At 35.3% G+C, this 57,630-nt stretch overlaps 5 protein-coding genes and 1 long non-coding RNA gene across 8 annotated transcripts; 4 read left to right on the top strand and 2 right to left on the bottom strand.

The window, feature by feature from the left end:
- Positions 1-6,061: 6,061 nt before the first annotated feature.
- On the bottom strand, positions 6,062-13,473 carry LOC116021141 (protein Aatf). 3 transcript variants are annotated; one of them, XM_031261751.1, is made up of 15 exons: positions 13,321-13,473; positions 12,628-12,639; positions 12,333-12,469; positions 11,962-12,224; positions 11,124-11,196; positions 10,606-10,680; positions 10,414-10,524; positions 10,163-10,205; positions 8,918-8,999; positions 8,266-8,368; positions 8,089-8,184; positions 7,519-7,545; positions 7,230-7,332; positions 6,910-6,994; positions 6,062-6,392 (listed from the first exon to the last, which is right to left on the bottom strand). In XM_031261751.1, the coding sequence occupies exons 3-15, from the start codon at positions 12,441-12,443 to the stop codon at positions 6,269-6,271; spliced, it is 1,296 nt and encodes a 431-aa protein (XP_031117611.1). In that variant the 5' UTR covers positions 12,444-12,469; positions 12,628-12,639; positions 13,321-13,473; the 3' UTR covers positions 6,062-6,268. The 3 variants fall into 3 exon arrangements, with proteins under 3 accessions (XP_031117611.1, XP_031117610.1, XP_031117612.1); XM_031261750.1 differs by lacking the exon at positions 12,628-12,639; XM_031261752.1 differs by lacking the exons at positions 12,628-12,639; positions 13,321-13,473 and adding an exon at positions 13,113-13,205.
- Positions 13,474-24,983: 11,510 nt separating this feature from the next.
- On the top strand, positions 24,984-26,352 carry LOC116018893. Its single transcript, XR_004098622.1, has 3 exons — positions 24,984-25,204; positions 26,160-26,229; positions 26,297-26,352. It is a non-coding gene; the product is annotated as an uncharacterized LOC116018893 (long non-coding RNA).
- Positions 26,353-32,702: 6,350 nt separating this feature from the next.
- LOC116021263 (uncharacterized protein DDB_G0271670-like) lies at positions 32,703-35,089 on the top strand. The gene has a single exon (XM_031261890.1). It carries the CDS (start codon positions 32,892-32,894, stop codon positions 34,794-34,796), a length of 1,905 nt encoding a protein of 634 aa, XP_031117750.1. The 5' UTR covers positions 32,703-32,891; the 3' UTR covers positions 34,797-35,089.
- A 3,840-nt stretch (positions 35,090-38,929) lies between these two features.
- On the top strand, positions 38,930-39,232 carry LOC116020295. Its single transcript, XM_031260778.1, has one exon. The coding sequence runs from the start codon at positions 38,930-38,932 to the stop codon at positions 39,230-39,232; it is 303 nt and encodes a 100-aa protein (XP_031116638.1).
- Positions 39,233-42,414: 3,182 nt separating this feature from the next.
- Positions 42,415-45,333, bottom strand: LOC116018949 (thioredoxin-like fold domain-containing protein MRL7L, chloroplastic). The gene is made up of 7 exons (XM_031259004.1): positions 45,273-45,333; positions 45,001-45,168; positions 44,360-44,889; positions 43,323-43,404; positions 43,108-43,219; positions 42,720-43,010; positions 42,415-42,633 (listed from the first exon to the last, which is right to left on the bottom strand). Exons 2-6 carry the CDS (start codon positions 45,163-45,165, stop codon positions 42,874-42,876), a joined length of 1,026 nt encoding a protein of 341 aa, XP_031114864.1. The 5' UTR covers positions 45,166-45,168; positions 45,273-45,333; the 3' UTR covers positions 42,415-42,633; positions 42,720-42,873.
- Positions 45,334-48,795: 3,462 nt separating this feature from the next.
- LOC116020809 (centlein-like) lies at positions 48,796-51,948 on the top strand. The gene is made up of 6 exons (XM_031261354.1): positions 48,796-49,150; positions 49,226-49,492; positions 50,901-51,061; positions 51,157-51,262; positions 51,343-51,468; positions 51,606-51,948. The coding sequence occupies exons 1-6, from the start codon at positions 48,959-48,961 to the stop codon at positions 51,741-51,743; spliced, it is 990 nt and encodes a 329-aa protein (XP_031117214.1). The 5' UTR covers positions 48,796-48,958; the 3' UTR covers positions 51,744-51,948.
- The last annotated feature ends 5,682 nt before the right edge of the window (positions 51,949-57,630 follow it).

Consider the following 57,630-nt stretch of genomic DNA (forward strand, 5'->3'; position numbering starts at 1 on the left):
ATCTATGAAATTACAACACGAGTCTTCTAAGATGTTCATACAAATTTACCTCAAGCTTAAATATTTTCCGAGTTGAGCTCAAGTTACCCGGTTGTATTTTCGCTCTTAGTTTACTTGTCGAACTTACATTGATTCCTATCTTTCGAGACTTTAGGGGATTCTAAATTACATTTTTTGGTATCATCAAAACCTAATACATTATGTTCCTAACAGAACCCAACTCCATCTTACTTCTGCCAGCTCTTGAGTCCACACCCTCTGTTGACAACGACGAGGCACAGACAGTTCGAGAGGGTGAAATTCCTTTGCTCGCACTGCCGGGTTTTTCAATGTACATGGAGCAGGCATCTCCATTCCTGCTACCAGATGACACGTCGTTCACCTTCGCGGCCAGAATGATTGATAGGCAAAGGTGGAGTGCACCAGCTACTCCAGAAATCGTGGAGATTCCTGATTCTCCTGAGCAGACTGAGGAGCAGCCTAATGAGCAAACTGAGCAGACAGTTTCAACTCCTGCTGGTTCGAGAGGTGACGAGGACGAAGATGTGCCCATCAATGGTGGAAATCGGGAAGCACCTGTCGATGCACAGCCTTCCTCTTCAAATCCAATCCCTCCGGCAGATGATCAAGTTACCAGCTCTAGTTCGAGAGGTAACACTGAGGAGGCTCTTCACATGGATGGAAACTGGGAAGCATCCAACACAGAAGTCCCTTCCTTAGCTGATCCAATCCTACCAGAAGCTGAAGCTGAGGTTCCAGGTTCGAGAGGTGATGAGCGAGAAGTGATCCATCCCTCAGGTGGAAACCGGGAAGCGCCTGACATGGAGCTACCTTCAAGCTCTGATCCGAGTATTCCTGCTGATCCTCAGACACAACTTCGAGAGGTGGACTCTGAATTGCAAATCACGGGTGGAAATCTGGAAGCACCTAAGTCCCCTCCGACTAAAGGTACTACTCAACCTTCTTCTCCCACTTCTGATTATGATTGACAGGCCGAAGAAGCTTTCATTGGCGAGGTGCACCAATTCATGTCCGATCACTCTAAAAAGATAGCCCAAATTGAGCAAAAAGTCAATTTTCTCCATTTCAAATCACTGCCCCCTGCTGATTCCGAGCACACGGCTCTATCCAATCATGAGGAGCTGCTAGAACAAGTTGCTTGTGCTGAAGATGCAGCTAGATGGGCAACAAATGAGGCTGCAGAAGCTCGGGCAGAAGCTGTAGAAGCAAAGGCAGCGGTTGCAGTATTGACAGATGAGCTTCAAGCTTTTCGAAACTCCAGCGAAGTTCGACAGGATATGATCAAAGCACTACTCGATGACCTGTCGAACCAAGTACCTGCCCAGCTTCAATCACTCTTTGAAGGTATGTCCACTCTCCTTTCCCGTATGGATGATGCCAACAAGGGGGAAAATCAGGGGAATCAAGGATCAAGAGGGACATCAACTAGCAAGAAAAGGGCAGCCAGTGAACCCTTAACCACTGGACCACCTCCGAAAGTTCCAAAAACAACGAGCAAGGCAATGGAGGAAGCTAAGAGGCAGGAGCTTCTAAGGATCCAGCGTACACTGGAAATGAAGAGAAGGAGAGAAGAAGACAGAGAAAGGAAAAGGAAGAGGCTAGAACAACAAACTGCAAAAGAGAAGAAGGACGAACAGTATATGACAAACTATAAATCGAGGTTCAAAGAAGACACAACAGAATATCTCAATGGAATCATAGTAAGTCTTCTTGCCAAAACTGACCTATCTTCTCACAACGGCCTTACTCCTCAAGAATGCATCGATTGGTGGAGAGATGGGGTAATCGAAGGTGATTTCATAGGTGAAGCCTTCATCAACTACCTTCACCTTGATGTATCAGATGAGTACCTAAATCTGGTAAACTCTAAAGACCCCATCAAGACACGAGCAGCTATTAACGAAAAGAGAAAAAAAGACAAGCAGTAAGCTCTCGATGTCTACATGCATTCTCGTTTATGTTGTTCTTTACTCTCTTTCATTTTTTTTGCTAAATACTTTTCCATGTAAAACATTCCCTTAATTTTAATATATATATCTTTCGCTGGGGGTGTTGCGTGAGCTTTTACTTCATGCTTTAGCAGATTAGTTTCTTTGTCAAACTTACCGTATGCGCTGAAAATAAAATCAAAGTCAATTTTTTCTTGAAAATCAGCCATATAAGTAAGTATAGTGTTGGCATCATCAAAAAGGGGGAAATTGTTAGGAACACGCTGTAATAGGTTTTGATGATACCAAATGTAATGTTCAATCCCCTAAGTCTCGATAGATAGGAAATACATGTAAGTTCAACAAGTAAACTAAAAGCGAGAATACAACCGGGTAATTGAGCTCAACTCGAAAAATATTCAAGCTTAAGGTAAACTTGCTTGAACATCTTAGAAGTTTCGTGTTGAAAACTTATAGATAGATCAAAAGAAGGCACGAGACATCACTGGAGGAATAAGGGTCTGCGAGACATCAATTAAGTCTCGAGACATAAGCATAGTTCGAGAGATGGAATCTCTCGAGACATCAGTCCAGTTCGAGACATGGGATCGAGACATCAAGTAGTCGAGACATCAACTTTGGTCTCGATAAACTGGCACTTCTCCAATGAACTGAATGGCAGTTAACACGCATAGATGAAGTAATCTAAGTTTGGAAAAGAAGAATATCATGGATGTAAAATATTAAGGAAGTGCTGACAGAGTATTATGGGAACATAGAACAGCCAGAAGTGGATGCTACGTCAGAACTCCACAACAAACGGATAGAAGATGCACTAATCAAAGGTCGGTCTTATTCCCTAAAACGATGATCAATGGGAATATAAAAAGAGTAACTTTTACCAAAAGAATTAAGTGGAGCATGGACTCAAGATAGTGGAATATGGGATATTCACTACAAGACAAAAGGTTCAAGTTACAAGACCACCACTCCATGAAACATGCTAAAAATATGCAAGTCCCATGATCAGCATGGGAGACAGATTTCAAACGGAATAATTTCCCCTCCAACGGAATTATTCCTCAACTCTCATATATAAAGACGTGAAGACACAAGTTCAAAACAGAGTTCGAGAATTCTAAGCTATCATAAGAGGTGTCTGATTCAAACGTTCAAAGTGCAAGAGCTTAATCTGGAATATCATCCTTGATATTCACAAGTGCGAGAAAACACATCTTAGTGTTTTGAGAGAGTTACAAAGCTTCAACTACTACACATCTAGAAGGTGACCAAAGCTGCTCTACAAGGAAGATCATTCAACGAAAGCTTTTGGTCAGATTGGAGATTGTTACATTCAACCTGTGACAACCGGAACAACCTTGCTTTGGGAAGGCAAGAAGAGGCGAAGTAACATAGGAGCTGTCTTGTGAAGATCCTGAGGCTTGAGGCGGGCTTGGTGATCAAAGCTCAAGTGCTCGAGAGGTGGAGTAACAAGAAGCGGGGCGAAAAACCTGAGGCTTGAGGCGGGCTTCGTGATCAAAGCTCAAGCGCTCGATATTGTACTAAACAGGGAAGTTTTAGTGCAATCCTTCTAGGGAGTTTCTAGAAGAAGAGTGGACGTAGGCGGGTTGGCCGAACCACTTAAAAATCTCTCTCGCATTTACTTTCTGCTTTTATCTCTCGCTAACTATCTCTCGATCTGCACTGCATATAATCACACCTCTCGAACTAACTCAAACTCGTGTTAATTAAAAAGGGGATAACATTTCCGCTGCGCATAAAACTTTATCTTCATCTTGTGAAGTACAGGACCTAAACATCCTAAGTCCAATACACACGAGAGGTCGAAAAAGAATTGCAAAATCTTATACAAGTCTATTCCCCCCCCCCCCCCTCTAGACTGTACCCCATCCCCTTGGGACCAACACCCAGGTGCATAAATGTTAACAAAGTAAATTATTTACACTTGTAAGTGAAAATAAGTGCACAAGTGCAAGTAAAATGTATTACAGATGCAACTAAATTGTACACTGAGCATCAATGCTAAGTGCACCTAATGTTATAACTAGGTGCAGATTGGTTGCACCCAGGTGCATAAATGTTAACAAAGTAAATTACTTGCACAAGTGCAAGTAAAATGTATTGCAGATGCAAGTAAAATGTATTACAGATGCAAGTGAATTGTACACTGAACATCAATACTAAGTGCACCTAATTTTATAACTAGGTGCATGAATATTAACAGGGTAAATTACTTGCATTTGTAAGTGAAAGTATTTGCGTAAATAAGTGCATGAATATTAACAAGGTAAATTACTTGCACTTGTAAGTGAAAATAGGTGCAAAAGTAGGTGCACTTGTAAGTGAAACTAGGTGCACCAAAGTTCCAGATATTTACGAAAATGCCACCGCGTCATTTTTTTAAAATTGCATCTGATTCATTGATCTGGTCATGTGGACGGCTATGGAGCGTTCTCATTTCTTACATGGGCGGCAGTTCGCATGGGAGTGCATCCCTATATATATATATATATATATATATATATATATATATATATATAAAGGATCAAATGAGGACCTATAGTTAGGTGAGGACCCCGTGGACTTATCTGATCATTTGATTTAAATAATTCAATGGTTGTGATTAATTATATGCAATAGATTTAATTTTTCGCGCTCAATTTCTTGTACATTCGTACTCATTTTGGTTTGCATTCGTTCTTAGTTTGTTGTGCATTTGTTCTCAGTTTGTTGTGCATTCAGTCTCAGTTTGTTGTGCATTCATAGTGTGAATGTTGTGCATCTCGCCAACTTTGCTGTGCAGTTGCATTCATAGCCGTTAGATCAGTCCAAATGGATGATCTGGATTAGTTCACAGGGTCCTCACCTAATGATAAGTCCCCACCTGATCCGGAACCTCTACATATATATATATATATATATATATATATATATATGGTTCTTAATCAGGTGAGAACCATGTCCCAGGTGAGAACGTAAGGACAAATCCAAACCATCGATCGAGTAGATCTAACGGTTGAAATAATCAAAATTTTATAATATTTATGAAAATGACCCCGCTCATTTTTTACTTGATTTCTCATCCATCAAATCTTACAGATCAATGGTTTAGATTTGTCCTCACGTTCTCCCATGGGCGCATAGTTCTCATATGATTAGGATTCTATATATATATATATATAAATAAGGGTGGCCCTAACAATAATAAGCTATTGAGGGAAGAAGTGAGAATATAAAAAACACATCTATTACATAAGCAAGGCACTACTCGATGCCAAGTTGAAGTACACACCCAGAAAATGATTTACGCATTGATTAAGACCATTAGAAGATTCTACAGAGAAGACTCACTAGACAAAACCTCAACAAGGTTTTATGAAGATGAATATAGATGTTGCAATTGACTAGCAACATGCCAAGCTGGGCTTTGGTTGTGTCTTGAGGGATAACCTTGGCCACTTCGTGGCAACTAGAGGATCACAGTGGAGAGGTTGGTATAGCTTTAAGGAAGCTGAGGCAGTAGCCATTACAGAATCTCTATTCGACAAAGTTATTGTGGAGACGGATCCATTACAGGTGGTCTAAGGCCTCAATTCAACATTGGGTGACTCTTCCTTTCATTTAATTTTATTTGAGATTAAAAACTATGCGATCTACAAATCAGACAACCCATGAACTAGCATGTTTTTATGTCTAATTGCTCGAAATAGTTCAACAACCCTTCCACCATCAATTGAAATAATTTATCTTTGGATTTGAATTATATCATCTTTCTTTCCAAAAAAAAAAAAAGACCATTGGAAAGTTGTTGTATTATTTCTATACACGTCACGTGCTAGTCTTAATGGACCTTCGATCCTAAGGAACCCTGCCTCCTTTAATTGAATTTTTGACATGTTTTTTTTTACGAGGTCGAGCTTTTATTGGTAAAAATTTTTTGAGGTGGGGAGTGGCGGAGTGCTCCATACTCTTTCAATAAACCTCCCCTGCATCATTTCTAGCTTATAGGTTCCTACTATTCAATACAGACCTTACTAATTTTTTAGACAACGTGACACCGAGGTGCATGGTATTTTTCAGTTCAAATTCAATAGACATTTTAGCTCAACATAATATGATTATATTCATCTAATTTTTCACGAAATCCATCCAAGCAAATTGAATTTAATGAATATAAAAATTCTGATCGTCTTTCACTCATTCTTCTGGAAAACCATCTTTGATTTGGCACAACTCAAGAACAATAATGCCTTGCCGTAACATAAGTAATCAAAGACGACGACAGGCTTCATTATACTTCAGCCAGCAGCTTGTGTCTGGGTTCTAAACCCAAACAAATTCTCAAATAACTTGGGGGCCATGGGAGGCAGTTCCACGGGCTGAGGAGCCATGAAATTCACAATCTTTTCATGTACATTATATCTGCATAATACCCAAAATTGTGTTAGATTTGCACACTAATTACCACAATTGCATAAGCGCTAGTCAGGCGGTAGAGGGGCGCCTAGCGCCTAGACCACCTAGGTGGAGCCTACAGGCTACAATGCATGTCTGTGTGTGTGTGTGTATATATATATATATATATATATAGTCGGCTGTAGAGGGGCGCCTAGCGCCGGGTTGACTTCATATGAGACAGCATCTTCCCGTGAGACGGTGAGACAACGTGATTGCACACAATCTACCTACGAATGCACACAGACTAAACTGTGTGCACTCATGTAAGTCATGTTGAGCTAAGTGCACACACTCTAGACTGTGTGCATTCACGTTGGGTGCCGAGGCGGCTTGCGCTTAGGGGATAAATCTCCTCGGCCTAGGGAGTAGGGACGCCTAGCGCCTAGGCTGTAGGCCTAAGCCGATTTTTACAGCACAGCTAATTACTAAATCATGATTGTGTTAGGGAAGGTGTAGAAGAATAATCAGTCTGGCAGCTGACCTGATTTTTCGACTCTTTGAGGCTCGCCGGTCAACAATTTTTCTTTTCTTTGTTTGTAGTCTTTTCATGGTGTAAAATGCCTTCTCTGTAAATGATAGAGAATTGAAACATTCCAACATTTTGAGTAAATATTATAAACAATCAACAACCTTATTAGTCTTGACACTTCATTAACAATACTCTCAATTTCTTGCATTCGTTTTTATTACAACAAATAACAGAAGTTTGCTTTCATCTATATAACAGCATACACGTACTACATGCGTATATGACAAATTGAAAAAGAAGTGATGAGATAAAAGATTGTTGAAGAATCTTACCAGATGAAGTTGGATCAATTGTCTCAAAAAATTCCTTGAGCAATTGCTGATAGAAATCGGAATCATCCAGAAGTTCTGGGTTGCCGTCAGCATTTGTGCCCTCCTGATCAAGTTATAGAAAATTTAGCATCTTCAATATTTTCTTACCGAACAGAGAAAAAGAATTGAGTAAAGTTGTTGCAGAAAAATAATGTCATTGGAGGGAGCATGGGAAACAATCTTGAGGAGAAGTTACTGCTAGTGCTGCGTAATCAAATAGTAAAACAAACGAGTGAATATACATACATACCTCTTGTGTAGCTGTAAGATCTGGAACCTGGCTAGGAGAAAAGAGTATAATAAAATCAGTATTTCCTATTGCCATGTAATCAAATTGAAGTACAGAAAGGCAAGATGTTATATAATATATAATAAACATAAATGTGCAATCCAAGGCTTTTAGTTGAGATGAAGCCATGTTTCAATTTGGTAACAGAGCCAACCCCATGCCAAGGATCATGGGTTCGAATCTTCGAGTTACCCGATAAAAGAGACTGGTCCATGTGTTGCTTGGAACCCATCAAAAGTAACCGTCTCATACGCGTGAGGGGGCGTGTTGAGCATATAATATATAATATATATGCATAAATGGGGCTTTTAGTTTAGATGAAACACATGGGTCATGGGCTCGAACCGATAAAAAGAGACTATGGTCAACGTATTGCTTGGAGCCCATCAAAAGTAAAGGTGTGTTGAGCATGTGCAATCCAACTATCAGCTTAGGCTTTTAGTTGACATGGAGCACATGCTTCAATTCAAGAAAGAAGGGAAAACCAAGAGGAGGCCTAGCTTGTTGAGTTTCAAGTGAAGACAGACTTACAGTTCCAAATAGAGCAACTGCAGATCTGCTAAGCTGCATACCCTTTATCATTTTACTTGGATCTCTCATGTAATTACCCACTTGTTGACTAATACTCTGCAATTAATATAAGATAACAAATGTGAAAAGCTTGTTCATTTTTCCACATACTCATCATCCAAAATCCTCCAACCAAACCTGATTAAACGCATGCAATTTGCCTTTAACTGCAGCAGCACCACTTGTTACTTGGGTCCTCCTCTGCCATTTGTCTACTGACTTGTCTCTAAACGCAGACATCCTTTCCATGAAAAAACAAAAAGGCATCATGAGTATTAAGTTATGCAAAATAATATATGAATACACATCAAAACCAAAAAAAAAAAAATATATATATATATATATATATATATATATATATATAATAATAATAATAATAATAATAATACAGAACTAACATGAAGAGTACACCATTAGGAATAAAAATGAATGGCTGCAGTTTCTTATTTTCTTTTTGTTTTAATTAAGAAAAAAGAATTGCTCAGTGATCATAAAATGCAAAATTGCATCACAAAATTAATTATATATTGTGTATACTATTCTGCTAATTACAGTTAATCCACGGCAGTTTTGCATGTATAATGTCACCCCATTTCTTTCAAGTAAGAACAAATTAGAAGTAACATACATGATTTAGTAATGTTCCATGGAAAGCAAGATGACTTGATTTGTTCTATGAACGTTCCATTGATATAATACATGTAGTGACCAAGTCACCAAGATCATGCATTAAACAGACTAAAAATATATTCATATGGTATAGAGCACACAGAAGCAGCGTGAAAGATACCTTGAATGCATTTGGGTAATTTGCAACCATTCTTCATCACTTTTGCCAATGGACTGATGAGAAGCTTCCGAAACTTCAGAACCTATTGCATAATTAACATTAAGGACAAATATTTAGGAAACCAAAGCATTGAATCAGAATACCCCAACCAGACCATACCAACTCCAAAAGTATAATCATAGGAAAGTGAAGTCTTGAGCATAACCATAGATCAATTCAATAACTGTAGAGGATATCAGGGAGAAGCATAGGAAAACAGCCAATGTAGAGATGCCAAAAGATGTAATAAATTTCCAATGCTGGGGCAGCAAATGGAATATGTGGATTAGAATTAATACCGGCTGGGGTCTTCCGAATACAGTGGCACCGCCACATTTAGTCCTAAACTTTCAATTTAACCACTCGTGGTCCTTTAACTTTCAAATTTAACCAGTTGTGGTCCTTCCATTAGTTTAAGTAAGGGCAAAGTTAACACCATGGCTGGTTAAAAATTTAAAAGTTGAAGGACCATTGGTGGTTAACTTGAAAGTTGAAGAACCATGGGTGGTGTAACTTGAGAGTTGAAGGACCACATGTGTTTAAATTGAAAGTTTAAGACTAAACATGACGGTGCCACTATACTCGGAGGATCCCAACTAGTATTAACTCTTGTGGTTTATTTCAATTAAGGTTTTAGGTGGTCCTTCCATTGCATTTTAGGTGAGGCTCAGACTCTCATTGCATGAAAATTTTCCCATGAGGGTACTTACCTCTCAAATGCCCAAAATACTCTCAAATATATTATGTTCTTGATTCAGGTGATCAAAGCTCATCAGAAATGCAGTTGGAGGGGCTAATTAGAACTGTATGTGAAACATTGGTGATTGATTTCAAACCGAAACACACTACAAAGTGTATCACAACTACTACATTGAAGATGAAAGAAAAATTTACCCAAAATTTTATATAATTAAAATTGATAATTAACTGGATCCAATAAACCCACATTTGGTCAAATGAAGTTTAGATCATAGATGCACAACATAAACTGATAAAAGTAGGATCAACCCTGTAGCCTAACTTCAGCATAAAGCAATACGCTTTTCTTTTTTTTTTAAAGTTGTTTCTGCTAGAGAGAAACTAAATAAGAATTCATTTTGAAATAGGATCGTGATACAGATAAAGTCAGAACTTCTACTTGTCAAGATACAAATAGGAAGACCAGTTACTCAAATAGAATGTTTAATATGTAAGAACATGACATACCATCTGTGGATTGAGTAATTGATGGATTCTTCTCAAGAAGTGCCTGCAAAATTTATTTTTGAATTGTAGGTGAATCATAGAACAAAATGTTTAACACTGTATCCAACTCTTTAACACTATATAAATTATAAAATATAAAATATAAAATAAAATAAAATAAAATAAAAAACAATATGCAACATATTATTAAAACCTTATTCACAATTCAGATACACTAAAGCTGATTTGGAATTATCAATTTATCATCATACCTCCTGTAATTCCAATATAGAATCCAAAGTCTTCTTTGAAGAACCAATTAGATCTGAATATGCCTCACTAACTTCATCCCCATAATCACAGAATGAAGACTTAATTGGCTCCTGAAGAAAATGAACTTGAAATCAACCATACTGTGAAGCACAAATGAATGTCCACACCAAATAATTCAAGAGAATATGGACCTGAGGAAGTCTATTGGAGTTTGAAAATGCTTTCTGCAGCAAGAATCTTAACTCAAGAGTCTTGTCCCAAAGAACCTTTGCAAAGGAATAAAAATGCAGATTAGAAAAAGGAATTTGAAAATCATGCTAGACACAAGATTGAAAAGCCACAATACTGAAAGATAGACATGGATAGATGAAGATCAATACTGGGAGAAATGATGCATTAATACAAATTACCATATAATTCAAAGAACTGGCTGCCCAAAAGGGAAATATTTTTACTGAACCTTAAACTGTAAATTGTTCTAAAACATATATTACAGAAATTTGACTAAAACATATACAATAGAACACTTTATGATGACTAGAAATCCATAGAATTAAAGCTTATCTTTGGGGACTTTATATCCCAATGTCTTCAACGTTACCAAATTTGTATTCTATAGAAAGATTTTAGAGATGCTCAAATGAAGATCACATAGAAAAACACAATTGCATGAAAAAACGGCAAACTAAAGCATCAAGTGATATCATACCTTCTGATTTTTCACAGCTTCACCTTTCAAAATATCTTCATCCTTATGGCTTATTATATTACTTAGTAGATCTCTGGAGAAAAAATGGCAGAATCAAGTTACAAAGTACATGACCATTTGCAATTTAGAAACTCAAATATATCCATTGAAATAAGCTTTCCCAGGTTAGCAATTTGGTATTTACCAAAAATGATAGGGAAACACAATATCATGTAGGACCAATCTTAGAAGGGGAGAAAAAGGAGAGAGGGAGGGGACAAAGACAAAGAAAAAACCCCTGTTAGACATTTTTTGGGTAAATGTTCATGAATGAATATCCATGTCCTGAACTAGACAGCATCTTAAGAGTAGATTGCAGTAGATTTGATATATTTCTTCTACAAACTGGAAATTTATGGCAATGTGAAATTGAGTCAATTAAAATATTCTGTCTTGTTTGATTATCAAAATCCATAATAATTTCAGAGTATGAACTTCCATTAAATATAGAGTTATATTGAAAAGTACACACACACACACACACATATATAGGCCAATATTCAAGTGCATCCCTCTGTTCCCGTGAGACCCTTCATAAGCACACAAGCTACTACATGAATGCACACAGGGTAGCTTGTGTGCATTCATGCGGGGCAAATTGCACACATCCAGGCCTAATACCAACAAGGCAGTTACTCTTGTTCCTCGTCTTTTACTTCAATTATTGAATTTCAATATTTGACTGAATTAACTTTTCATCTTCCCTTTCAACTTCAAATGCCAAAAGAATCATCAAGTAAGATTATATGTGTCAGCAATTTAAATGCAAAATGGGCACAATCAAAGAGAAAAATATTACTTCTCCTTGTGCTGAAGCTTCCTATACTCATTCTCAAGCTCCTCCATTTCTGCATTCTTTTGCTCCTCATTCTGTTTCCATCCTTCTCTTTCATCATCCCCTTCCTCATCCTCATCCTCATCATCTTCTTCTTCACCAGTGTCATGGCTTTCATAGTTGCTCTCTTCCTCCTCACCACCATCATCACTTACACTATTTCCCTCTTCCTCTTCATCCTCATCACCATGGCTGTAATCATCGCTGTCACCATTGCTATCACCCCCCTAAATAAGTGATAGTGAACACCAGCAAATCAAAATAACTATAATAGTTTAAAAAAAAAAAAAAAAAAAAAGATAGAGACCAAAATATAGATAATAAGGAAGGCTAACATTAGGCAGCATATCATCTAGCATTTCATCACTGTCAAATTCAGAACCGCTTTCACTCTCCTCCCTATTGATTTGTTGAGACCGCTTTCGAGACTTCCCCATCTCTTTCATCCCCAAAGCTCAAAGGACAGTGTATACTGCCAGCCAAATTAGGAGGTCAATGGAGAATTTGAAGACATGGACAAATACCAGATTCAATACATTTTCTGTTTCTTTATATCTGTTAATCTACATTTGGGAGAAAATTTATGCCAGAAGTTCCAAACAACAAAGAGAGAGAGAGAGGGAGGTATACCAACAGATGCACCTGGAGAAAGGGCATATCATAAATATGAATATATAATCTAAATATAAAATGTTCTGAGCAGAGATATAGCGATAGTCTATGTTTGTGACATTTAACATTTAGTACTAGCGGTGGTGTTAGTGGAGGAAAAGCAAAGGGGACTAGGCAGAAAGAAGACACTACTAATTAAAGGTCTGCATTTGGTAGATTTGATCCATAACCAACCCAAAATCAAAATAACTGACTGATTTGAATATACAATGACTATCAAAACCAACAGCAATATTTTAAATAACCAACCTAAACCAAACCAAAATGCAAGAATACCAAATATGAACAAACTAATGCAGCTATGATAGGAAATAGACTCCATTCATATCATCATCCATCTAAAAATAAACACAATAACTATATATCAACTTTGTTTGCTAAAAATCTCATTATTCATCAAATAACAGTTAAAGATAACAGAATAAAATGCTGAAAGATGGCACCTTTGGAATCAACGGAGCTCAAAAAAATATGCCCAGATAATCATATTGGGAAAATCCAGCCTAAACAGCTAAAACCCAGTGAATAACTGATCAGTTAGAAACTAAGGAGGACGACTATAGTATGGAGAAAAATTATAGAGTTCTAAACACAATTTCTTTTCCTGATAAGTTAGTACTTTGCATAAAAAAACATAGACAAGTCTCTTACCTAGGGTTAGCCGCACGTTGCTGCCGTCTGCTGGAGAGCCGAGCTGTCAAAGTGGCGTTTGGCGTAGAGTCGAATTCGAAGACGTGAAGTCGCGAAGTGGCGGAACCGATGGAGCCGTAACTCTGCAAGTGCATTGAGAGACAGGCGACGAGCGCATTGAAGATTATGATGGGCCTGAAAGTGATTGCCCATTTCGGATTTGTCATTGGTATATGGCCCATTAATTTCTCATGTTTACAAAATTACATTATGCTACCTCTAGTTTTTGTAAAAATAAAAACAAGCGTCAAATTAGTCATTAAACTACATTTAAAGCTGCAATTAGGTTATCAAAGCTTTAAAAATATAATTGACTTTTTGAACAAGTTATATTTGTGAAATCAAATCAAAAGTTACCGGTAATCAAAGTAAAAGGTGGTGTGGCGATTAAAATCTTACTTTTTTAAATTTTAAAAAATAATAATATTTGGAAGGCAACCACGGCTTTCCCCACACCCCCTTACCCTTCACTTCCAACAAAGACAAAGAGATCATCTCCATATTTGTCTTCACTCCACAACTCAATTTCAATCTCTCTTGATTCCTACATTATTATAAGAACTACTACTAAGTATGTAGAATCTTTATCATACTAATTTTATGAAATTACATGTGTATGTGAAAATTATGATATCAAGATTCCAAGTTCTTAGTCTTTTCTTCTAATTAAAAAAGACTCAAATTTCATGAACTGACAAGAGAGTAGCTTAGCGATGGAAACGTGTTTGTACCTAGAATATGAAGATGTAGTGGTCATCTCCAGCACCTTGGAACTAATGGGAATCGATGTCAACCATGGATCCACCCACTAATTGATGTTGTAGGTACTTGTTCCAAGCCTGTCACTACCTCTACATCAAAAGGGTGACAAACTTCCAATTTATGTCATTGAGTGAATAGAATTCTAAAGTGGGAGGCCACAAATTTATGCCACCACCGATGAAGGAGGAAAAGAAGAAAACTCGCTCCAAGAAAACTCATAATCCAACTAGTGAGATCTTGAAATTCAACTGATGGACCAAAACAACTAGAGCACCTTTGACCAAGCTTGAAATTCCCCCTGAATATACAAAGGAAACTCACATTGAGGTATACCTGTTTTGTTGGCTATGCATGTTTGTGCTCCTGGATAAAGCAACAAGATTCATTATGTTGGTCCCGATTGAATAGGAGAGTGAGTCTAGAAGGGGGGTGAATAAACTCACTAGCGGTTTCAAAATTTCTTCACAACCCAATACTTCTTTACTAGAGGATAAGAGTAGTAATAAGTCGATCAAAGTTTAGTTTGCACAACGGAAAATAAAACTTGGTCCTCTTTAAGTTGTTTTTACACGTTTGGTTTGATTAAATAAAATATTTAGGCTTGGTCGAGATGATAAAATGCAAGGAGTAAATGAACACTACTATAGAAAACACATTTAACGTCGCCTAAATAACGTTGATTTTTCAAAAAACCAACGTAAAAAATTATTTATATTTATAATTTTTTTAAAGGGATACGACGTCGATTTTCATTAAAAAAAAACGACGTAAAACTTTTTTAAATAAATTACGAAAAACATACGACGTCGGTTCAAGACCGAACCGACGTCATATGTAATTTAAAAATAAAAATAAATACTATACGACGTCGGTTCACAAGAGAACCGACGTCGTATATATTATATTATATTTTATTTTTTTAAATTCTAGCCTACGGCGTCGGTTTTCTTTAAAAACCAACGTCGTAGACTATATTTTAAAAAAATAAATAAAAATATTATATTCGTATAATTATTATTAATTTTTATATAAAATACGTCGACGTTTTCCATTTAAAAAATAAAAAATAAAAACCCTACGGCGTCGGTTGTGCCAACAACCGACGCCGTAGAGTATTAACATACTGTGCGTACATGGATCTTTCTTAAAATTCAGATATGTAGGTTTTGCACGCACCATTCTTCTTCTTCTTCTTCTTACGCCGCAGCACCGCACCGCCACATCGCCCACCGCAGCCACCGCCACATCGCCCACCGCAGCCACCGCCACACCGCCCGCTGCCCGACACCGTACCTCCACCGCGACGTCGCACCGCCTCTCACCAACGGTAAAAATTATTATTTTTTAATATATTTCAAATTTCGATTTATTTGTTAATATATTACTAATTTTAGGAAATTATTATGTATTTTAGGTCTTATAAATTAATGATTTTGAATTTTAATAAATTATTGTATATTTTAGGAATTATTTATAATATATTTCGAATTTTATGAATTATTATTTATTTTAGGCCTTATAAATTAATAATTTCGAATTTTAAGAAATTATTGTGTATTTTAGGAATTATTTATAATATATTTCAAATTTTATGAATTATTATGTATTTTAGGCCTTATAAATTAATAATTTTGAATTTTAAGAAATTATTGTGTACTTTAGAATTATTTATAATATATTTAGAATTATTTATAGATTAATATATTTCAAATTTAAGAATTATAGTATATTTTAGGAATTATTGTTAATTTATTTCAAGTTTTAAGAATTAATGTTAATATACTTTGAAATTTAGGAATTATTGTTAATGTTGTTTAAGTTTAAGGAATTATTGAGATATTTAAGCATTATAGTAGTTTAAATATTATTATTGAATTTATGGTATTTTAGTATTTTATTGGATTGTAAATTATTTTGAGATTGTTTAAAATAGTATTGTTATAAAATAATATCAATTTATTATATTAATTTACACATAAAACTTGTAGGTAATTAGTTAGATTCGGAATTTGTTTACGGATGTGGACAACTCTGTGGTGAGGTAAGATTTTTTCCTATTTTTATTTATGCTTTGCCTTTATATTCTGCATCCGGTGATTAGCCACACCGTGGTTTATGTTTATTTATGCTTTGGCTTTATATTCTGCATCCGGTGATTAGTCACACCGTAGTCTATGTTTATTTATGCTTTGGCTTTATATTCTGCATCCGGTGATTAGTCACACCGTGGTCTATGTTTATTTATGCTTTGTTTGTTATTATTATCGAATTTGTTGAATTAGTGTTAACTTAAGTTTAATTAGGATTAATATTATTTTAGATTGGCTTGTGATGGATAAAAGTTGGATGAATGCTTCTCGAATTAGTCAAGAATACGATGATGGAGTTAAAAAATTTATTAACTTTGCAAAGAATAACCTTCCGGGTAGTAATGAAAGGTTCTTTTCTCCTTGTAAGAAGTGTTGTAATTAGAAAAGGTTATGTGTGAAAGACATATATGATGATCTAATCTGTTGTGAGATTAATCCATCTTATACAAAATGAATATAGCATGGTGAAAGCAATGTGGCTACAACATCTAACATGTATGTTGACAACGAAGCAAATGAAGATGATGAGTCTAAAGATCAATTGGATGAAATGTTTCATGATGTTGGAGAGGAGTTCACCGATCGGTCAAACGAGTTGGATGAATTATTGAAGGATTCAAAATTACCTTTGTGGTCGGGTTGGAGTAAATATACCCGATTATCTGTTGTATTAAAATTATTCAACTTGAAAGCTGGAAATGAGTGGAGTGACAAGAGCTTTATTGCCTTACTTTAGATATTAAAGGATATCCTTCCAGATGATAATGAACTTCCGAAGAGTACATATGATGCCAAGAATATTTTGTGTCCTATGGGATATAAAAAGATACATGTTTGCCCTAACGATTGCATATTGTTTAGGAATGATTACAAAGACTTGCATGCATGTCCAATATGTGGGGCATCTCATTTCAAAACAAGAGAGAATGTTGCTGGGAAAGTAAGTTTGATGGGAAGGGTCATCGACATCCTAAAATGCATACTATGTCTCGTGAAGATGTTGAGCAAGTACACTTGTACATCTTGCATAATACAAGTGAAGTCGAACCCTATTTAGATGAACACAAGGCCTTAATTAGGGAGCAAAACCCCAGAAGAGCAGACATGTGGATTGTGAGCGAACATAATCGTACTTTTATTTGTTGGTTAAAAAATAAACTTCTTGGAGATAATAATGTTTCTGAAACTATACGATGGTTAGCTCATGGTCCTAGTATGCAAGTCATATGTTATAATGGATATGACATTAACGAATTTTCTTTTTACAAAAGCACTATGCAAAATAGTGGAGTTTCTTTAGTTGCCAATTCAATGCATTTTAGTAGTTCAAAAGATAAAAATCATGTAATTGCAGAATTGTCATATTATGGTGTAATTGAAGAAATATGGGAGGTTGATTATGTGAAGTTCAGGGTCCCGGTGTTCCAATGTAGATGGGTAGATGGTAAACATGGTGTAAAAGTTGATGAGTTAGGATTTACGCTTGTAGATCTTAATCGGAAAGGTCACAAAAATGAGCAATTCATAATGGCATCCCAAGGGAAACAAGTATTTTATGTTAATGATCCTTCTGATAAAAAATAGTCAGTTGTTCTTCATGGGAAGAGACAAATTACTACAGAAGGGGATGGAGATGTTGGTTTTGATGTTGAGGAAATACCACCATTTTCTTCATGTTTATTGCCGATTATTGTAGATAACGAAATAAATGAAGTGCATACATCACGGGATGATCATAATGAAGGGATATGGGAGCATTGATTATTTCATGTAATGCTTTAAGTTCTTATTGTGTTTTAAAGTTTTCTTATTGTAATATTTTATATATATATATATATATTTATTTATTTATTTATTTTCTAATATTTTTTCTATTTAAACAGGCATATGGATTCATCAAATAATCCTACTGATGATAGTACTACCCGAGGTACTGGTTCAACTCAAGGTAGTGATACTAGTACTAAGACGAGAGGTGCGACTCATTTGAAAAAAAGAAGTCTTTCTAGGGCGTAATACTTTAGCAAAGCCAGTTCAATTTGATAGAGTGCATCTTGTTGGGCCAACCGGAGCGGAACTTTCAAGATATGCGGCATTAGTGGCACATATTAACGTTCCAATCACAATAAAGTCATGGACTAATGTCCCAAAAGATACTAAGGAGAATGTTTGGGAAGAAATTCTGGTAACCTTTTTTGAGATTTAGATTTTTATTTACAAAATAAATTAATATAATTGCCTTGGATACTAATAAATAATTTTTTTCTTGCAGAGTACTTACGATATTCCCAACACAGATGATATGAAGAAGCATTGGATACAATATGCGTGTCAACGGTGGAAAGATTTTAAAACAAAATTGGTTAGCAAGTATATATATGGCAATTTGTCACATAAGAATCCATGTGATGAATACACACTCCTTGATCCAGTGGCATGGAATGAGTTTGTTCACTACAAAAAAAATGCGAATATAGCGACGGACAATTTCCGTCGCTAAACTGTTTAGCGACGGATTTCGTCCGTCGCTATAATGGGCGTCGCTAGATTTTAGCGACGTAATTTTTGTCCGTCGCTAAAACCTAGCGACGGATCTTTCCGTCGCTACATGAAAACGTCTGTCGCTATAGTTCTCCGGACGACGAGTTCGTCGCTGAAATTGCCGAGGAAATGGCGACGGCAATTTCCGTCGCTAGACGCACAATATTTCCGTCGCTAAATTCCTACCATGACGATTTCATGACGAACTTAGCAAGGGAATAGCTACGGATCTTTCTGTCGCTAGACTTAGCAACGAATGAGTCCGTCGCTATGATTTGTCGCTACATTTAGTGACGGAAATAACCGACGCTAATTTGTTTTTATTATTTGAATTTGATGTCATTTAGCTACAGTTTAGTGACGGAATAATCCGTCGCTAAATTTAACTACGAATCTTTCCGTCACTAAATTTCGTAGCTGTTGCAGCTGTCGGTAGTGGGCGGCGGGGGTGGGCGACGGGCGGTGGGCCGCGGGCGGTGGGTAGGGTTAGATATTATATTAAGTCTTGCGTTGCTTCCCGTCTCTTGCGTAATAGGGAGGGTTAGATATTATATTAAGTCTAGCGACTGACTTAAAATTCGTCGCTAGACTTCGCCAAAAGTCCGAAGCCCGATGGATATCAAATCCGTCGGTAGATTGTTTTCCAAAAAACATATATTAACTTGCGTAATTACATTAAGTCTAGCGACGGACTTAATATCCATCGCTAGACTTACTAAAAAATCCCACACCCGCAACTTTTGTGTAACACTAGCGACGCTAGTCTTAACGAAAACTGGCAAGTAAGCCTAGCGACGGATATAAATCCGTCGCTAAATTATTTTTAAAAAAATATATTCGCTTGCGTTTAATAAGTTACATCTAGCGACGGATACGTAATTCCGTCGCTAGACTTAACCAAAACTTGCATCCTTGATGTAAATGTAGCGATGGATGTCATATCTGTCGCTAGAGTATTTTTTTTAAAAAAATTGTTCGTTGGTTTAGCGACGGATAACATAATCCGTCGCTAGAATCTTAAAATAATTGGCCGAAACTTTAGTGACGGAAGACAAATCCGTCGCTAGGGTGTGCTTTAAAATAAAGTAATACAATTCTAGCTACGGAAATGATAATCCGTCGCTAAAATGTAAAGATAAACGCAACCCGTTGAAAATATGGCGACGGAAAAATATATCTGTCACTAATTTGTAGCCACTAAAATTCCCGCAAAACTCCCATCGCAAATCCGTTGCTACTTCGTCTCTAATATTTGCGCCAAAATTCACCGCCAAAATTAGCTACGTATTTAACGACGGAAAAAATCTGTCGTAAAATCCGTCGCTAAATGTTGATTTAACAAAAAAATGAAACTATGTCGCTAAGTTGTCGCAAATCCGTCGTTATATTAGCAACGGAAACAATCCGTCGCTAAATCCGTCGTTATTTTGGCGTTTTTTTGTAGTGGTTAAGTTTCATACAGGTGTAGAATATGAGGTATCATTATTCTACTATCAATTATTAACTCAAATATATTAATTATGTATTGCTACTTAATGTTTTCTTTTTATGTAGGCAAAAAGAAAAAAACATCAAGAAATACAAGCTAAGAATATTCATCCACATAATTTATCTCGAGGAGGTTATCAAAGATTGGAAAAAATTATGATGGATGAGAAGATAAAAGAACAACAAGAAATTGCATATTCAGATCCATCACATACAATTAGTCCTCCATCTCCTCCACGTAGACACGAAAAGTGGAAGAGAGCAAGAATGGACAAGTTTGGAAATTTTCATAGTGAAGCGACTAGAGTGGTCCTAGAAAAAAATGGTAAGTTACAATTTTCTTTTCTATGTTAATAGGTGTGTTGAACAAAATTGACCAAATATAATAGTAATTATTATTAAATACTCCCTCTGTCCCGAAAAACTTGTCTGATTTGGTTTGGGCACGCTTTTTAAGACAACAAAATATGTGATGCTATCTTTCCAAGTTTACCCCTAAAATTTCTCTCACCTTCCACCAATAAACCAGTCAACTAAAACAAACCTAGTCAACTAAAGCTTTTTTCTCTCTTTATTGTTCAGAATCTCTTTTTGTGCATATTTCGTATCCTTCGTCGCCTCAAATCTTCTCCTTCTTTTTTCCATTCCTTCCGCCATATCTCTCTTCTTTAAGCCATAAGGACAGTAGCTAAGTCTGGAATACTATGTATATTGAAGACCTACACCTCAACGTTCATCTTTTCCCTAATTTCTTGAATATACAGAATCCTATCTTCAACAATCAACATGAATATATGCATGCAATGTGGAGTTCAAGATGAAATTGGAGCAATGGGTTTTGCAATCTTTCAATCAATTTAAAGAATTGATACCCAGGTTAGTTTTCAACACTTCATCTATGGGTATTTTTTCTAAATGTATTGATTTTGAAGATTAAAATTTTTGAAATTTTAGGTTTCATTCAATCAGGTTTTTTTTTTTTAATCTGTATAAATTTTGTTTAAATCCTTGTTTTTTTTTTTTTTGAGAAGGTTTAAATCCTTGTTTTTGAAAACTAAATTTCTTTAAAAATTTTACTGTAGACCTTTTTTTTTCATTCACTTATGCTCTATACTCTGTACTTTTATATTGAGTACTCCATACTGCTGAAGCAAAAAACCAGTGTGTCTATATATGTACTCCGAAATAGGCTAGCTAAAATTGAGGGAAAAAATCGCGGCAATATTTTCCGCCAAAACTTGATTTCACATTTAGTGATTAAAATACTCTACTCCTTCCAATAAAATTCTTAGTATACATAGTGTAATTTTCAAGAGGCTTTGTTTCTTTTTTAGAGTACTTTGTAGAGAGTTTTCGATACAAACTTTTTCTTGTCTATTAATGGAGTTTTTAGAATAAGAAAGTTCTGATGGTGTTCAAAGTTCTAAATCAAGTGCAAGAGTTTCTAAGGATAAGAGGAAGATTATTTTTGAAGCTTTGTTAAAACATAGTGTGAATGGGAAAGTAAAACATGGATCAATTAAAGATGTTGCCAATTTGTATTCTGTTTCTACTAGAACTGTTGGCAGAATATGGAAAAAATGGGTTGCTTGTGTTAGAAATGGTGTGCCGGTTGATATTTCTCTAAATTTGTCATGGCAGGAAAAGGATTGAGATTAAACCCGAAGATGTTGCAAGAATTCCTTTGAACCGTCGTACAACAATTCGTACCATGGCTAGTGCACTAAACATGTCAAAGACAAGCCTTTGCAGGAGAGTCAAAGAAGGATCTTTGAAACCTCACTCAAATTCTATCAAGCCTATGTTAATAGAGGAAAATCGAAAGGTGAGGTTACAGTTCTGCATATCTATGATTGATTCCTACTCAGATCATAATAATCCTTGTTTCATAGATATGTTTGACCATGTTCATATAGATGAAAAATTGTTTTATCTCTCAAAAACATCTCAGAAATACTATCTCTTGCCTGAAGAAGAAGAACCATATCGTACTTGTAAAAGTAAAAAATTTATAACGAAAGTTATGTTTCTTTGTGTTGTGGCTCGTCCTCGATTTGATTTAGAAAGAAATGAAATGTTTGATGGAAAAATTGGATGCTTCCATTTGTTTATAAAGAAGCAGCCAAGCGTAGAAGTAAGAATCGAGAAGCTGGAACCTTAGAAACTAAGCCTATTGAATCAGTAAATAAAGAAGTTACAAGAAAATGGTTGATTGATTATGTTTTACCGGCAATACGAGCAAAATGGCCTCCAAGTAGTTCAAAGACTATATATATTCAACAAGATAATGCAAGGCCTCATATTAGTGTAAATGATGTTGAGTTTCTTGAAGCTGCCCAAAAAGATGGTTTTGATATCCACTTAACTTGTCAACATCCTAATAGTCCAGATATGAATGTGTTGGATCTTGGTTTTTTTAGAGCTCTTCAATCTTTACAGTACCAAGAATCTCCTTGGAATGTGGATGAACTAGTAGCTGCTACTATAAAAGCTTTTGATGAGATCTCAGTAGACAGCCTTAGTAATGTTTTTCTAACATTGCAATTGTGCATGGTTGAGGTTATGAAAAAGTTTGGAGGGAATAATTATAAATTGCGACACATAAATAAGCAAAGATTACCACGAGAAGACCGATTACCTACTACTATCTCATTTGATCCAGAAGTCTTGACTGAAGCAATTTCAAGCCTCCAACAATGAAGTATGGAGTACTGTAAATGTACATGTTTGCTTTTGTAAGGTTTATGAATTTTTTGTGTAATTTTTACTCCGTATTAGGTGTGTACATTTCATATTCATCACTACTGCTCTTTTGTATTTTGTGTTCAAGAATGAAGTACGGAGTGTATAACAGCAGAAACTATGATGATTAATGTTATCTATTTTGCTCTTTTGTGTAAATTCACTAATGTAGTCTAAGATTGAAGTGCTTTATTAAAAGCCTTTACTTTGGATACTTGGTGTAAAGTGTACTGCTTAGTTAACTAAAGCATTACTTTTTTTTTTCTTTTTTAGGTTTGTAAATTGAAGTGTTTTCAAGTTTACTATTGCACTATATAAATTGATGTAAAGTTTACTACTGCGCTGCCTAGCTTTGAAATTTCCTGCGTTCAATTGAATGAGAATGCTAAAATCAAGCACAAAGACTTTGTAAAAGTGTAATAATACAATTAAAAATAAATTATGTAAAAGTATTTGTACAAAAGTACAATTATACAATTAAAAAATCAATTGTGTAAGAGTAGTTGTACAATTAAAAAGTACAATTAAAAATCAATTAAAAAGTACAATGTCTAGAAATTTGAAAAAGTTAAAAGGGTAAATTGGGAAATATAGAATAATAGTGATGTTTAATTTTGGAAAGAGGACATTATTTTGGGACAAACAAAAAAGGAAAGTAAGACAGGTAAAATGGGACGGAGGGAGTATTGTTTATAAATGCTAGGATTCTCTCGAGATGCAAGCTTTTCAAGGAGAATTCGTTGCGTCAGGAAGACAAGATATACTATATGTTACGCTAGGTACTGATGAGCATCCTGGCCGTGTTAGAGGCATGGGAAGAGGATATGGCATAAAAAGTGTATTTGGTCATGCAAAACGTTATCCTTAGACGCCTACAGAAGAAGTTAAGCGAATGGTTGACTCTGTTGTTGCTGCTGTTGAAGCACGATTAGAAGCACGGATTGCTGAGATGATGCAACAATTTAGTAATATGCAGACTCCTCTTCATCAAGCTGTACAATCAAGGCAAGAAGATGTCATATGTGAGCATGTTTCACCACAAAATGACAGTCAAAAAGCTAGTTCCCCAGACCCTTTTGCTGATTTACCGGCGGAAAGTAATTGTTTATAATTAATCTTATTATTATTTATTAAAAACATTTTCTATGACTTTTCATTAATTAATGCAGTTAACAGCACGATGTCAGTTGTACTTGGAAGACCCCACTAGACGTCCAGTAGCATTTGGGATAGCTACACTGGTGGACAAGTTCATGGGGTTGCACTAAATGTAGATCAAGTGAAGGTGAGCGTAGACAAAATCATTGATCCACGTGCAAGGTACCATTCCCCACCAGTGAAGTTCAGCTTGTAGGTTCTGCATTTCAACAGTTTATTATTTGGCCAAAGAAGCTGGTAGAGTTATGTACTCAAGCTGATAAGGTATGTACGCTATAAATATATTTGTATTTAAAATAGTATACAATTTACTTTTTAAAAAATAATAATTGTTATTTATATTAAAAAACACAGTTAAAAGGAAAGACCAAATCGACTTTTGAATCAGTTATGAAATCTCATCATCATGAATTGACTTTAGCTGATCCGGATTCTTTGAGTAGAACATGCAAAAAGGCATACAAGATTGCTTGTAGTCTTGAACACAATGTGGTGACGCAAATGCCTTGTGGTGTTGTGGGTAAAATTGATTATGAATTACAACTTGAGAGTTTGGAAATCATGCGCTTATTGAATATGGAGACCTTAGTTATTTCTATTATTCAGTTCTTTATAAGGTAATATGTTTTTAGTATTATTTGTTCAAAATAATTTTAATTTTATTTATCATATATAATTATTAGTAATTTATATGATTGCTTTTGATTGTGAGTATGGGTATTTATAAAGAATATGGTTTTCAATCACAAACCAAGTATGGCTTTTTAGATCCAAATTGGATTCAACCGAAAATGATGACTAGAAATGGGAGGATAAACTATATAAGTGAAACAATGGGATATGGTGAGCCGAAAGATTGCTATTTATCCCCATATAATCTCGAGTAAGCATTTGATTATGTTTTAAATACAATACCTTATATATAATATACTATAAACTAATAAAATTCTTATTTGTAGGGGGTATTGGATGTTGATTGCGATTTGTCCTAAATTACATGAAATCTATTGGTTTGATTCCATTGGTCATCAGCCACGTGAGGATATTAAAGATATAATTGAAACGTATGTAAATTTATAAATATACTTAATACTTATTATTAATATAGGAGTTAATACCCAAAATTATCCTCGACTATAATAGTTTTTCTCAATTTTGTCCTAAACGACTTGGTGTCATAAAGTAGTCCCAACTTTTGTGTTATCGCTCAAAATTGTCCTCCGTTAGTTAAGCTGTCAAACGGGTGTTAAGTACAGGGGCAATATAGTCAATTCATATTTTAATCTTCTCTTCCAGTCTCTTGGTATTTCTACCATTATCATACTCTCTACCATATCTATCATGAGGAAGAGAAAAATTATAACAAACATCAACATTTTTACAAGACTCAAGTGTTTTGAGTATACTCATTTGGAACAACTCCACAAGAGAGCATATCAAAGTACAGAAGCATCACCTGATCAACAGCCCCTGAAACGTTGAAATGAATTGAAGTAGAAGGCTGTTCCAAGAATGGAGGTCGGAGACCAAATTGCAACTCCGCATCGTGGATAATGCGGCCTTCGCCTTCGAGAACCGACGATAGTGGAACACGAGGTGGATGAGGGTGTAGAAGATTGAAACGTAGAGAACATCTATTCCTTTGCGATCAGAGGTTGCGCATACGAGGATGAAGAGCGGAACCTTGCTTGTTTCAGTCCTGAGAGTGAAGGAACAATCCTTCTTTTGCTTATGAAGTGTTTGATAAAACGTCGCTGTGATATCATTATCATTCTTCGTTATTCCACAAAATATGAATTGACTATATTGTCCCTGTACTTAACACCCGTTTGACAGCTTAGCTAACGGAGGACAATTTTGAGCAATAACACCAAAGTCTGAGACTACTTTATGACACCAAAGTCGTTTAGGACAAAATTGAGGAACATCACTATAGTCAAGGACAATTTTGGGTATTAACTCATTAATATAGTGATGTCAGACATTTATGTATGTTTTATATATGTCTTATATTAATAGGTCTTTGAAGGCAACAAGCATAATAGGTGGAAAGAAAGCAAGTCGTCAACTAAAATGGATTACATGTTCGGTAAGTACATATATTTTATTGTTTTTTATTAGTAAAATCTTAATTATATTATTTACTTCAAATGTAGTGTGTCATACAAAGAGGAGGTACCGAATGCGGATATTATGTGATGAAATTTATTTTGGAAATCATTTCATTGGGAGCATACAAGGGAATGAATAAAGCAAGTAATTTAGTAAAGTATCTTTCTCCTTCATATTTTTTAAAATACTAACTTATTAATTTTTTATCTCTTTTAAACTTTATAGTTTTTGGAGAGACAAGGAAGATTGCCCTACAATCAAAAAGATATTGATGAAGTTATAGACAAATGATGCCAATATTTAATTGATGAATGGGTTGATATATTACTTCTTTAATTTGATGAACTGTGAGATTTATGTTAAATACTTGTTGTTTATTAGTTATTGAATTGTGGGATTTATGTTGAATATTCAATGTCTTATTAGTTATTGTAGAATGAGTTAATTCTAGCAATTGTCCTCCGACTATGTTGATTTTCCAAAATTAGTCTCCGACTTTTAATTTGGACAATTTAGGTCCCTTGATTTTCAAATTCTTTCCAATGTTGGTCATTTCGTAAAATTTTGGTTAAGTTGAGGTCAAATGAAAGGGTAAAATTGTCCGTCGGCATATATATATGGTTTAATGAAGGGATAAAATACAACGCATAGGACAAGAGAAATACGAGTAATAATACACTATACAAGTGAACGGACAATTTTACCCCTTCATTTGACCTCAACTTAACTAAAATTTGACGAAAGAACCAACATTGGAAAGAATTTGAAAGTCAAGTGACCTAAATTGTCCAAATTAAAAGTTAGGGACTAATTTTGGAAAATCAACATAGTTGGAGGACCATTGCTGGAATTAACTCATCAAAATCTAAGTACAAAGTGTTCCTAACACATTCACCTTGAGACTTTCAAGATGACTAGTATGATGGCGATAAGTAAGAGGTTAAACCTCGAAATCCATGTGCTCGCAAACATTTATAATGGCTTGAATGCTATATCTTATTCCCCTAAACTTGGGCAGGCAAACAGTCGCTTCATATCCATTATGTGCATGGATGGCTGCTATTTAACTTCAACACCCACTTTGCCAATGATTCTTAGTATACTTCTCAAATGATAGTCATTTACTCTTGAGAAAGTGGTGCAAGATATTACGGCAAAGTAAAAGCCTAACACAAAATTTTCTGAACTAATGATGTTGACTGGATTTACACGACACATTGTCAAAATAAAGCTTTCAACTTTTGTGACGATGGGAATGCAAACCCCTTCAATCATGAATATTTCATGTGTATTTAGTCTAGGAAAATACTGTATGTACTCCCCTTCTCTACTCCCAACTTTTACTCCCACACTTAAAATTTTGATGTAGACACTTTTACAGGGGCCCACATGAAGAAAATAACCTATCAATGCCCGCCACATCAGGGAGTAAATTTGATGGAGTAAGATTTGGGAGTACATGTAGTAGAACCCTTTAGTCTAACTACCTCATATTATGATGGGTGGATTCCTACATTGTCAAGCCTTACACTCTCCATCGATTTAGTAGACAATTTGGAAACTACCAGGATAACAACCTTGGTGTGTTAGGTGAAGAAGAATGTGAAGTCTCACTCGCAGATGGCTTTCGATTATGTTGCCAATTTACACTTAAGGGCTCAAGATCACGAACGACATTTCCTATGACCCAAGTTATAATGAAGAAACATGTTACACAAGAATACATGGATTGATGGAACAAAGTCTATGGAAATTACCTTGAAAGCAGCATCAGGGATTCGGTATCCTCTAACTACCCAACTAATGTGCAACCAGAACCTGGTACTTTTAAGGAAGCAAAACATCCAATCTCAGAAGTTGTACCATCATCCAAGAGAATGGTGAAAAACGTCATTGCAAAAAGAAGGTATGTCGTGGTATTATCAAACTCGAGTGATGAAAGAAGTCATATATGATAGATACCGTCATTGGAAATGATAAAATGATAAGCATCCATAATCCCCAATAAGGGTAAAGTCATTGTGTTGAGGAAAACCAAAGGCTTGAAGATCCACTTGAAATAATAGAAGGCCCAATTACTCATTCAAGAGCAAAAAATTTGCAAGAGGCAATGAATGGATTGATCCATATATGCTTTGGCAAAAAGATATCACCAAGACTCTTGATAGACTTCACAAGGAATATGCCAAGTTGGTCAATTGCTTAACCTTGCATTTGGAGGTCTTAGACATTGCCATTTAAATACCAACAAAAAATAAAGGCCCAACTAGAGTTTTTGAAGACCAATTTGGTGAAGGAATGTGCCAGGCTGGTTGTACATAAATGGAAACAATAAGTTGGCATAAAAATAAGTGGGAACATCATTAAAATGGGTCCAATTTCATGGCTTGGCTTGGGAGAAGTCAAAAGAAATTGAAATTAAGTCACATTTACTTCAAATTTAATAGTTGTAACTCCTAGTTTGCACTACTTTTAAATTTTCTTTTTCAAATTTGGCGCTTAACTTCATTTTTTTCATTCGTGGTCCTTAAGGCTAAATTGGCAACCAAATCTTGCTAGCTGTCATTTTTTAGGGGTAAAATGATTAACAAGTGATAGTCTATAACTCCAGTTACTAACCAGGGTAAAATAGTATAAAAATGTAGATTTGAGCTTTGTATGAAGGATATGAGCCAACAAAGGGAAGCTTTACCACAAGAAAACCAAGGTAGATGCAAAGCGGAGAAAGCAAATGGCTAAGCATCGACCTAGTTATAAGAGTGGTCCTTGAAGTCTTGAAAATCAGCCCCAAAGTCATCGTCGAGGATAACGATCTCATATCGCAAGGGCTTGGAGTAATAGCTATCAGAAGAGTTGTTCTTCTTCTTACTGCTCAAATCAACACACCCCACATCAAGTCGATTGCGAGGCACCACGATGATCGGCTCAGCAGAATGAAATCGGAGATGATAGCACCATCACACAAGCTAGCTTTCTTGTTTAGAATCAATGATGATTTTCACATAAGTTTTTGTTAGAAAACATGAAACCGATACTTTTTTTTATTGTGAAAAAAGTTTTTGAGAGGTTTTATAAAGCGAGGTCGTTGAAGGTGATATATAAAGAAAATGTGATATTGCCAAAAACTGAAGACGGGGATGAAGTCATTGTAGTTCACTAACTTGACTATGCCATTTGCTTTCTCCACTTCACATCCGCCTAGGTTTCTTTCATTTTGACTTTTGATTGATAATGTAGACTATCGCCTAAATTGATTGATAAACATTATTTTTATTGTTATTTTAATAAGTTATTTTTAATTCTTAGGCAATTTGTTTAATTAATTACAGCATTATTTTTTATTAATTAATGTTATAATTAGCTTTGTTAATATTTTTTTAATTTTGGGGTTGTTTTTATTGTTAAATTAATTTTGTTATTAAAATTGTTTTTTCCTTCCATCGTCAATTGTAGGAACCAAGGAACGAGAAAGAAAGGAATCACATATTTTTTTTTTTGGGCATGGTAATGAAGATCTTATTGAATAGCAAGGGTGCCATTGAACAAGAAAATCTCCCATGGTTTTTCCTTGATCATAGGGCAATAGTGTGCCTGATTAAAACAAATTATAGATGTTTGGACTGAGCATTATAAATCGAAGCGAGTTCAAAGAAGACACCATCTTTATTAATTGATTGTATTATTGGGTGGTTAGCATAATTGATTAACTGAACCGAGGAATTTTCAGAGTAAAAATTATGCATAGTAATTTCATATATGCTTTATAGGATAAAAAGATAAATAGTTTGGTTGTCTTATTGAACTATTTATGGTGTGTTTGGTTGACAGGTTTTAGTATAAGGTATGGTATCAAAGTGATTGTTATTGTTTGGTTGATAGGTTTTTAGAATACTATTATGGGTTTGGAATACCGCATTAATTGAAAAACCCATACCCTTATTAAATAAGGATTTCATTTCCCTTCATCTTTTCTTCCACAATTATTAATAATCATTCACATTCCACCCTACTATCAAATATGCAAAATACTTTCACCAAAACTCATTACCCTTATCAAGTATTTGATACCCATACCGATTTCGATTCCCATGTGCGAACCAAACACACCCTTATTTTGGTTCATAAACCGAGCATTTTGTAATTTTTTTAGGCTAAATGGATCTTAACATTTGAATAAGTATTTTAAATGCATGGTTAAGACACGTGGATTATTCTGGACGCCATATAGAGCTTTCATAATTAATAAAGAACGAACTCTTAATTGATTGGCAAAGTTAGACTAATCTGCAAATTTAGTAGTGGTAATTGATTCATGTTCATAGTCTTTCATCTTTGGTTATTTGTTGTCTTAGAGTGTGTTTGGAAAGTAGGAAAATAACTTTTGGAAAATGTTTTCTGAAAAATGAGTCATTTTCCAGAAAATAATTTCATTTTCAGTGTTTGGATGTATTCTGGAAAACTATCTTTATGTGTTTGGTTCATTTTCTAGAAAATTGGTAGGAAAATTGGTAGAATTGTATAATTAAACATTTTAATTATTTTATTTAAAATATAAAAAAAATTATTATAATATTAAAGCAATGTAAGTAAAATTAAAATAAAAAAAAAAACATCACGAGGAGTTTTCGGCGGAAACCATTACAGGTTTCTGCCGGAAACCAGTTTTATATTCCGGCTAGTGGTCCATTTCCGGCCACTAGCCATGGTTTCACTGCAGCTTTATGCCTGTAACTCGTTTCCGGAAAATGACTTCCGGAAAAATATTTAGGAAGTTGTTTTCCAAAAAATTGACACCATTTTCCTTGGTCAACGGAAATTGTTTTCCGTTGACCACATTTTCCAAGCGTTCCCAAACAAAGGAAACCCGGAAAATGATTTCCGGAAATCATTTTCTGGGTTTCCAAACACACTCTTAGTCTCTTTGATTTTTTTTTTTAAATTATTTTACTTTCGTAAGCTATTCGTTTACTAGTTTTTTTTTTTTAATCTTAGATTGATATTTGGTCTTGAACACTTTAAAATATTTCCTTCAATTATTTTAAGTTTTCTTCTTCTTCTTCTTTTTTTGATAAGTTTATTTCAAGTTTACTTATTGCATTGTATCAAATCCTTGTGGGTTCAACCCTTGCTTGTCGCACGCTAAATTATAATTGACTTGTACATTTGTGATGATATTATTAAAATTGTCCAACATTAACCATTTTACCCCTCATAAAAGGGCATCCAACGAGATTTGGTTGCCAATTTCTCTTGAAAGATGAATAACAACAACAACAACAATAATAATAAGTTAGACACCAAAATTAAAAAATTAAAAGTAATGCATCGAAATTAATAGGACCACAAAAGTTGGGGACCAAAAGTAATATTAATTCGAGTTATCCCATGAATGGTCCATTGATTATTATATTTACCAATTTTTATCCACAACTTTCAATTGGATCATACATGGTTCCTTAACTATTGACCTTTACCAATTTTCATCACCGACTTTCAATTCGACCATAAATGGTTCATTGGCTATTGATTTTGTTTCAGATTTGGCCATTCGGTTCAATATTCATTCAATAAACGTTAAATTTAAGGGTAAGAATGTAAAATTGATAAAGGTCAATAGTAAAGGAATCATTTATGGCCTAATTGAAATGAGTAATTCTACATGAACTCCCAAATCCTACTTTCATTTTTCTCTCTATGACATAACATGTCTTGATTGCTTAATTTAGTAAGGGGGTCATGATGTTTATCTATTCATTTTTTTCTTCCTCCAATCAAATTTGAACACAAATGGAAGTAAAAGTTAGGAGTATGATTTTGGAAGTACATGTAGTATTTTTGAATTGAAAGTAAATGATAAAAATAAGTAAATGTGAATAGTCAAAAGACTATTCATGCAATTAACTCTATTAATTCCTTGGAAACTTGGATACTAATAGTTATTGTGTGGACCACAATTCAAAAACAACATTGTTTCGCCAAATTTTGTTTCTTCACGCAACCCATTACAATATATATTTTTATAACTCATAATATACATTATTTTAATACATAATATACATTATTCTAACACATAATATACATTATCTTACCCTAAAAGTTTTATTATTCTAACACATAATATACATTATCTTACCCAAAAGTTTCATTATTCTAACACATAATCTACATTATTTTTAACTCATAAAATTCAACGACGTCGTTTTACATCGTGATCTACACAATTGTGTGAATCACGGTCCTCACAATAATTTCCCCTTGTTGACTCATTGGGCCTATGCCAATAGGAGTTTAACTGTTTAAGTCCAAATTCATCCATTATAATATGGTTTGGGCTAAAAATTAAAAAAATAAAAATAAAAATAAAAAGAATCTTCTCTATCAGTACAGTATCCGTTGGCAAAAGAGGACAAACAAATAAACAATGCCTCCTGTCAATTTGTCCTCCTCTGAGACTCTGAGAAGCCTCACACTTTCAATTTCACACTCCAACACTACTACACTAGACACCGGATCCGCCAGAGCTAGCAGTTACCAGTTAAATGCCTGTGTACTAACTTCTACAATCAAAATCTGTGCACTTTCTATACCCATTTCAAGCAGTGGTGCTCATTATCAGGGTAATAAGATTAAGACCCGAAAATGAATGCAGATCTGCAGCAGAAGAAGAAGAGGAAGGAGAACGAGAGCTCGAAGAGAAGCCCATTGCTAGATTTTAATAAAATCCCCAAATTCACCACCAAAAGAAGCAACACCTCTGCCGCTTCTTCTTCCTCTTCTTCTTCTTCGTCGTCGTCATCTATTGGGGCTTCAAAATCATGCCTTCGTGTTGTACTCTCTTCCAACAATTCCTCTTCGAAGAGTGCTCCTCGTAAAAAGCCCACATCTTTTTTCAGCACAAAGACTGGAAATCTGAGGTCAAACTCCTCTAAAGAGAACGTTTTGCCCAGACCCATTTCAGAAAACTCCAAAAAGAACGCACCGTCCCTCTACCAATGGCAGTCCGGGAAGAAACCCGTATCCAGAACTTATCAAAAATCCAAGCTTTGTGCTGATCCGTCCGATTCCGGGAAGAACCCGAGATCTGGGTCAGAGAAAGTTGCTCTAAATCGGGAGGGTTTGAAGCGAGCGGAGCCTAAAAACGGTTCAGGTAAGCAGCCAATCCAGCTTTTTAACTTGGATAATAGTTTTAGTAGTTTTGAGAATCGCACTCCTGTTGGGAAATTAGCATCCGGGTCTGGTCTAGATTGTGGTAATTTTGTTGGTGAAATTTTGGAAGAGGAATCCAATGGAAAAACTAACACTAGCATTGCTAAGACCCCTCCCATTGAAGCCTCAGTGTCCCCTGAGATTCCATATGGGTTGTCTGCAGTTCTGGCTTCAGCAAAAACTCCTTGTTATGGTGCTGGGCATGTTCTCTCAGGGGTCACCGATAAACGAAAATGCAGGCCCAGAGGGGTTCTTACTGTAGGGCCTGTGCTTGATTCCTCATTGAAGCGTTGGAAAGCTGATGAGAGTAATAAGGAGAGTGTTAATAGCAGGGTGGTTTACAAGTCAAGGACTTCTTTTGTGCCTTTGCCTGCTGAGGCCTCAATGTGTTGGCTGTCATCTCCCTGTGGTGAAGGAGATGGCACCCGTAAGAGTGGTTCAGCTAGCCAATTCCCGGGGTTGATGGGCTCTGCCACTCTTGAGTTACCGCCTACTACTTCTGATTTAGATTGCGATGGTAGTACTGTGGGGAAGACAAGGATTGTTTTGCATTATCCGATGGAATCTGAATTGCAAGAGTTATCGAAGCCTTCCTATGAGAAAAATGACAGCTTTGTGATGGATAATTCTCCACATTCTACGAGCACGTTAAGCTGTGGTAATGTCATTCAGACCCCCAAGTCGGATTCAAGCTCAGCCCTAGATTTTGGATTGTCGTGGGTTAATGTAGATGAACATCATAAGCAACCTGGATTTGAATATGAACTTGATGAGGTTACAGAAATTCTTCGCAAAGCGAGCTTATCACCCCAGAATCAGATGCCTACTCATGATGCTCCTGAGATGAGTTTCAAGTTTACTAATTCAACCTCGCCTTTTGGTTTCATTGGCATCACTGAATGTCAAAAATGTAGGGATGCTGCTGCATCTTTGCTTTCCGATTCCTCATTTGGAAATGCATCCGAGTCTAACATGAGAATATCGTGGAGGGATGGATTAGTCGGTGTCAGTCGAACTATTGAGATGGATGAGTTAGATCGCTGCAGATGGCTGTCAGATGAAGAAAACGACAATGTATGCTGCGGTAATGATCAGATGAAGTCAATTCAAAGTTTTGAAGGCAGTGCCTATGAAGAAAACGATCTTGTGAAAAGTGTGCTTAAATCTCCTGAATTACTTAAGGAGGAACCTTGCATTTATAAGAATGGGAAGAAAAAGTTGTCTCCACAAAGACCTAGTTCTTGTGCAGAGTCCATATTTACTGATGGTGGAGGCCTAGTTTCTTCTGCAGATTCAGATTGGACTCTTTGCTGCAAAAGTCAGCAGTTTCGGATTTGATTAATGCTTTGTGTTTATTCGAGTCCGTTCTTAGTTGTGGCTTGCAGGGCGAAGATTTGGGGGGAAGTGGTAGCCCCCAAACATTTTTAAAAATTTTATATGTTTACTTATATGGTGGTGAACTGGTGATATGTATAAATTATATAAATATTTCCTAGTTGCCCCCCACCCAATATACTTCTATTAGGCTTTGGCCCCTCTCAGAATGCTTTGTATCATTGGAAGACAGTTGTATTGCTAATTTTCAACTTCAGTTATCAAGCATCATCACTTGTGATATCTGTTTGATCTTTAGTTTAAGAGTTCATCCACCTTCTTCTCTACATTGTGTTGTGCCCTTTTTTTTCCTGATATCTCCAACTCCATTCTCCAATTGTTGAATGTAAACAAGTGGAAAATAGAGATGGAAAACGGTAATAGGCGCCAAGGCCAAAGACTGAGTTGGGCATGCTGCGCAACTGGGCTTGGGAGGGAGATTGTTGAGCATTGGTTGGGTCAACCGAGTTCAGCCCTTGCTCTATTCGAGGCGTGGGGCTGTGGAGGGATGTTTATGTCAATCAGATAACCAAAGAACTCGGTTAAGCATCTTTGACTTTACAGGATGACAAGAGTTTTAAGAAGGATATGGCAATCAGATAATCAAAGAACTCCGTAGGATATGACAACCATAAGTAAGCATAGTTCAGTGCTGAGATCTAACAAATAGAAAATTGTTGCCTATACTAAAGAGGCCCTACTCCTGCTATTTGAGATCACCTTTGGAAAAGCTAATCTTTTCCAGGTGGCATCTGTTCATGATATGTGCTTGATTTACCTATAATTCTAAACATTTTTATTGCAGTATCAGTCTGAGGATCTGGCCTAGGTGGTGGGTGCATTTGATAAGGAAGTCTTTTAATTGATTGTTGCTCTGCAAGGGAAATCATTCCTTCCAAGCCAAGGGAAATCACATTGCAGCTCTTTCTTTCTACAGATTTCCCCAAATAGATCAAAAATCATACTCTGGTATGGCCCATCTGGGCACTTTCATCTTTGGAAAGAGAAAGACATGACATTATCTATGGAGTAAAGGTTTGTTGAAGCTTTATACAATTCCTTCAAGTTAATACCACATCTGGATTCTTTCAAGGTACACTATGATTATGTGTTTATTTATGCTAATTTCTCATTGGTTTGACATGGGATCATTTCATTGCAGATAAGAGTTGAGATTCGAGGGTGTTTGGTTAGATGGAAAAATTTTTCTTTAAATTTGAGGAAAAAAGAATTTTCATCTGTTTGGTTTATGGAAAACTTTGTTTTTACAGGAAAATATTTTCTTTAGTTTTGAGTAAAAAGTTTACCAAGGGGAGGGTGAAATTTTGTTTTCCATGGAATTTGAGAACAAAGTATCACATATTCACATGATAGGATTATTTTGCCCTTATAGAACATTCTCAATCACCTTAGACCAAAATGCGTATAATTATTTTTATTATATTATTATAATAAAATATATAATTATAATATTTTAAATTATAATATTGTATTTTATAAATAATAATATTTTAATTTAAAATCACTAGTATTTTTATTATCATTATCATTGTATAGGGGTATTTTGGTCTTTATACTTATTATTTCTTACTATTCTAACCCAACCAAACAATGATATCAATATTCTCAGTAATTTCTTTTCTATAGAATTTCAATTTCATTTTCCCTCAAATATTTTCTGCGAACCAAACGGAATTAGTTAAGAATAGAGTTGGCAAGAGAAGCAAAGCAAGTATGCATTTGCATCAACCATGCTATATATGTAGTGATTGTGATATGTGAGCTAACATCTTTGAGGTGTTCTTTGATGCTTAAACTCTTCTATGCAATACTTGATGGATCTCTTTAGTTAGCTTTCTTTCACGACTCATTAGTCGGAGAAAATTATATGGCTCACCTAACTAGTCGACCTCCATATGGATGCAAATTATATGGCTCCCTTATTTGGCCGAGTCTTATATATATGTTTATCACATTTGACTAAATATTGATACTAGAAATCTATCGTGTTAAAATTGAATGTTATAGTAACAAGATACCCCAATTGGATTAGGTGGTTGGTGAGAGATGGCTTATTAGTTATTATTAATGTCCACTCGTAGAAGTGGATTAGGTAAACAAGATGAGCTAAAAGGCACAAAGACTTGCATGCTGGAGATATTATTGTTATTGAAAGAGAGAGGGCTTTAATCATATCGCGCGGTTGACTTGCTCCAAGAAGAATAGGAATTACAAAAATGGTAGAGCTATTACACCGTTTTTGGTTAGAGGAAATTCAAATTTCATTCTCACTTAATTTGGTTTGATGGAATTAAAATTACACTCACAATTTAATTCTGAACACAAGCAAATTCCTTTGTTTGGTTAGAATTGCAAATCCCTCACTTCACGAAATTAGAAGCTCATGCCTCTCTCCCCTAATATTTTCAACTCCGCGGTTTTTGAGAAGAAAAAAAAATACCTTTAAAATAAAATTACTCTTCTTTTTTCTAATCTAAAATTAATGTTTCATTTGCCTGCTATAATAAGTATGAGCATTTTGATCTTTATATTACTTATATTACTTATTTCATTTCAATACTCCTGAATACCAAATATTGGAATGAAAATTCTGAGTAATTCTATTAATGCAAACAAAACACTTGAATTTAAATTTTCACTTTATTCACACACTATTCATTTTTCATGAAATTACAATTCATTTCTCTCTTTTTCTTTTTTTTTTGAAGGTAAACGTAACTATTCCATTAATTCATAACATAAAACGTTTACATCAATGATCAATGAAATGGTAAACCATTCCTTACAGTCAGACATAGAAACAACTTTTCTAACTATGCTATAGAAAACTTGAATCGCAAACTGTTTCATAACTATGAAGCTATGTTCCTTCAGGGACCTTAAAGCTTCATCAAAGATCTGGGTCTTCGTCATCATTCTTTTTTGCTCGCCCAGGATAAGATCAACACTTGTCGAAACCAAGTTAAACGATTTATGCTAATGAAAATGAAAAGCTCGTGAAAGTAACGAGAGGAAAAATACTCGTGAAACTAACGAGAGGAAAACATAATAATAGAGAAAAGAAAAAGTGGGTAAAGTCAAAGTAGGGTTGGGAGTTCAAGACTACCAACACAAACCCCAATACCTACCTACTATTATTTTATTCAAAGGGAGAGAAAACGAAAGAAGAAGATCTGTGACGGTGGTCGGAGGCGGATGGAGCTGCGATGGTGGTCGGGGCGGAAGAAGAGCGAGAGCAAACATAGAAGGTGACCAAAACCGCCGGCTCAAAGCTCCATTAGAGCTCCGGCCGGAGGCCGGCAATGGAAGTCGAAGTTGAGCAGCAGAAAAAGACGTTTAGTTTTAGAGAGAAAAGAGAGGCAGCATTAGGGTTTTCAATTCATTTCTCTTTAATTCCCTCATTGCAACCAAACGCCCCAAGCTCGAATTTAATGGTTGAATTTGGTTTGATGCGCCAAGTCCACTCAAATGGCTTTTTGTTATTCTGTTTTGATAGCTCTAAGCCTATAATCTACGCGTCTTAAACTGGATTAACATGAATATGACTTTGTAGAGAAAATCTTATAAAAAATATTATTTGTGTTTTGAAACTGAAAAGAAAAAAAAAATCACACACTTGAGCACCCAACCGCATTTGAAGTGTATTCTATATATTTATTTATTTATTTAAAATGCCATGCAATTAATGAAGTTTGAATCCTGTAGAGCAACTTGTATGGTATACAAGCAAGTTGACTACCTCAACTTTAGAAAGATATAATGTTTTTAAGTGCAATTTATAAAAATGCAGGCATACACAATTTGAAGGGATCAAAGTATTATTATTATTACAAATAAGGGCTGCAAAAGATTGGTGGAGAGACTTATCTTTCTTGCTCCTCCATGCTCCTAAGTCAAATACACTTGCCGTGTCATAACACTCCAATCAATACATAAATATTAGTAGATCGAGGTGGAGGGTGGAGCACTATATTCCCACCAAACCCACAATTCTTGAAACCATTCCTCCCCATCCTCTTCTTCTTCACCTGTTCTGATCTCCTTTAAGCTGGCCTGGTCATCCCAACCAAGAAATAATGGAAGGTCTGATTCCACTGGTTTGCAGGAGCATCAAGAGGAGCAAAACTCGACAGCAGTACGAGTTTCTCTCTTCAGGGACTGCTGCTCACACCTTCATCATTCAAGACTTTTACCAGACTGGCGGCTACAACCATTCATCACCTGAGGCTGAGGCTGTGGAGGGTAATAGGCACCGGCGGCACAAGTCTCTCTATGCCCAAAATGGTGGTGGCTTTTCGCCCGATCTCGCCACTGCTAAGCCTGAAAAACTTGTGAGGTTCAGGAGCCACAGGATGTTCTCATGTGTAACTGGAGCATAAATGCATTACAGAATGAAGGCCAGGCTTGTTCAGGAAAGAAAAGTACATGGTGTGTGTGTTTTAATTTGTATGTAGTTTGCCTAGCTTGTGATCAATGGCTTGTTAGTCATGAAACTTTGGTCATGTAAATGTCCAGAAATTATATCAAAAAGATTAAAGGACTCAAAATTATGCATGCCCTCTGAAAACTGTTAGCCTGTGCATACATTCGAATAGTCCAAGGAGCTGAGCAATAATTAAGTTTGGCAACACAATGGTGAGCTTCAGCTTCTTCAATTTCTACCGCATCTTCACTACTATTATGTGAGAGAAGCCGCTATTTTTATTTATTATTATTATTTTTTTTGTTATTGTTATTGTCCCATCTGATTAAGGTTCCTATGATGTATACAATTAAGTGAAATTTTGTTGAGAGTTTTTTTTTCCTCCAAGTGTTGGAGACAAATCTATGACCAAATAAAGTTTATATTTATACAATATTAATGCATTATAATATTATTTCTTTTGTAAATAGATTAATTAACGTGGCCATTACTCTAGTTTATCGGATCAATGATTGTATTCTGATTACCCATGTTGTATTGGTATTGGTCGTGATCTAATGAGAATGCAATTCTGAGTTCTGGGGTTCAACCTAATCTTCTTCTCCTCCTTCTCTCTGTATAATTATTGCATACAATTATACAAGAATTATACGAGGATACACCCAAATCCACAACAATTTCTCTATTCTCAAAGGGATGCTCGGTTCAAATATTGAAATAGGAATGATAATAGTAATTTTTTTTTTAAACACTAATAATTCTTTAAAATTTAGTATTTGTTTTAGTAATTTTTTTTTCTGAAACACTAATGATTCTTTACAATTTAGTATTTGTTTTATACATTATCAAGTCTATTTCATTCCAAAGAATCAATGGCCCCACCCGGGTTTAATCCTATGACCACCCATTTAGAATGGTAATAGAAATTCAAATCAAATACGGAGTACTTGGTAATAGTAATTGATTTAAGTGGAAGAAGTCTTTTTGTTTTGTAGTAAGTATTAAATAGAAATTAAAATGTACTAAAAAAAAAAGGAATTAAACCCTAGTGTGGAGCTTAGATTTTTTAGACTGAAAATATTTGAAAAAGTATAAAACAAATACTATCTTGTAAAGAATCATTAATATTAAAAAAAGAATTAAAATTTAAATAATTACTTAATTACTTACAATTAAATTAAAATAAATAAATAAATATATAAAAATGTGTTTATATGTATATACACACACACACATCCATATTTAATACATAGACAATGAACTTTATATTTTTATTTCTTTTTTACTTTTTTCCTCATTAAAAAAAAAAAAAAAAAAAAAGAGGAATAGATAATGTAATGAGTTTTATAATTACTAAGGGTGTGTTTGGTTAGAACATTAGAATGAAAATCAAAATGCGAATCAAACACTTGGTAATTTGAATGAGTTTTGGAAAAGTATTTTACACGTCTGGTAGTAGGATAAAGTTTGAATGATTACTAATATTGATGTTTGGTTTTGTATGATCCTACAACCGAAAAAAAAAGTTCTAAAAAAAAAAACAAAAAATCAAAACAATTGATTTTAAAAGTGACAATGAAATGGGTAGGCAATGCAGTGAGTAAGTCAATTGAGTGAGGAGCCGATGAAATGAAGAGGGATAAGACTAAATTAATAGAACAATACCTAGTTTAAATTAAGTAATGAGTTTTGTAATTATAGGGGTAATTAAATCTTATACATGTGTGTTAAAAAATTGTCAACCAAACAATGTCTACAACTTTCATTCTCATTCCTTGTGTCTAAACACATGAACCAAACATACCCTAGATTATTTGAATTTAATAGTATGATAACAAAAATAGACAAACAATCAATGGCCCAATTTGGTAAATGACTGTTAATTGATTGTGTTAGAAGGTATAAATAATTGATAAAATTAGCTTATTGTAGAAAGATGCTTAGTAAATTAGCTGTTAGCTGATAACTGTTTGGTATCATTTCTTTTCTCAAAAAACTAATTAAAAAGTTGCTTTGAACAACTTTTCGAATTTTAGCATTTTAAAGTTACAAAAAGTTGATTAACCAAACACTTATATTGATTTTTTTAACCAAGTCAAATAGTTAATAATGAGATAGGTTAATTATATTACCAAACAGGACCAATATCAAATCTCATAGTAGAGTACAAAATTTTCCAACCAAACACAACCATAGTATTTAACATTGTATATCACTTTCATTTAAAAGGACCAAAAACACCTCTCCATAGATAATTTAAGAATCAAATGGCCATTTCTCTAAAAAGGGAAAACCTAGCAGAAAACCTTACAACAAGAACCAAAAATCTCCACTTCACAAATAATTCAGAAATAAAAGATAAACATGCCTATAACTCAAAGATTGAGTCTATGGTATAACTCGTGACCAAATATTTTCCCCAAGTATAGCTGTCAAAGAAAAATCTTTGGTGTGGGAATATTTCCTTTTCATCATATTTCATCTTAGAACAAATTGCAAGAGGATGGGGATGGGAGATGGTTACCAAACACTTTGAATTAGGAAGCTGAAATGGTCAACAGCCAAACTAACCAAACAAATAGAAGGCAGGGCTGCTAGCTCATTCAAAATCATATTCTACAGAACAAGTCAGGCTGAGGCATCTAGAAGAACTCTGGACGACGAATTCTGCAGAAGAATCGAGTCAGAATCTTAAATATGCTGGTAATTGATTAATGCAAGCTAAAGAACTAGAGATGAAAATGCAGTCTCAAATATCAAAGAGTGGCGAGCCTACAATTTTATGGACTATTTTGTTAAGGAGTTGAGGCAGCAAGCAACAACTACAGCATGCTCGATTTCTTCAATTTAATTGGTCCATATGTTTTTTTTTTTTTTTTTAGCGGTGACGAGGGAAACCCGTAGCCCACTACCCGAGGGTGTGCACTAAGTAAACCCTATCTTGTGACCTTAGCTAGCAAATGACCACAAGGAAGTAAACCAACCTAGGTTGGCCATAGCTGACCAGCTCAAACGAAGAAGACGGGATTTGAACTCGTGACCTTGTGGTTACAAGTTTGTATCCTTAGCTAACTTGGTTGGGGTTACCCCCAATTCGGTCTATCTTAACATTACAGCAAAGCAAGAACTCACAGTTCATAAAGACTAAGCTCAAGCGGATGATAGTTCATCTTTTATTCAGTTGATCTTTTATATAAAAAGCTGTTAAGAGAAATAAAAATTCAAGCACACTTGGTCACAAAAATTCCACCTTAGGGAAGGTTGTAACAACCTGTCTTACATCTCAAAATACTTTCCCCTTCTAGCTTACATCCACCCTCTAAAGAACTTCCTTCTTGATAAACTTTGCTCAGACCACTACACCATGCATAAGGAAACAAATTAGTATGTAATGCGTTGCTAATTTGAAGAAAAGCAAACAAAAGATTGCCGGTGATCCTTACCTGATACGGGCACCACAAATCGCCCAGAGAAAAACTCGACCTAAAGAGATATGAGAACACGAGCAATATAAAGTGGTTCTCATATGCTCATTACCACCTCTGGCAACACTTAGTATGTCTTTTTTTCAGGCTTTAGTTTCCAGAACATAAACATCTAGCCTTGCTTATTGCTTATTTGAATGGTAGGGATTGTCTCTTCATCATTTCCAGTCACATTCAGAAAAGATGGCTTGGCTGCTCCATAGTAAAAGAATGCCATTATTTTTGACAGCTCATCTGCTGTTCGAAGCGCTACATGCCAATTTGAAAACAATCAGTAAAGAACTAAATTAAGATTCAAAGTTAAAGTGAGTCTTGAATGGTTAAATGCTACTGTGTATTTCTTTACCTTTTTCACGGTACAAGATCTTCCCAGATTTGGTGAATATGAGCTCAGGGAAAAGAGATACTTTCAGGGCAGACACCAAATCATGCTCAACAATAGCATCAACGGCCACACACTATTTGGAAAACCATCAATGGAGTGTTTAAGGAAGGGGGGAAAATAACACACAGACACACACAAGGAAGAATAACAGAAAGTAAAGTTTCAAATTCAATTACCCTAGGTGAAGGGATTCTACAGTTCCAGATGATTTGTATAGCTTTCTCCAATTCATCCCGAATCTTCTCATTTTCCTTTGGCCTGCAGAGATTATATACATCCAGTTAAATAATAGTCAATTGATCATCCTTCCTAGAATCACAAGAAATTCTCAGCCAAGATATGGATTATATATTTTGCTAAACAAGGTGCATAAATGACTTATTTCCCCTTCTCTCTTACTAAATACAAAGTAATAAAAAGAGTTCCTGACATGAATTTATTCAGCTTTTTAATTTCAGGCCTGAGCCTATTAGTCTGTAAATATGGATTTCTTGGCAGGATTAGGTACCAAATCCTTCTTGAACTAAACTTTTCAAGTTTAAATCTGGATTTAGTTACTCTGGTTTTTGCCTCTGGGTCAAGGGCACAAGTTCCCCCTGCCCCCTGGAAACTTGACCTGATTTATCTTGGACTAGAAAAAGGTTATACCAGAATAAATTTTTTTATATCTTAATTTCTTTCTATGGTTATGTATTTTCTTAAATTGCAAACAGGTGAAACTAGATGTACGTGTCAAACTAGTTCATCCTAGGTTAAATTCACATAACTACGTTAGGAAAATTAGATCTCTAGACATGTTGCTATAACGGACCCAATTTCCCACTCGTTATCCAAGTTGCTGAGTAAAAATGAAACTGACAACAATAAGTTTATCATTCTAGTAAAGTCTACAACAGGAATCAAGTAGGACTGCTGGTGAGAATAGGAAGTCAGAAACTACTAGGTACATTCTTCAAATAAATTGTCTAAGGGTTCTTATTTACTTATCAGATAGGATCTCGAGGTTCTAGTAGTCTTCAGGACAGACAAAAGAACCAGACTAAAAGCAACACAAAATGGAGATATAGCACAAGCAAGGAGTAAAGTTCCATAGAATGCTACTCCTTATATCACTAGCAAGTAATAGCTCAGTTCAAGATAATAGTATTCGGGTTTTCAAACCAAGAAAAGAGAACTGATACTGAGTGACACGAAACTGAATACGAGGTATCACCTTCTATAACGATTATGAACAAGGACAATCAAGGGACTGAAATCCTTAAACACCGCCTCTTCCCATTCTGCAGTGGTCAAGTCTTTAATTGGACGAATATAGTCATCATCCTGCCACACTATTTCATTCTCACTGTCGTAACCCTCATCGTCGTTATCCTTCTTGACATTCTTAATGGAAATCTTGTTGAAGAACTGGTCGAGCTTGAAACCACGACCATCTGCATCCTCCGGCCAATTGGGGTCTTCTTCTTCCATGATAAGAGGGTAATCAGCCAAAAGCTTCTCCATCCTTCTCCTCTTCTCAACAGGGTCTACCTCTTCCTCAACCTCAGGACGCATGTCCATAACTTCCCTAATCTTTCTCCTCCATTCCAGCCTCTCTTCCTCATCCATTACAAACGAATCATCACCCTCCATTTCATCCGTATCGGAATCAGACCCTTCATCATCATCCTCATTTCCATCACGAAATTTAAGCAATTCTTCAAATTTTGAAGCTCTCAATCCACTTTCCCTATAACTAGCAACCTAATTTCATGACCCAATTTCACAAGGGGCACGCATTCAAGAATATGCTTATTGCAAGACAAACAAACAAGCTAATAATAAGAAACGGAGAGATAAGAGAAAAGGGCACACCAGACAAGGAGAGCTGAATAGTGATAGTGATAGTGGTGGAGGACAAAAGAGCTGCAACCTTGAAGAAGAAATCATGGGATTACTCGGTTTGTTTCTCCAGAAAGAAGCTCTCGTTCTTGGGGGGGAGTGTGAAAATTGCGTTGTTACAGCGAGCTGGAGTTCCATTTCCTAGACAAGAATCATTCCAATAGACACTCAGACTAAAATGAAAATTACAACAGAAAGAGTAGAAAGTGAAGGAAATAGAGCAAAGATAGAACTATAGAAGATACGGAGTAGTAGACTATACTGGCTGCTTGGTTAGGGTCTATCAGATTCCAGTATTCTACAGTTCTACTGGACTAGTTCGCTTATAAAACTGGGCAAGAAAGAAAGAGCTGTTATTTCTTGCCCACAAAAGAGCTTTTAATTTCTTAGGGGTATCAAAGTACGTTAACTCGCCCCATTAGGCCCGCCGCCCGCCCCACGGTGTCGAGCGGGTCCATGAAGATCTGCGGGTTGAATTTCTTACGCCCTAATCCGTTTAATTCGGGTAGGCGGGCTTCCCGCACGCCCGCATGCTATTTTACCTATTTATAAAAGAGTAATATTATTCATTCTTTAAAAAAAATTCCTTCTTTTCAAAAAAAAAAAAAAAAATTCCTTAAAATAATTTTTCTTTTAAAATGATATTATTTGATTGGCTACTTTAAATTTTTTTATTTATTAAAAGTTAATAACCAATTCATGACACTCAATAATTATAAGTTATGTCATGTAGGAAAGTTAGAGGGATAAGAAGAATTTTCTTTTATAGAAATATAAAAAGGAAACAGGATTAAATACACCTTTAAACTTTGGCAAAAACTTGTGTGAGACCGTCTCACCATGAGACGGGTCCGGTCCGGTCCGGTCAAGATGCAAGTGTGACACTTATATGAACAAATGTCATACTTATATGCTCAAATGTAATACTAATCAGGAATAAAAATTTTATTACTTATAAGGGTAAATGTAATACTTTTAAGAGAAAATACAATACTTTTACATTTCGATTTAAAAGTATTACATTTTTTCTTAAAAGTATTATGTTTACCCTTATAAGTAAGGATCACTTGTCAACATTACTTATTATGAAAAATGTATTACTTTTTCTCTTATAAGTAACAAAAATTGTATTCTTGATTAGTGTTATATTTGAGCACATAAGTATGACATTTGCATGGTGTTTTGACCCGACCCGACCCGTCTCACAAATAAGGATCCGAGAGATGGTCTCACACAAGTGTGACCCAAACTTTATACAATAAGTCAATTAAAACCTTGAATTTTTTAAAAGTTGCAATTTAACACATAAACATGTCAATTTAATGCATCAAGGTTCAAAAACTAATTAGTTAACTATAATAATAGGTCACTAGAGTTCCGACGATGTTTCGATTACTTTTGGGTGAAAATCGGTGAAGAGCGATGAGCATGTCGTCTGATAAGATATCGTAGTTGGTCGCCATCTCTAGTTGTGGAGAAGGCGACCAACTACGACGCCTTCTTTGGTGACCTACTAGTTGTCCATTGCCAATTTTCACCCGAAACATCGTCGGACAATTGACGGAACCTTAGTGACTTGTTATTACATATCATTAACTGATTTTGGGCCTTGATGCACTAAATTGAGGCAAATTATACTATCATTCTGGTTCACCTTGCAAGGTGGACCCATGTCCAAAATGCGTGTCTGGAATAATGTTGCTGTTAGTGGCACTGTTTCCTCAGTCAATGATATTTTTTTTTTGAATATAGAGTTAAAAAACTGTGAATATAGATTAAAAAGTTGTGTTATACTGTTGAATATAAAGTCTTGTAATTGTGAATATAGAGTTCTTTAATTGTGAATATAAAGTTATGAGATTGCGAATATATAGTTATGGAATTGTGATTTTGTAATTGTGAATATAGAGTTCTGCAATTGTGAATATTGAGTTTTAAAATTTTGTATATTGAGATTTAAAATTGTGAATATTCAGTTCTAAATTTGTTAATATAGAGTTCTAAATTTGTGAATATATAGTTCTAAGATTATGAATATAGAGTTAAAAAATTATGAATATAGAGGAACGAATTCTGAAGACAATCAACAAGTTAACGACAATGAAGGAAGCAAGTTTTTGTTTGTTTGTTATTGTTTTTTTTTAATAATTAAGACGGCGTCGCTTTAGAAACAAAACAATGCCGTTTTGGACCCAGGTCCAACTTGCAAGGTGGGCCCGGGTCCATGACATAACAACTGCTAAATTGACATATTTATATGTTTAATTGCAACTTTCAAAAGTTTGAAGGCCTAATTGACTTCTTGTATAAAGTTCATGGGTGTATTTGACATTTTTCTCATAAAATATTAAAATAAAATATTTTGAATGCAGCACATAAAAACTCAAAAAATAACTTTCAAAAGTTATTTTTTTAGTGTTTGGTTATTAACGAAAAATAAAGTCAATACTCAATCCATTAAATGATAAATGACTCATTTTGAGTTTTTGACATAAAATACTTTCAAACTTTTTTACTTAAAAGATATTTCATGGATTCTTATATCATGTTCAGTTCTCTCTCTTTCTCTCCCGTTGGTGTCAAATGGGGGGATTGACCCATTATCTTTCTAGTTATTATTTAAATTTGATTGGACTAATCCAATTAAAATATGAATATGACGAGTTGCGCAAAACAATAAAAATATTTGACTCGGTCCGACCAATAACAAAAATATATTTTTTTTAATTATAAATGAGTTAGATTCTCACCCAAAAATAATGAATTCTTTCTTTAAAAGTAATATATATTCACTGGAAAGTAATATATTCTTACTAAAAATATTACATTTTTCTTAAAATAATTATTTTTAGTTAAAAACTATTTACATTTTAACTTAATAATTTTTTTCTTTAAAATATTACATGTTAACTAAAAAAATATTACGTTTCTTTTAAAATATTAATTGAAAAGTATTATTTTTTGAAAATTATTATTAATTTACATATTTTTATTATAGTTATTATTAATCTATATAAATATTGCAAATTTTATTTTATAATTGTATTTTAATATAAATAAAAATTATTATTATCACCATTATTTAATGAATATTTTATAAAATTTAATTTTATGATAAATTTACATATTCATGTTTAAAAAAAATCAAATAGAAAAAGATATAAAATCATCTAGTTTCTCACCAAATAGAAAAATATCTTTTGTCTTTTTTTACCTGTCATATTTTTTTTATTTATTTGTTAAATCAACTATTTCTTCTTTACTTATTTTCTTGAATATTTTTTTAATTATTTTTGAAATTTGATTTTTGTGTACTAATATTTTAATGTAATTTTTAAATATATCAATTTTATATACTAATATTAAACTTAACATTATAAAAACTTGAATTAAAAATAATATCAATTAATCATCGTTAACTGAACTAGACATATAAAATAGGACCGGTGGAATACCATTTTATGACTTTCAACCAAACACTAAAAAATAAAAATATTTTTCAAAAATAATTTATTTTCAATGGTATGATCAAATTAAAACTCAAGAATTTTTTTTGAAACTCAAGAATAATATGCGAAAATATGACAATATTTACTAGATTAAAAGTGGAATTTGTTTGATATTTTGAAATCGATTGAACGGCGTGGATCAAAATCTTAACTCCTAAGATTCAAATCCCAGCCTTTGGTATGACCACGTGACCCCACAACATTCACTTCAAAAACCAGATGTAACGGCTAGGCCTCCACTTTCCCAATTTGAAATCTCAAAAAATTTTCTGACCAAACCCAAAATCCCAGTTTCCGATCAGTCCCACCTCTCTCTCATTTCTCAGTCCTTGCTTTCCGTTTCTAAGTTCTTGAGATTGTTCGGCGCTTCGAATTTCTCTGGCGATAGATTCTTCTGGAATTTTGAAAGTTCAGAAAAAAAGATGGAGATTTCTCGTGAAACTGATGATTATATTCGAGAATCGATCGAGCACACTCTTGGCCTCCCCGTCTCGACTCAAACTCTTCAATTGAAGCTTCAAGCGTCCGAACAATCACTTCTCCTGCTCCGCAATCAGTGTCTTTTCTTGCAATCGAAACTAAAAGAAAAGGATGACGTCGTTGAGCGCACTAGGGTTTGCATATTCTCCTCTTTCGCTTCTCTTTTTTATGGGTATCTATAGGTTTTTTGAAGACTATTCCATTTTTAGGCTGAGGCGAGTATGAATGCGGTTGCGTTGAAGAAGTTCGTGGAGGAGAACCAGAGACTGGCGGTGGAGTGCTCGAATTTGTTGGCGCAGTGCAAGAGATGGGAGAGAGAGTGCTCGTTGTACGACCGTGACCGAGAGGCATTGATGGATTTTGGAAATGAGGCGGACCAGAGGGCCAAGGAGGCCGAGATACGTGTGCGCGAGTTAGAGGAGGAGGTGCAGAAGATGGAGGAGGAATTTCGGTTCTACAAGTACGAGGCCCAACAGGTTACTGGTTGCATTCTCTTCCTCCCCTCCCCCTTTTCTGTTTCTAATTTTTTGCAAGTTTTATGTGCAATTTGGTGTTGATTTCTGGTTTTGTGCATAATAGCAGTATATGATTGAGTAGAACCTTAGAAGAGTTATTCAATGGCCTAGGATATGAGAGTGCCTCGGCCATCATGAACTGAGAAAATTAGCAATATCTATGCTACCAAGTATAAAGGAATACATGTCATAATCAAAATGACTGTAAAAGAAATTGGGTCTCTATAGTTTGGATAAATATTTAGAAATGACTCAAATTTGTATCACATGCTCTGTTTCTTTGAATAGATAGACTTCAATTTGTATCACATGCTCTGTTTCTTTGAATAGATAGACTTCAGAAAGGATAGTTAAGAATTAGATAGTTTATAGATAGACTTCAGAAAGGATAGTTAAGAATTAGATAGTTTTTTTGCAAGTTTTATGTGCAATTTGGTGTTGATTTCTGGTTTTGTGCATAATAGCAGTATATAATTGAGTAGAACCTTAGAAGAGTTATTCAATGGCCTAGGATATGAGAGTGCCTTGGCCATCATGAACTGAGAAAATTAGCAATATCTATGCTACCAATTATAAAGGAATACATGTCATAATCAAAACAACTGTAAAAGAAATTGGGTCTCTATAGTTTGGATAAATATTTAGAAATGACTCAAATTTGTATCACATGCTCTGTTTCTTTGAATAGATAGACTTCAATTTGTATCACATGCTCTGTTTCTTTGAATAGATAGACTTCAGAAAGGATAGTTAAGAATTAGATAGTTTATAGATAGACTTCAGAAAGGATAGTTAAGAATTAGATAGTTTCTATTTTTTACTACAAAGAACGTGTGTTTCCAAGTGATGGAGTTCTGTCTTTTATTTATAGCATATCACTATCTGATAAAAGCTTCGAGAGGAAATTCCCTATCTTTTTATATTATCAACATCAATGGGGGAAGAAAATATATAAGCTGGTCAAGTAATTTCTGTTACTGTGGGAACATCTGTTCTTTTGTTTGCGGTTTTCATTGTTACAACTTATAAGTGGTTATAAATTCTAAAAATGGCAAAATTGTTGGCAGTCACATTACTATTTGACATTGGTCTCGAAATAACTTCTTTGCAGGGCCAAAGGCTATGGTTCTCATCTTTCATTTGTAGGAAAGCAATTGGCCAACTTTTTTTGGTCAACTTGTACATTGTTTATGTTACTGAACCAGGATTTCTATCTTCCTTTGCTCAGAAATCTGTAGAACCAGGAATATTCTATCTTCCTTTACTCAGAATTCTGTCTACTTTGAGAACAATCAGAATTCTAGTTATCAATGCAGTGGTTTTTTATTCTATAGAGTCTAACAATTAATTAAAAATTATACTCGTGAAGGTTGATACATCTGGAGAGGATGCATCTACAGGACAAGTTTTGCTAGAGTCTTTGTTGGCAAGCATAATGGGAAAAGATGAAGTTCAATCAAAAGCACATGGTTTTCTAGAGGCAAATAGCAATGTCGAAGTTTGCAAAATGTTGCTAAAGGCGTGGAACAGGTAATGCCTAATGCTAATTAATATTGGTTTGTCTCAGTTGATAGATTGTTATTTGTGAAGTCTCCAGCTGAAATTGCCTTTTTTTCTCATGATAGATTGAGGCCATCGGATCACAAGGTTCTTGCATTGGCAGCTGAAGTAAAAACATTGCAGAAAGATAAGGAACACTTGTTAATTAACCTTCACAGAGCTGAAGAGGAGGTTTGTAGATTTATGCAATGGTAAAACTATTTGACTCCTCAGAAGCCTGTAGTAATATTTGTACCTTTGGTATGATTTAGGTGAAAGTATTGTTTGAAGAAAACAATATGTTGGATGAGGAGAACAAGAAGATATTGGAGCTATATCACAGAGAGAAGCATAGTTCTAGTTCTGGCGGAAAGAACTCAGGCTGTACTTCCACAAAGGTCAGATAAACAACACAACAAAATCTTCTGATTTAAGCCTGTTTTCATGTTCCTCTGTTCTGTGCTTGTTGCATGTTATTATGTATGCCTGTTATTTAATGCAGTTTTACGGTACTAAATTCTACAATGGTTAGCAGGGAAACAAAAGAAAATCATGTTCCAAGACCAACAGCTCCATTGAGAGAAAAATTGACTTTAGTAATGTTGATTCGTCAAGGCTGCCATTATCACCCCTAAGGGAGAATTCACCTGAATGTAGAGCTTACAAGAAGTAGCAGGATTTTGGTGAACATCATGCTCAACCATTTTCCTAATCGTTAGTGTATCCAGATTATGTTCTTGTTCATCATAACTGTAAGTAACTGATACTAGTTTCAAAACTCCTTTAAGCTGTCAGGGTTCGCTCATCGATTTTATTTTTGATGAATGGAATAGATTCAAACATGTTCATTTATTATTATTATTATTTTTTCATGATCCTAATTAAGCTTTCTCTGCTAGCATCCCTGTTTCGTGACTTAAACAATACTTGGTGATGGGCTGCTATCGATATTATGAAATGAATAATTAACTTTTCAAGTGTTTGCACATTAGTAGTCAAATATGTAGCAATCATTGCGATGGGGAATGATATTCATGAAGGAAAACTTGTATAGTGTGTATTACTTTTGTTGCTTTTTTTTTTTCTTCATATTAGGGGAAATTTCAATTTTTTGGACTTCTTACATTAGAGAATACAAAATGGAGATATTACTCTTCCTGAACTTTAAAAAAGTAGCTTGGAATGAACATAATGGTATGTGAAATTACCTAGTAGGTTGGGTATAAAGTTCTATACCAAAAGTGAATTTTTTAGTCCGGTGGACATGTATCGATTATTTATACACATTATTAATCTGACTTAGCTATTTCTTGTTCATTATATAGGCATTGTAATGTATTCATAGGTATGCTAAGATTTCACCCACAAAGTCGTTTGATTTAAATAATGTTTAGATTATTTTGAGATGTTAAAATTATTGAGAATGTGACTCAAGTTTTGTAGGGGATTAAGAAATATTGTAATATGTGGTTGTGAGGGTGCAATTCCGCTTATATTTTGTTAAATTTTACCCTTCTTAATCGACCTCGTCTCACAGCAGCTCACCCGTGATGTGGTGATCATTCTTTTGAAATATAACATCACTTGTTTAGAATGTACTCCGTAATATTCAAATGATATATTACCTAAGTTGTGTTAGATTATGCGAATCAAACATTCACTATGTATTCAAGTCGAAGGAAGGGTATTAAGTTAAACCAATCATTATTGTCCACACAGTTGTGTGGATTGTACTTAGGGATGACCAAGGTTCGGTTCGAACCGAACCGTGCACTGTTAGAACTGGATCGGAATTGGAACCGTATGGACGGTTCCAGTTCCGGTTAAGAACCGGTTTTCGGTTCCATAATATTTGGAACCGGACGGTTCTGGTTCCAAACCGGAAAATTAAATTTTTTTAAAATTATTATTTATTATTTAGTTAAAGTTTAATTACTATTTGATTAAAGTTTAAACTTTAAAAAGCATTTTAAAATTCAATTATAACAATTTTTTAAAAATATAGTTTAACTTTGAAGTTTAAATATTTAATATAACTATTTAAAACACATTTTAGAATGAAAACTTTTCAACAAAAAATATTAATTGTTAAATTTGGACAATTTTAAAAATTTTAAAAAAATTACAAATAAAAATTAAAAAAATCCGGTTCCAACCCGGTTCAAACCGCCGGTTTGAACCGGAACCGCCGGTTCCAAACCGTACTTGGAACTGTACCTGGAAGGTTCGGTCCGGTTCGGCCGATTTCGGAACCGGGAATCGCCGGTTCGGAACCGGAATCAAACCGTGGTCATGACTAACTGTACTATCAAATAATGTACTTTTAGTATATTAAAAATGTATATTATATTCAGAAAAAATACATTATTTGAGTATTGAAAGTACATTATTTTATATAATGTATATTCAATATACAAATAATGTACTTTTAGTATATTAAAAATGTATTTTTTGTTGTTATGCTTCAATTCATACAATAATTTGACTAAGTCAAACAAAATTTTGTAGTGCACTACAAAGTTTGGACTTTGGAAACTTACATTTGCATGCATTTCTGTTGATCTTGAATCATACTACGTATCTGCTAGAAATTCTAAATTATTTAAATTAATATTAAAATCTCAATATATGCATACACTCGTCACAACATTGTTTATCCACAGACCAATGTATGTCATTTGAGCATCCATCTTCCTTAATTTAATTCAAGTTGAAACCAATCCGATATTTTCAGTTTGATTTTTGATTGGGTTGGTTTGGTACTTCGGGTTGAGTATGATTAGATTGGTTAACGTCTCTATAGTAGTACAAAAATAATCTAACCATCCTTATCAATGGAATTTATTCACGGTTTTTGAGGAGTCTTTGTAAGCGTAATTAGGAAAGAAAAAATGGGGATGTAAAAAAAAAAAAACAGATTTAAAAAAAAAATAGAGTTGTTAGGCGTGCCCGCTGAGCGCTATTGGGCGCGTATGGCACTGGCCGCACTGCTTCCTCCTCGAATTTTGCAGATTGAAATACTGTTTCAATAACCCATATTTATACAAGCAACTTTCCTTTCTCTTTCCTATCCTTTCTTTCTTCCACCTTTTTGAAAGGAAAGAATTATATTAAGAACTCCATAATGGAGCTAGGGGGAACAACATCCCAAAACAAAGTATCATCTTGTAAAGATGTAAAACAATCACGAGCTAAAGCATGCGCTAAGACATTATTTGATCGAGGAATATAAAGAACTAAACAAGAAACAATAGTACTCATAAGTCTGCAACACTCTTTCGTGGCAATGCCGATGTATGACATAATCTCCAGTGATGAACGTAAATTAGCACATAGAACTGCACAGTCGGTAAGTAGCACAACAGCCTCCTCATTCCTGCCCTTCAACCAAGAGAGAGCCTCCTTGCAAACTAATGTTTCTGCCATAATTACTGAATCACAATAAGGTAAAGGAGTACTCATAGCAGCCACAAACTCACCAGTCGGCCTCAGAAGCACTACACCCGCTGTAGCTTTCCCCGAACCACTATCATATGCCGCATCAACATGACACCGCAAGAAGGATGGGGGCAAAGCCAGCTGCTCGTGCGTATTCCCAGTTGGACTCGCCACAGGTTGTGACAGTTGCTAGCTATGAACCGCTCTCCCCGCCAAAGCCACAACCGAAGCCGGAGTGGGAACTTTCGCCTCCCACAGAGCCAAATTCCGGGCGCTCCAGATTGCATAAAGAACTGCCGCCACCTTGATGATCTCTTCGGCATCCAGGGTGTTAAGTAATTGTTCAAACCACGCCGAGATATATCAATGTGAGAAGTACGCCAAACATTAACTGCAAAAGCACAACAAATAAACACGTGTGGCACACTCTCCGCCTGAATAGCACAAAGGGGGCAGAATGGATTAATGTCCAAACGCCTTTGAATCAAATTATTCGTAGTCGGGAGAGTATTGGTTATGGCCCTCCAGAGAAAAGTCTTCCACCTCGGCGGTATTTTTAAATTCCACACCTTATTCCAACTAGTAAAATCATCAGTCAAAGGGGAAACAACCCCCCTAATGCGTTTGTAGCCACTCTTTACAGAGTAGATCCCACGAAGATCATCCAACCAATACCATGAATCAACATAACCTGGGCTTATAGGCACCCTTTTAATTAGCTCTACATCCCTGGGCTCAAAAATATCCATTAAAATTTCCTCATCCCACTCATTGGTATTAGTATTAATTAAGCCTGACATAGTAGCGGTAGACAGATACTGTGGCTGAAGGGTTTGAATGCACGGATCAGAATCAGGCAGCCATGGGGAATCCCAAATCCGCGTACTTGCGCCATCTGCAATGCACCTTCTAATACCCCCACAGATCAAGTCCTTTGTCGCATAAATTCCCCTCCAACAGGCGCTCGGATTAGGGCCTATCACAGCATCAACAAACAAAGAATTCAGAAAATATCTGGCTTTATATACACGAGCCACTAAAGAAGCTGGGTTTGTCAAAAAGCGCCAACCCTGCTTGCCCAACAGAGCCAAGTTAAAAGCACGTAACTCTTTAAAACCCAGACCACCAAAGCATTTCGGAGTACACATTCGTTTCCATGACAACCAATGAATTCCCCTCTCGTTTCCACTCCCTGAACCCCACCAGAATTTATTCATCATCCGCTCCAGGGCCACACATAGGGAATCATGAAGTAAGAAAATGCTCATTGAAAAAGTAGGCATAGACTGGGCTACACTCTTCAAAAGAATTTCCTTACCAGCACGAGAAATAATCTTTTTATTCCATGAACCCACCCTTTGTCGAATTTTATCCTCAATATAAGCAAAGACTCTCCTCTTATTGCGGCCAATAAAAGATGGAAGGCCCAAGTATTTGCCGAAATCAGAGGCCTGAACCACCCCAAGGGTATTTGTCACAACAAGCCGATCATTGACATTCGTATTCCTACTGAAACAGACACTGGATTTATGGAAGTTTACCGCCTGACCCGAGAGAAATTCATAACGATGAAGACACTCCTTGACAACTGCAGCTTCAGAAGAATTTGCCTTAAAGAACAAAAGGCTGTCGTCGGCAAAGAATAAATGTGAAATTGCCGGTGCTCCACGAGCCACCCTACAACCGTGAACCGAGCCTGCATTCTGAGCATGTTGAATCAATTGGGACAACCCCTCTGCACAGATTATAAACAGGTAGGGAGATAAAGGGTCACCCTGACGAAGGCCCCGGGTGGGAATAATGGACCCACCACAAGCTCCGTTGATCAAAATGTTATACCGGACCGTGGTTACGCAGAGCATAATCAAATCAATCCACTTAGCATCAAACCCCAACACCTCCATCATCCTACGGAGAAAGACCCACTCCATACGGTCATAAGCTTTCGCCATATCCAATTTCAGAGCCGCCCACCCAACCTGTCCCAACTGTTTGCGATTCAAATAGTGTCCAACCTCTGCAGCTACTAAGATGTTATCTGTGATAAGCCTGCCCAGGATAAACGCACTTAGCGATTCTGAGATCACAACGGACATAAGAGGTTTCATTCTATTCGCAATCATTTTTGCCATTATCTTATAAATCACATTACAAAGAGCGATAGGCCTGAGATCCGAAACAGTTTCAGGGGGATTCTTCTTGGGAATTAAAACTATATTGGCATCGTTCAAAGAATCAGGGAAAGAACCCGAGTGTAAACAGTGTAGGACAAAGTCAGTAACATCCGTACCGACCACATCCCAGAAATGTTGATAGAATCCGGGGTTTGATAAGTGCATATTTGATCATATTTTTACTCCATATTTAAATTCATTTCTATCACTAAATATTAGTATTATGTTCATAATAATATTGATTATCTTTCATTGAGATAAATAATTGCAATTTAACATAAGTTGATGAAGAATTGATAAATTGAGCATTTTATTAATATTAGGGATGTGACATTATTAATCTTGTTGTGTATATGTATAATTAATTGCCACTTAATTGTTTGTTAGGCCAAAAGTGGCATATGAAGTGGTGTTGGTGGATGGTTTGTGATGAAGACAAAAAGAAGAGGGAATCATGGGGTGAAAAGTGGAGTCAAAAAGCATAAAGCAAAAGCAAGAAGAAAACATGGCATAAAATCAGGATGGTGGACTGCAGCATGCTTTCGGCCATCATCATTTTTGTGCGAGGAATTCATTCTCGACGCGTCGAGAATGTCTCTCGACGCGTCGAGAATCCTGCCCAGGCCAAAAATTTCAGCAGTGCAAATTTCCAGTTTTGCCCCTGCCTTTACCCAACTATAAATACCCCTCATTTCTTCATTCTTTAGATCAAAAAATTTTCAGATTAGATTAGTCCCTTCCCCTCTTCTCTTTTCCTTTTCTTCTCCTTAAAAATGTAGACCTCCAAGTGAGGCTTGTTTAGTAGTGTAGGAGTAGATTAGGATTTATTTTGTAATAAGAAGAGGGATGATACAAGGTTATGAGCTTCAACCGATGGATCGAGGGGAATTTCTTCCCTTTCTTTCCTTAATTTACCTTGAGCTAACCTTGTATCAAGATGCTTGTTCT

This window comes from Ipomoea triloba, chromosome 5, assembly GCF_003576645.1.
Source record: "Ipomoea triloba cultivar NCNSP0323 chromosome 5, ASM357664v1".
Lineage (NCBI taxonomy): Eukaryota > Viridiplantae > Streptophyta > Magnoliopsida > Solanales > Convolvulaceae > Ipomoea > Ipomoea triloba.

Bases quoted from the DNA above. Each gene is read 5' to 3' on its own strand.
- LOC116021141 (XM_031261750.1), bottom strand. From the start codon at position 12,443: ATGAAAGAGATGGGGAAGTCTCGAAAGCGGTCTCAACAAATCAATAGG. The intron at 8,369-8,917 runs GTATCTTTCACG...TTTCATGGAAAG, and splicing joins ATTACCCAAATGCATTCAAG to GATGTCTGCGTTTAGAGACA. The intron at 7,333-7,518 runs GTATGTATGTAT...TAACTTGATCAG, and splicing joins ATCTTACAGCTACACAAGAG to GAGGGCACAAATGCTGACGG.
- LOC116021263 (XM_031261890.1), top strand. From the start codon at position 32,892: ATGAATGCAGATCTGCAGCAGAAGAAGAAGAGGAAGGAGAACGAGAGC.
- LOC116020809 (XM_031261354.1), top strand. From the start codon at position 48,959: ATGGAGATTTCTCGTGAAACTGATGATTATATTCGAGAATCGATCGAG. The intron at 49,151-49,225 runs GTTTGCATATTC...TTCCATTTTTAG, and splicing joins ACGTCGTTGAGCGCACTAGG to GCTGAGGCGAGTATGAATGC. The intron at 51,263-51,342 runs GTTTGTAGATTT...GGTATGATTTAG, and splicing joins TTCACAGAGCTGAAGAGGAG to GTGAAAGTATTGTTTGAAGA.
- LOC116020295 (XM_031260778.1), top strand. From the start codon at position 38,930: ATGGAAGGTCTGATTCCACTGGTTTGCAGGAGCATCAAGAGGAGCAAA.
- LOC116018949 (XM_031259004.1), bottom strand. From the start codon at position 45,165: ATGGAACTCCAGCTCGCTGTAACAACGCAATTTTCACACTCCCCCCCA. The intron at 44,890-45,000 runs GTGTGCCCTTTT...TCATGAAATTAG, and splicing joins TATTCAGCTCTCCTTGTCTG to GTTGCTAGTTATAGGGAAAG. The intron at 43,011-43,107 runs GTAAAGAAATAC...ATTGGCATGTAG, and splicing joins GATCTTGTACCGTGAAAAAG to CGCTTCGAACAGCAGATGAG.